The sequence below is a fragment of the Lepus europaeus genome, chromosome 11 (genome assembly GCF_033115175.1).
Source record: "Lepus europaeus isolate LE1 chromosome 11, mLepTim1.pri, whole genome shotgun sequence".
Taxonomy (NCBI): domain Eukaryota; kingdom Metazoa; phylum Chordata; class Mammalia; order Lagomorpha; family Leporidae; genus Lepus; species Lepus europaeus.
Genome location: NC_084837.1, coordinates 82037981 through 82108251, shown reverse-complemented (window position 1 = coordinate 82108251; position 70271 = coordinate 82037981). Strand labels below are relative to the sequence as shown.

Sequence of the window (70271 nt, the reverse complement as noted above, 5' to 3'; positions counted from 1 at the left end):
CAGCTGTGACTTCGAGAGGAAGAGCAGTGTTGGAGGTTGGCTGGTGGACAGGGAAGTGTGAGAGGTTGAGTCGTGGATGTAGCGAGCCCGGAGCTGGCGCTTGTTGGAAGAGGCGGTGGTGAGGAGAGAAGCGGAAGAGCGCAGAGGCAGCGTCTCCACTCCACCATTTGCTGAGGCTGCGTCCCTCCCCTCTTTAGGACTCGGTCTTTCATCTATAAAACCTGGATGTGAATGCTTTCCCAGCGTATGCTCCCATCCAGCCCGTGATGGATATAAAAGTTCTTTTTAAGCAGCGAGTCGCTGAATAAATGTGAAGTATTTGCAGAGCAAATCAATGAGAGCTAAGACTTGAGAGGAGTTTGCCAGGCTGGACGGGGAACGTCAAGCTGAGCGACAAGGTCTGATCAGTGTTGCTGAGGTCGTCCAGCGAGGCTAAGGTCTGGCCAGGGAGCCTGTGGAAAAGGGGACAAAAGTGTGCTGCGGAAGACTTACGAGGACAGATTCCTAATGAAGACTGTGCGTGCCGTCTGGAGATGGAATACGCTGACGGGGTTGGGAGTCGGCTGAGCAGGCTTTGGAACGCAAAGGGGGGAGGGATTCCTCTGTTATTTATTTATATTTTTTTAATTTTAAAGTCAGAGTTTCAGAGAGAGAGAGAGAGATATTTCATCTGCTGGTTCACTCCCCAAATGGCTACACCAGCAGGGGCTGGGCCAGGCCAAAGCCAAGAGCCAGGAACTTCTTCCGGGTCTCCCACATGGATGCAGGGGCCCAAGCACGTGGGCCACCTTCAGGGCTCCTTTCAAAGATTTCTCTTTGGAGAATTAAGCATCACTGGTTTCATTTGGAAGAAGATTTTGAAATTGTGTGAAAGGTTGTAATCTCCCAAGAAAGTTGCTTAGAAAATAGTAAACTCTTTAAGTCCTACTTTTCCCTAGTTGGTCGCTCTCCTAAGTGTTTAAAGCCTGGACTCTGGGGTATAGGAAAGGAAAACACAGTGAGCCCAGCAGCTGAGCTCAGATGCCCAGACTAACACCCACGTGTCCTGCATGGAGGACCGGAAAGCTGAAGTCAGTTGTAGTGGGAGCTTACGCTGGTTTTATGTTAACATTTGAGTATTTAAAATGGATGCTGCAGCCTTGAAGGAGACAATTGGGCTGAACCAATTGGAACTAAATAGTGGTATGGAGGTCTGTATTGCCAGCCCACATGGATCCCAGGACATGCCACCCAGCTCCTTCCCAGTTTGATATTAAAGGTAAGAAGTTGAGGCCGGCATCGTGGTGCAGCGGGTTAAGCAGCCACTTGACACACTGGCATCTGATATTCGAGTGCTGGTTCAAGTCCCAGCTTCTCTGCTTCTAATCCAGCTTCCCTGTGGATGCAGCCAAGAAAGCAGCAGGTGATGGGCCAGTACTTGGGCTTCGGCCACCCACGTGGGTCACCTGGATGGAGTGCCAAGCTCCTGGCTCAGCATGGCCCAACTCCGGCTGTTGCAGTCATTTGGGAAGTGAAGCAGCAGATGGAAGATCTTGCTCTCTCACCCTATATATATATATATCATACGTATTATGCATATTTCAAAAATGTAAATATACTCTAATATATAAATAAAGAAATTTTTCAAATATGTAAGGAAATGTTATTAAAGGGTTGTGAAAACTTCATGTGATTGTTTTAGCAATACAGAGCAGATCATTTTATTATGTACGTACCTTATTGACAGACTGATTTAGTATAAGACTAGCAGAAACACTGCTAACTGCTCCAAGAAGTTGTTTCTGTTTCTAAAGGAAGAGTGTCCGCAGCCCCATGAGAATGGCCCACCTACCTGAGGCCGGGGAGGCCAGGGATGATGGGGTCTCTCTTGTGCACTCTTGCATCCACTAATTGTAACTTCTCCCTACGCTTGTTCTGGCCGTGCTAAATGCCTCCCAGAATGCTACTGACTCTGGAAGACAGGAGGGGTGAACGGTGTTCATTCATTGTCATCAAAACCTACAGGGCACTGAGCTCATTTCCCGGAAACTGCCACACACTTGGCTGCTGCCTCACTCATGGGAGTATTGGCTTTTCATACTCCTTTCTTGTGTGTAAGCGGATTATCCGCGGATATATCATCATCAGAACTTCCATTTCAGTCCGCTGTATTTCTGGGCATTTTCAGTCTCCTCAACAAGGCTTATTATTTTGAAACAGCATCACATGAGTTAATATTTAGTTTCTCGGCAACCCTCAAATCTTGGTTAGACTGATACCTACTTCATATCAGAGTGACCAAATTTCCCTAAGAGTAGAAAACGGCTCCTGCTGGGTTTCTAGAGTGACATTACCATACGAAAGCCTGGTTAGGGTAGTGTGCACCTTTAACTGTAGTCGGCCCCTATCTTCTCTGCTTCTGACCTTTGCCCCATTACTCACCAGCCTGGGCTCCCGATGACCATTAGTGGTGTCGCACACCTGTTCTCCAGTGACCGCGATTAGGCTTTGGCTTTGAGTGGAGTGCCCAAGGTGCTTTCCCAATGTTAATCACCTATCAGTAATCGATCATATAACCATGTACCTTCTCCAGTGAGTGACCAACCCTTTACATCAGTTTTTATACGGGATGGTTTGTTAAAAAATAAACAGCCCACCTCTGTGCACTGCCATTTCCTGCCAATAGAGATTGCACCATTGTACGTTACGTTTCCTCTTTTATGGTTGTGCAATGACTGCAAACGTACAAGAGTAACTATGGAGGCGCTGGCTGAGGTGGACAGGCTTCCTTTCTCTATATAATGTTTAATTACGGGGACAGGATCAGTCACTCTCACTGAGCTCCCTCCCTCGGCACTTTGATATCATTTCTGATACATTTGTCACATTTATAATGACGTATTTACTCCCAACAGACCATGAGGATGAGTTACTGTTTCTTTTTCCCTGTTATGTGACTTGGGTACAGTCCTACCTCCTGAGTGGATATACTTCATGCTTGTTAAAGTGAACCATTTTGTTTGGAGAGCTCCTAGACTGTAATAATCTCGCTAGTTCCCGGCAGCTTTTTCAGGGACATGGATGCTCAAAAGCAACTAGGTTCCCATTTGTGCAAAATACGCACTCTCCCCAATTTCATAGAAAACTATTTGTTGAACATGGGACACTGCCGGCACTGTGGTGCAGTGGATTAAGCTGCTCTTTGCAATGCTGGATCCCACATCGGAGCGCTAGGTCAAGTCCTGGCTGCTCTCATTTTGATCCAGCTCCCTGCTAATGTGCCTGGTAAGGAGCGGAAGATGATCCAACTGCTTGGGACCCTGCCGCCCCCATGGGAGACCTGGAGAGAGAGCCAGGCTCCTGGTTTCAGCCTGGTCCAGCCCTGGCTGATGCAACCATTTGAGGCGTGAACCAGCAGATGGAGTATCTCTCTTTCTCTCTCTCCTTGTCACTCTGATTTTCAAATAAACAAATAAATGAATAAATAAATGTTTAAAAAAAAAACAAGTGATACATGGAAAAGTTCAGGTAATTGATAATTACAAAGGAAAGATGTATAGGAATTCTCCAAGGAAGTAATTCTGAGTTAAAAGTACAGTGACTTGGCTTTTTCCATCCTTGTACAATCCGTTTTTTGTTTTTTTTTTTTCTCGGACTCTCTCCTTTTGTCTACAATATAACCTGAATAGTAGAATTATTTTTTAAATTTTTTGCTACCCCACCCTAGTTGCTGTAACTGATGAATCATAGAAACCAGAGAAGGGAAAGACCAGTGAAGTCATCTGCTTCCTCTCCAAATTAGGGAGTGGAGCACTGGGAGTTGAGGAAGGCCGGCCTCTCGTTTTAGACGACAGAAGAAAAAGCTGCCTCGAGAGCTGACAAGTTTGCCTTGTGCTTCTACCACAGCCCTGGGGCCCACCCTGTTAGAGAGCACCCTGGCGTTCTTACCAAAGGCTCCAGGAAAACCAGATCCTGAAGCTTCGTGGAGCTGAACTAAAACTCCACTGCTTGAGTCATCAACTCGGATCACAGATCTGTCAGTGATTGTTGTAGTTTTTTGCAGAATTTGAGACTCTGTTTTAGCACGGTCTTACCAATGTATTTTTTAGAAGATTCATTGTATTTATTTGAAAGGCAGCCAGTATTATAGAGAGAGGTTGGCCATGCACTGGTTCACTCCCCAAAGGGCCACAACAGCAGGGTGGGGATGGGCCAGATTGAAGCTAGGAAGCTGGAGCTCCAATGGGGTCTCCCACGTGGGTGCAAGAGCCCAAGTGTGGGGGCCACCTTCTGCTGCTTACCCGGGAACATGAGCAGGGAGCTGTATTGGAAGCAGAGGGACCAGGACTTGAACCAGTGCTCAGATATGGGATGCCTGCATTGGAGACAGCAGCTCTACCTACTTCCCCCAAATCTGAGAAATCCATGAGCTAGCAGAGAACTTACATATGATCTGAGCCAAGCTATCCAGTTCCCTGAACACTAGGACTGAGATGGTGAGAAATGACAGGTACGCCCAGGTCAGGAGTATGCCCTCCCATCCATTTCTCTTTCTATGGTAACCACAGCATTTCCCCCTTCCCAGCATGCCCCTCCACTGTCATGTTCGTCTCTTGCCCCTTCCCTTTTTGCACTGTTATTTAAAGAAATGGCAGAGATAATTTAGTATCCATGCTAGCTATCACTCCAACCAAGCCTGAACTCCCAGCCCCTGGGTACCGCAGAGGCAAGTACATACCAGGGCAGGCCCCACCCACCACCCCCTGCCCCCGTCCTGCAGCCTTCCCTCCGCCTTCCTCGCTTCCCTCCAGCGTGTTCCTCTGTCTGCTGGCTCTGGTGCTTTGGCATCCTGTCCTGTCCAGAGTCTGCTCATTGTCTGTTAGATGATTTGACAGGTCACAGTGTCCTTGGCTCCTGCTTTGCAACCCAACCTAGCTCTACCCAGCTCTCATGTTCTCCCACAAACCCTTTGCACAAGCTCTGGCCTTGTGGGTCCCAACTCTGCCTCCATTCTTTGCCAACACTCCCCGACACAGAGGGGAGGAAGATACGGATATTGAGAGCCAAAGTGTGTTCCCAGTACAACTCCCCCCACCCTTTTTTTAATGATTTATTTATCTTTCTGAAAGGCAGAGTTACAGATAGAGAGAGATGCGCGCGCGCACACACACACACACAGATTTTTTTCATCTGCTCGTTTCCCCCCCAAAATGGCTGCAAAACCTGGAGCTGGGCCAGGCTGAAGCCAAGAACCTGGAGCTTCTTCTGGGTCTGCCATGTGGGTCCAGGGGCCCAAGGACTTGGGCCATCTTCTACTGCTTTCCTAGGTGTATTAGCAGGGAGCTGGATTGGAAGAGAAGCAGCTGGGACTCAAACTGGAGTCTATACGGGCTGTCGGCACTGCAGGCAGTGGCTTTACCCGCTATACCACAGTGCTGGCCCCTGTATCTCCCTTTGTGAAGATCTCCTATATATTCCCATATCCAGTTACCTAAGAATTTTTTTGAAGATTTATTTATTTATTTGAAAGAATCATGCAGAGAGAGAGAGAGAGAGAGAGGTCTTCTATCTGCTGGTTTACTCCCCAATTGGCTGTGATGGCCGGAGCTGCGCTGATTTGAAGCCAGGAGCCAGGAGCTTCTTCTGGGTCTCCCACGTGGGTGCAGGGCCCCACGGACTTGGACCATCTTCCACTGCTTTCCCAGGCCATAGCACAGAGCTGGATTGGAAGTGGAGCTGCCAGGACTCGAACCGGCGCCCATATGGGATGCCGACACTGCAGGTTGCGGCTTTTCCCACTCTGCCACAGTGCCAGCCCATTACCTAAGAATTTTATCACAGTACATATCATTAAAAAACCACCCACATGGGAGACCTGGATGAAGTTTCAGGCCCCTGGCACCCTCTCTGGCTGTTGCAGCCATTGGGGAAGTGAACTCTGTTTGTCTCTCTTTAACTCTGCCTTTCAAATACATACATACTTTTTTTTATTATTATTATTTTTTGACAGGCAGAGTGGATAGTGAGAGAGAGACAGAGAGGAAGGTCTTCCTTTTTGCCGTTGGTTCACCCTCCAATGGCCGCTGCGGCCGGCGCATCTCGCCGATCCGAAGCCAGAAGCCAGGTGCTTCTCCTGGTCTCCCTTGCGGGTGCAGGGCCCAAGCACTTGGGCCATCCTCCACTGGCTTCCTGGGCCATAGCAGAGAGCTGGCCTGGAAGAGGGGCAACTGGGATAGAATCCAGCACCCCAACCGGGATTAGAACCCGGTGTGCCGGCGCTGCAAGGCGGAGGATTGGCCTGTTAAGCCACGGCGCCGGCCCATACATACATATTTAAGTGATATTTCTCGATTGCAGTTCTACATTTGTATAATTTAGAGACTAAAACATGCCAAGATCCTGTAGTCCAGAGTCCGAATTAAAGCAGGAACTTGGGGTGGGTGTTTGGTTAAGATGCGGCTTGAGACGCTCGCCACCCGCATCAGAGTTCCTGGGTTCAGGTCTTGGTTCTGTTTCTGACCGCAGCTTTCTGTCTGTCTCTCTCTTCCTTTCAAATTATTTAAATAGGTAGGAAAATAAATAAATGCAACTTTATTAAGATACAACCAATTACACAAGGGAGACCCTTTCTAATTTTCCTAAAAGAAAATGTAGACAAAGAGGCAGCCCAATTGTTTTGGCTTGTAAAGTCAAACTGCTTCCATTTAAAAATCCTACTGGCCTTTCCAATGAAGAGGCAAAGCTTCTTTTTGTTCAGCAACGTTCATGTGCATGTACATGATTAATTATGCCTAAATATATTTCATTTGCATATTAAGAATCAAATTCTAGAGCTAAAAGAGAACTTGACCATTTTACTGGTTAAAACCTCTCAGTAGCCAGAGGAGAGACAGAAGCAGAGAGCTTGGGCGATTTGTCTGAGGAGACCCAAAGTGTACAGGAGCTAGGCCCAGAACCCCTGTCCCTTGAGTTCTACGGTGATTAGCAGAGCGCTCAGCCGCAGAGCCCACTGCCACCAAACACGGAGAGCCCGGGAGGAGCCCCACACGGGGTGAGGCTCAGGAGACAGGAAGATGAACATGGAACTCCTAGAGCGACGATACCGCCTGGCACATAAGCAGTCAGCGTCCTGTGAGATAAAAGAGTCAAGGAGTGCAAAGGTTGTATGAATGAAGACGGCTGCTGCACTCTTCCTGTAAACTCATGCCACCAGTTATCGTCTTTGTTGTATTAATTTGCTCAGCAAACCTTTTCTTCTTTGTGTGTTGGAAACTGAGTAAGCATTGGCCCTACTTACACTGTGTACTCATAGATTATGATTAGAACAGTCAACATCAAATGAGACGGCAAAAGGAAGACCTTTCTCTCTGTCTCTCTCTCACTGTCCACTCTGCCTGTCAAAAAGAAAAAAAAAAAAAAGATTTATTTATTTATTTGAAAGGAAGAGGTATGGAGAGGCAGAGGCAGAGACAGAGAGAGATCTTCCATTCTCTGATTCACTCCCCAAAAGGCTGCAACAGCTAGAGTTGGGCTGATCTGAAGTCAGGAGGCAAGAGCTTCTTCCAGGTCTCCCACACAGGTGGAGGGGCCCGAGGACTTGGGCCATCTTCCACTGCTTTCCCAGGCCACAGCAGAGAGCTGGATCTGAAGTGGGGCATCTGAGACTCAAATCAGCACCCATATGGGATGCTGGCACTGCAGACAGAGGTTTAGTCTACTACACAGCGCTGGCCCCCAAAATGAATTTTTACAATAGTTGTCTGCAGAAGGGACAATGACAGCCAAATTTTCCTGTATTTATAAACTTTTATTACTGTATTTTCTTTTTTAAAAGATTTATTTATTTATTTGAAAGTCAAAGTTACACAGAGAGAGGAGAGGCGGGGGCGGGGGGGAGAGGTCTTCCAACTGATGGTTCACTCCCCAGATGGCCGCAATGGCTGGAGCTGTGCCGATCCGAATCTAGCAGCCAGGAGCTTCTTCCAGGTCTCCCATATGGGTGCAAGGGTCCAAGGACTTGGACCCTCTTCTACTGCCAGGCCATAGCAGAGAGCTGGATCAGAAATGGAGCAGCTGGGACTAGAACTGGCACCCATATGGGATGCCAGCGTTTCAGCCCAGGGCGCTAACCCGCTGTGCCACAGCGCCAGCCCTTATTACTGTGTTTTCTTAAATATACATGAAAAATATGATGAAAAATTTCCCTAAAGCCTGGCACAGGCTTTCATAATCTTAATATTCAAGAAGACAAACCTTTCCACTAGGTCTGTGCTACTCCTTTTTCAACTAATATTATGTGCTTATCATTAATGAAAATCAAATAATAAAAAAGTCCATAGAATAAAACCTGAATATTAATTCTTCTAACTTTTTTTTTAAGATTTTATTTATTTATTTGAGAGGTAGAGTTACAGATAGTGAGAGAGAGAAACAGAGAGAAAGGTCTTCCTTCTGTTGGTTCACCCCCCAAATGGCCGCCACAGCTGAAACTACGCAGATCTGAAGCCAGGAGCCAGGTTCTTCCTCCCGGTCTCCCATGTGGGTGCAGGGCCCAAGCACTTGGGCCATCCTCCACTGCCCTCCCGGGCCACAGCAGAGAGCTGAACTGGAAGAGAAATTATAGAATTTTTAAAAAATTATTGTATTTATTTGAAATTGACACAGTGAAAGGAAGAGGTAGAGAGAGAGAGTGAGGGAGAGAGGTCTTCCTTCTGCTGGTTCACTCCCCAAAGGGCTGTAACAACCAGGTCTGGACCAGGCCAAAGCCAAGAGCCAGGAGCTTCATCCGGGTCTCCCACATGGGTTTCCCACTTGGGCCATCTGCTGCTGCCTTCCTGGGAGCCTTAGCAGGGAGCAGGATTGACGCAGAGCAGTCGGGACTCAAACCGGCACTCTGATATGGAATGCCACAGATGTAAGTGGAGGCTTAATTCTCTGCCACATACCAGATGCTATTATTTGACTGACAGCAGATATTTTGCACCTAAGTATTTGTACATATGTACAAATTAAGTAGAAAATGTGACTTGAAGGAATAATAGGGGCTGACAGAGATTGAAATATTCATCCTCTGACTTGTCTATCTAGAAAATGGCACAACGTGATAAGAACCAAGATGCTTGCAAGATATAAGAATGATCTTAGGGCCAGCATGGTGGCATAGTAGGCTAAGCATCAGCCTGTGGAGCCAGCATCCCCCATGGGCACCGGGTTGTATCCTGGCTGCATGTCTTCTGATCCAGTCTCTGCTTATGGCCTGGGAAGCAGTGCAGTGCTTGGGCTTCTGCACCCACGTGGGAGACCCAGAAGAAGCTCCTGGCTCCTGGCTTCAGATTGGCCCAGCTCCAGCAGTTGTGGCCATTTGGGGAGTGAACCAGAGGATGGAAGATCTCTCTCTCTCTCTCTCTCTGTAACTACTTACCAAATAAATAAAAACCTTGAAAAGATAAATGATCTTGATGGAGAGAACACACAGTTTTTGTAACGTTTCATGTGTCATCCCTGAAACTTAGGGAACCACAGCAACATGCAGGTTGAGACTTACATTCTACTTGGTCTTTGATTTTACGGTATGTTTTGGAACTGTGACCATGCCAGAACATATTGATCTCCTGCATGCTTTTCAGTAGTTTTATTCCACAGTACAGATCTTCCATCAATAATTAAATTTAGCGTCACTGATGGGCACGTAGGGGGTTGCAACCTTAAAATGCTGCGGTAAATGTCTTGATACGCATATTGTTGTGGTTATGAAGAATTCTCTCTTCAGGATGGCTTTCTAGAGCAGCAACACTCCTCAAAGGCCATCAGCATTTTAAATATTGATGATTTACTGTCCTCCTGCCAATGATGTAAGAGAAGGCCCATTCGCTCATCCCCACCACACTGGGTTCTATCCACCTTTTAATTTTTGCCAGACTACTTTCAGTGTGAATAGGAGGTGAGATAATGCATGTAGTCTCAGAGAGAAATCGATAGTAGCAGATACAGGGTTAGACACTGTCAGCACAGAGGAGAAACAATCCAGTGACTGTCCGTGGGGAGTTCCTGCCTGGTTTCCAAGACCAGCAAATAAAAACCACGCAAGGTAACCGGTGCAAAAAGAGAGACAGGCAGGGCCTGCACTACGCCCCTCATAAGAGGGAAGCAGCTATAGAAGGTATGATGATTCTATGCCCTTCAACATCCCTTAGGATTAAGGGAATGGAGTCTCTGAGGGGGGCCTGTTGTACGCAGGCATACGGGATAAAACTGATTCGGTTTGTGAGCTGGAAGGCCATGCCTTCACCATGCCCCTGTGTGACCGCATGCCCCTACCTGGCCTCACCTGTGTGCCCCACCTGGCCTCACCTGCCAATCAGACTAATTAGCCACTCCTCTTTGGAAGTGGATTAAAGGCCTGGAACATGGTGGGCCCAGCTCTTTTTTGGCATTTTGCCATTGTGGGTCCTTTTTGCCCCGTGCCTTCCGGCCACCTGCCCCATGCTTCCTGGCCTGCATGCTCCTCCACGTGGCTGGCTCCTGGTGCTCAGTATGAATCCAGATTTCCCTCTCTCTTTTAGATAGGGCCCTCACTCTCCTATGCATTTCTCTCACTGAATAAAAAATTTAAAACATCATGATGCCTCGGTCATTTGTGCCGGTATTCAGAGTTCTCTGAATATTAGGCAAAAACCCACAAACTTATTAATATTCTGAATCTTAATAAGCATCCAGTAATATAATTGGCACTCTATACTCTGATAATAATTATAAGTACTTTTTTTTTTAAAAAAAAGATTTATTTATTTGAAAGTCAGAGTTACACAGAGAGAGGAGAGGCAGAGAGAGGTCTTCCATCCGGTGGTTCACTCCCCAATTGGCCACAGTGGCTGGAGCTGCACTGATCTGAAGCCAGGAGGCAGGAGCTTCTTCTGGGTCTCCCATGCGGGTTCGGGGGCCAAGGACTTGGGCCATCTTCTACTACTTTCCCAGGCCATAGCAGAGAGCTGGATCGGAAGAAGAGCAACCAGGACTAGAACAGGCGCCCATATGGGATGCCGGCACTTGAGGCTGGGGTGTTAACCTGCTGTATCACAGCGCTGGCTCCATAAGTATTTTTTATTTGTTAAGACTCTAGAAAGTTTTTTAATGTGCTTTTGGAATCGTAAGCACAATATTTCCTGCAGCCCAACTTGTACAACACGGAGAGAGGTCTGTTTTCACATAAAATAATGAATATGAATCTCAGGGTATAGGATTAACCCCCAATAAGATTTACATAACTCTCATAGGGTTTCTGAGAAAAGTGTATTGGCTATGGATTTTGAAGCATGAAGCTAACCTAATAAGACTTACAGAAAATCCACATGGTTTTTAAGACACTTGTATTGATGAAACAACCGTCACCTTGGACAGAGAAACAGTTCAAACTTTAAAGAAGCTTCTAGACAACTTTGGGTTTCTACTGGCATGCCGTAGACTGAGATTGTACTGAGTTACAAATATGAGTTACTGTTTAGGGAAAGGAAAGGCATCTCAGAGGGTGGAGCGCAGAGCCCAGACGACAAAGCCAGAAACTGAGCAGACCAAGGGATTAAAGCAAGGATCAGCAAACTACAGCTCATAGACAAAATCCCCCAGCACCTGTTTTTGCACAGCCCTCGCGCTCCCAGCACTGGCGGTTTCAGCTGTTGCTTCTGGAGAGCCAGTTGCTGTTACTATCTTGGTGCAGAGTGAGGAGGACCAGGAGGAATGAGACTCAGCCTATTCTCCATCATTCTAGCAACTCCAGCCAACACACCAGACAAATAAGTAAAGCCACCAGCCATCTTCCAACTCCAACCGAACTACCCAACCCCACCCAACATCACGTGGAGCTGAGCTCAGCTGTTTCCACTGAGTCGTGCCGAGTTGCAGGATGATAAGCAAATAAATGGTTGTGCATGTTTTGGGAAGTAATTTGTTACATTGAAATATGGAACAGATACAAGGACCTTGGATGTACCATTGAATCCCTGGATCGGGTCAGAGACAACGTGGGTTTTCATTTCTTCGTAAGTCAACGTGAAGGACAGGAGAAGTTCATCTCTAAGGCCCCTCCTTGCTCTATATTATTCTGTGCATAATTCTGCTGTATCCTTTGTGGGAGCCTAGCATTACTAGCTAGGCATTCTCAGGTGTTGAGGAGCAGCAAAGTGTGAACAGAACAATGGCAGGCATTGAGAGGACCATGCCCACAACAGCTGACATAATCTGAGCTCTGTTGTAGCAAACATCTCCCCAAGCCACGGTGGAGAGCAGAAAGGAAGAGGAGAATCTTTGGGTAAGATTCAAAAGTTCTTTTACTGGCAGAACTGGCCTCACATTCCTTCAAAATAAGCAACCGTGACTTAACAGCTTTGTTTTCTAAGATACCATCACGGCGAATTTCTGTCAAGCACGAAGCAAAGCCTAGCTATTGTACTGATCTGTACTGCACCTGGTTCACATTAGATCTTCCCCCTCTGCAGATGCCCACAGCGGCACGGCAGCACAGTGAGGAGCTGGCATGGAGCCTGCCCGAGGGGAGAAGGGAGGGAGGCCACCTCCTGCCCGCCATTATCACTGCCTGCCTGTGTTCCTCCAGTTCTCACCCAGGAAGCCAACCCATGTGGTTTCTGCCTTTACAGCTCGCATTCTGAACTGAAAGGCTGTGAATGTACATCAGAAATTGTATCAGAAGTGTTGCTTTCGGGGCAGGCATTGGGACTCAGCAGGTTAAGCCTCCACTTGGGACACCTGTAGCCCATAGTGGAGCAGGTGGGTTTAACTCCTTCCAATCCAGCTTCTTCATAATGCACCTGGAGGCAGCAGAGAATGGCTCATGTACCTGGGTCCCTGGCACCCATGGGGGAGACCCGGATGGAGTTCCTGACTCCTAGCTTCTGCCCCGCCCAGCCTTCTGACAGTACCTGTCACGCCTAATTAATTCCTAGAGAAAAGAGCCCAGGCTGGGTGCTAGGAAACCTTCCCAGGATGGATATTGCAGCTACCCATTTGTGTGACCCTGAGCACAGCACCCAGTGTCTGGTTGCCTTGGCTGTCGCTCCGACTCCCAGGAGCAGCCAGACTGGGCAAAAACACTGCCTGGGGTGAGTGTGCAAGGAGGGGAGGGAGTTCAAAGTCTGTGGGGTTCTTAGCCAAGCTCTCAGTCTGAGAGCTGCATGTATCGCTGGCTCAGTCACACGTGCTTGGCCACAAGTTGCAAGTGGCACTCGTGGAAGCAGTGCCGGGGAAGAAAAGCGAGAAACAGCAAAACCGAGCGAGGGAGTTGGCTCAATGGCTTCGGGGCAAGTGAAAGCAACCAGCGGTCACAAAAGGAAGAAGGGATCAAAGTTCTCCTTTGCAAAGCCAGGCGCCCCACCCAGCTCGGGCCTGCCTGTCACAAGGCTGCGCAGAGTGGCAGGTCCCAGGGGCCGACGCACCGCGGAGCTCAGCAGTCCCCGGGGAACGGGGCGCCTCCCGGTGCAGAGGTGGGGTGAGGGATTCCGGCTCCGGGTGCGCTCCGAGGCCGGGGTGCATGGCCTGCGCGGTCTCCTTCCGGGAACAGGCGGCCAGAGGTTAAGCTAATATGTTTGCAGATGGTAATGGGTTGCTGGAAGCCAAACGTCCCAGAGCAGGAGAATCCAGATTTATGTTTCTTGGATCAATTCTTTCTTTCTTTTTTTTTTTTTTAGGCGCCTAAAAAAAAAAAAAAGAAAGAAAGTAAGAAAGAAAAGAAAATAAAGTGATTTCACCCAGCCAGAGTCTCCTGAAGTGTGGCCCATTTAGGAACCGAAGCCCAGGCTGGGAACTCGACGTGGCACTCCAGTCCGGAAGGGAGGAAAAGAGACGGCCTAACCCGGACCTCGGGGAAGTCTCGGCGGGGCTTCCACCCTGGGCAGGGCCGTGGGCGTCGGGCCGCTCCCGCGCGGCGAGGCTCGCAGCCGTTCCAGGGCGCGGCTGCCTGCGCGGGCCAGCGGCCCGGGGAGCGTGAGTCACCCCGAGTCGGGGTGGGGGCGGGCAGGGCAGGGGAGGCGGGGCGGGCCTGGCCGAGAGGATGTGGCGGGTATAAAAGCCCCACCCAAGGCAGCCAGCTCCGCTCGGCAACTGGAGACGCTCGCAGCTCTCGGCGCCCGGCCCAGGTAAGCGGGACGCGCCACGCCCGCCGCCCGCCCGCTATGGCCCGGGGCCGCAGCACTAGCGGGGCCTGCGGAGGCCGGCAAGGGGGAAAGGGCTTTGCAGAGAGGGGCTCGAGCGGCCGGGCCGGGAGCCGGGGGAGACCGGGGCGCACTCGGGCTGCTGCGGGCGGGGGGCGCAAGGCCAGGTATCCCGGGCAGGAAGAGTGGGGCCGTTCGCGTCCAGGCCTGGGGGCGCGGAGCAGGACGGGACCGTGCATTCCCCGGAGGCCTCGCGGGTAGTGGGCGAGCCTGCTTAGGGAGGGGAGCACAGGGGGCCCCGCATTCCAGACGTGCCGGGCGCAGGAGGGGACAGGGCGTGGCCGCCGAGCGCTGCGGACGGCTGGGGGCCGTGCGCTCCTCGTGGAGCCGGAGATCCACCGCCCTCCAGAATGCTGCCCATGTGTGCTTGGAGTCCCTTTACGCGATCGGGACGCGCGTTTGTGGAGCTTGAGCCGACCCCTGAGAGGGGAGGCTGGGGTGGGGGTGGGGTGGGGCGGGAGTTTTGAGTAGCCAGCCGAGCACCCAATAAAACAAAACAGAAACCTCGGTTCCTTGCTCTTTCGTAGAGATTATCTTGCGGGATAGCAGTTTCAGATTGTGCTCAATCTGGGGGCTTTTCCGTTTGGTTGAGCACGTTTGCATGGGGAAGGAAGTGTCCCCGGAGTTCTTGTGGGGAGGGCTGGCCCGACTGTTACTTGCGGTGATGCGGCAGTGAGTCAGGGACCTGGGGTGCCCAGAAGGGCGTGGCCCAGCCGCTCCCTGCAGCTCGGAGCTGGCTGCTGGGCGGGGCCTGGGTTCCATGGACTGGCCCTGGAGAAATAGGAGTGGACCCTCAGGTTTCTTACCTATACAAGTGGTTTAAGGACCCCTATTATACACCCTCTACCCGAAGGAGGACTATGTATTGAGGAGTTCAAAAAGTATGTAAATTCAAAATTAAATCTTTAAAGTGCACTGCAAATGCACGGCGCCGGACAAGGGTGAAGTGTCATTTTTGTGGCGAGATTTGTCATTTTAAAGCTGTGGGTGCTTGGAGTCTGGGGGTGAAACAGCAGTGGCCTGATGGGTACACATTGGGCCTTTACCTGGATCTCAGAAGCCTTCTGGCCACACCTTGGTGATTTGGAATGCAGAATGCATTTTCCCAGGGAAACAATGTTACTGAAAATGCTTAGGCTCCCAGGCTAGCCCAGAAGAAACCCCAGTACCATGCTCTGTATGCAAATACTGCCTAATTGGGGGAGGGGGGCCAACAGGTGGGTAGGAAGAATAAATCACTGAGTTTTTTCTGGAACTTGCTTTGAAGTTGGCACTGATTAAATTCTTTTTCATGCTTCTGCCTCCTCTCTGCTTCCTTTTCAATGCCTTTCTTTTGCCTCCTTAGAGACCAACTTCCCTGATGTGAGACAGCAGCCCAGGGGGCTTGTCCAGTTCTGCTGCATTCCCTCTTCCTCCCTCCTCCAGTGTGACGCCAATCCCAGCTAGAAGCCAGCAAATGCAATCAATGATTGTTATGTTAGAGATGGTCGGAGGTCCTAAAACCCCCAGCAATCCAGAGAGCACTGTTAGTGAAGAAACAGCACTGAGAAACCCTCCTTAGCCCACACCGACCTGCACTTTGTAGAATTTGAGGTTATGGAATCCAGGAGAAGTAGTGTTCAGGCCAGGTGAAGGAAGATTTCAGATGAGACCAGGACCAGGGTATCCTGTGACAGCTTTCTATCAACTTCTAAATCTCTTGTCCAGAAGTTTCAGGACTGGATGGCCCAGCATGTCTGCAGTGGAGGGGAGCAGGCCCTGACCCTTGTGTGCAGTATTTCAATTGGAATCTTATGGCTGTGTCGCCTGCCTTCCTCAAATGACCAGGAAATATTGCTGACTCACTGACCTTGATTAAGAGCTCAGTCTTGGACTGGAGTCTCCAGTATTTAACATCCCGGGTCTCAGAGCTATTAAAGGACTGTATCGATTGACATTGGACTTGCAGTCATGGCCGTTAGTTTCCTGGCTAATGTCAGATTTAAGTAGCTTTTCTGGCAAAGTAGATACTCTTCTGTAATTGCTATCGATTTGGAGGGCTGAGGCTCTTCCTGCACCTGTGAGCCTAGGACCTGGCACTAATGCATTGCGGTGAGCCTTGGTTGTCACTCTGTATAGGGCTTGGGCCATTTATCATGGAGAAAGGATGGGCGTGCCATGGGCTGCCTTAGACATTCCTTCATTCCACAGACTATCAAGCACCTACGATGTTCCACCCACAGTTGTAGCCACTGGAGAAACAACAGTGAGCCAAACACACACACACACATCCCTGCTCTGTAGACCTTAAATCTAGCTGTGAATTGTGTGACAGCCATCATATTTTAAGTTTTACGTTTCACCAATGTTAGTTTCCAAACTTGAGCAGGGCTCATTTTCCCTTTGATACAAACTGAACCACAGACCTAAGCATCATCCGTAGCCCACCTTGGCAAGTGTTGTTTAAGGCTGTGCTGACTTCCCGATTTGAATGTAAGAATTAAAGAGAAATTGGGTGTTCCTCTGTGTTTGCGTGTGGGAAACAGCTTCCTCCTTTCCCTGGTGCCACGCCCTATTGTAGTGCTAGAGGGAATTCCATGCCTCAAAAAACAAAAAACAAAAAAAACAAAAAAACACCCTCTTTCTACTCATTCACTGCCTGGTGAATTTTTCCTTCTCCTGTTGCCAGAGTTCTGCTCTACTTTGTTGAGGGGCTAGGTCAGTGGTAGGGGTCAAGAGAGATGCCCACGAGATAACATACAAGTCTAAGCCACCTGAGCTCAACATTGTTGAAGCACAAACCGGTAGCACCCCAGTGGTCTGAGTTCTAATCCCGGGCTTGGTGTGAACCCTCTGCCTGTGTCCTTTGTCTCTTCGCCACGCCCAGGCTACATACTCCCAGCTTAGAGGAAGTCTAAGTCCTGTCTGCTCACTGCTTCCGGGCTCGCTTCATGCCCGAAGGCCGTGTGGACAGGCCTCGGACTCTAGTAGCCCAGACATGGCAGAGGCGGGGGCTGGGAACCGGGCTACAGTAGATCGCGGTGAGAAAGGGGCCGCCCCTGCAGGGACCTGCCAAGCTTTCTGAAGATTTGCAGAGGCTCCTGTGCCAACTGCCTGGACCTGGAACTGCATTTGTGATGTTTGGTCTAGGAGAGAGAAAGAAAATGGAGGAAGGCGGGTGTGTTGGATAAGGCAGGGGAAGAAAGACCAACTACAGTGGAAAGCCCGGATGTGTGTGCAGCCTCCCAGGTTGTGATTGCATGCTTGCTGTGTGCCACGCGGTGAGCTCACACCTGTGAGGAAACAGGAATAAGTCAGAAACCCTGGGGGCAGGTGGTGCAGACCTGGGCGACCTCCACACACACACACAGCTCTGCTGAGAGCCTCAGGCCGAGGGAGGAGGGTAAGATTCAGCTGCTCAGGGCAGAACACCGGTTGCCAAGGGAGCTTGGAGGGGCAGCATGTTTAGGGAAGCGTCGCCGGCCCCATCCGCCCGTGGACCAAGATGGGCGTCTGTGCACAGAGGTAGGGAGCTCCAGAAAGTGCATGGACACGTGGAATGGAAAGATAAGCTCATTTCGTTTGGTGTAAAATGATTTTGCAACCCATAGTATGCATATTCCAGGGACTTTTTTGAAGACCCCCTCCCCCCCCAATACAGAAGAAAAGGCCTGTAGGTATAGAGTGTGCAAGATTTTGAATGCTGAGTTTAGACCTTTTTTTTTTTTTTCCCCTCTGTAGGCGCCTGGGCCCTGTGGAAAGCACATTATGTGGGCCATAAGACACAGAGCTTGAGTTGTAGATGGGAAGCTCTGGATTTCCCAACCCTGACCTTGCTCCAAGCCAAGTGATGTCATTCTTCCTGCCCCGCTCCTTCCACCCACTCCCACCCCATATCAGGAGACTGGCAGAGAGCAGCTGTGAGAGCCAGAAGCTGCAACGTGTCTGCAGCGAGCAGACAAATACCGATTCAGAGCAGGCAGCGAGGGGGCAAGCTGGAGCAAGTGCCCTTGGGTCTCTCCTGCTCGGTGCGGTCCAGGCCGCTGGGCAGAATTCCAGGAATGCTGGGGAATGACTTGGCCCTGTGACTCAGGCGTTAATCAAGACCAGAAACCAAGAAGAAAAGTATGTGCTTTCAAGAGGTTTTGTTAAATAAAGATGATTTAGGAGGGTGGGTGGTGGAGCCCAGTGGGAACTCCCTTCTCCCCCACACCCCTGCGTGCTTTGGCTGCCTGCGGACTGCAGCGTCCCAGATGGTCCCTGTCCAGTCAGGGCTTTGGTGGGGGAAACCCAGCCCTCCACACCCCCACCCCTACCCAGTTTTGCTTTGAAATCCTCATTGGCGCCTCCAGCCCCTTCTAGATTCAGTTGTGGTTGCTAAGGATCTGTTTTGTGGTAACGAATCCACACCCCAAGTGGGTGGGTGTGGCTCTGAAACTGCTGAATTAGACTGAGCTCTGTGTGGCCCTACTTCAGGCTTTTGTTTGCTCATTTCTTATTTGAGCTTTCTGGGGCTGGTTCTCCTCAATTCAGGTCAGTGGAACTTGTGTGTGTTTTTAAAATTTTTTTAAGTGCTGACTTTTTATGTTTACATTTAAAAATATTTATTTTTATTTACTTGAAAGGCAGAGTTAGAGAGGGAGAGAGGTCTTCCATCTGCTGGTTCATTCTCCAAATGGTCACAGTGACCAGGGCTGGGCTAGGCCAGAGCCAGGAGCCCTTTCTGGGTTTCGCACATGAGTCCTGGGTTCCAAGCACTTGGACCATCTTCCACTGCCCTCCCAGGCGCATTCGCAGGGCACTGGACCAGAACTGGAGCAGCTGGGACTTGGACCAGTGCCCACATGGGGTACAGGTGTCGCAGGTGGCAGCTTTACTGGCTACCCCACAGTGCCGGCCCCACGCTTGCATTTTTTATTTCAACCTTACGCAAACTGTGTTTTACTTTTCTCTTTGGAAAACTGAAAGCTGCTTCACTTGTACTTTCTTGCTGCTGTATGTGTTTTATGTTTTGAAGTGAAACAATAAAACACAGTAAACTCTCTGAGGGTGTTTCAAAAAGGATGAGCCCTTAAATGATCTCTAAAATGTGAAGGTGCTTAAACTTTCTAGAAAAAATAGAATTGAAAGAAAAGTTTATTGTGGCACAACAAAACTTGAGATCCATGCATGGTATTTTTCAGAACACATTTTCCACAAACTTTTTGAAGGACCCCCCCCCCCATCTGCCTGGATTTAAAAAACATATTTTTTTTTACACCAACATAAACTTCAATTCCATTTTCTCTGAGCTTTTTGAATTCCCCTCCTGTCCCTCTGTTAAATCTAGGTGCCTTATTTCTCAACAGCTGCGTAAATTTCATTACTCCCTAGCTTGGGATTCCAAGAGCTTTCCTAGCCAGGCACTGCACAGTCTGATTGTTAATTTTTAATCTTTTCGAAGCCAGAGAAAACCATGGGTTCCCCTGGTTAGGGCGGTGCCCAGTGGGGCATTGTTTGAAACCAGTTTGAGGTGGGTGTGGCTCCTTCAGTAAGTTTCTCTGTACCGCTCATTTATAATCTTCGTGGAAAAACCTTTTGAGATAAAGGGCCGTTTTCCTGGCATGTTCTGCAAACTCACCCCTCCCTGGGAATGCTCTGTCTGTCAGCCGCTTCTATCGGCTGATCTTTTTTTTTTTTCTTTTCCTTGTTTGCAAGTTGAAACCAGTTGGCCGACTGGGTGAGGTCGAAGTGTTGGCCAGAGCGATGCAGGCTGCTGTGCCGGCTGTGGGTTCCAGAGCCGTGCCTGTGCTGTGTTGTGCATGCGTGCACGCCTCCTGCGCTGGGATTGAGGGGTCAGTGGAGGCAGAGAGGTCTCATGGGGCACGGCGCCTTCATTCTAAATCTCATCCGGGACAATGGGTATGCTCGAGACAGAGCCACTGGCTTTGGTAAGAAAGTAGGGCTCCCGAGCAAATGTTTTGGTGCACGGTCAGCCCGTGTGTCAGGTCCTCTTCCCTTTTGGCTCGCAGGCCTTCCTGTATCTCCATGGCTGGGTCTAGCTTGGCTCCATTCAGAAACTTCTATCTGAGAACCCTACAGGGCACTACACTACACATGCCTTATCTTTTTTTTCCTTTTTAAAAAAGATTTATTTATTTATTTGAAAGCCAGAGTTACAGAGAGAAAGACAGAGAAAGAGACGCAGAGAAAGAGGTCTTCCATCTGCTGGCTCATGTCCCAAACGGCTGCAATACCCAGGTCTGGACCAGGCTGAAGCCAGGAGCCTGGAGCCTCCTCCAGATCTCCCACATGGATGCAGGGGTCCAAGCACTTAGGCCATTGTCTGCTGCTTTCCCAGGTGCATTAGCAGGGAGCTGGATTAGAAGCAGAGCAGCTGGGACTTGAACCAGCTCGCATATGAGATGCCGGCACTGCAGTGCGGGCCCCATGGCTCATTTTAAAACCTGTGCTTCTGGCCGGCGCTGTAGCTTAACAGGTTAATCCTCCGCCTTGCGGCACTGGCACACCGGGTTCTAATCTCGGTTGGGGTGCCGGATTCTATCCCGGTTGCCCCTCTTCCAGGCCAGCTCTCTGCTATGGCCCGGGAAGCCAGTGGAGGATGGCCCAAGTGCTTGGGCCCTGTACCCGCATGGGAGACCAGGAGAAGCATCTGGCTCCTGGCTTATGGATCAGCACGATGTGCCGGCCGCAGTGGCCATTGGAGGGCAAACCAACGGCAAAAAGGAAGACCTTTCTCTCTGTCTCTCTCACTGTCCACTCTGCCTGTCAAAAAAAAAAAAAAAAAACAACCTGTGCTTCAACACCCTGGGCTTTTGTTCCTGTGCTGTCTGACTCTGACTGGAATAGTCCTGGTGATTCACCCTTCTCAGCCCAGGCCTCACTGTTAAGCCTGGAGCTAATCTCAGCTGGAATTCCTTTGCTCTGCTCTCTGTGGCTCAGCCTCTTAGGCAGAACAACCACAGTGGGGAAGTCTACAGGGCAAAGACCCCGGAGTCAGGAGCCCTGGGTTCTGGCCTTGGCGCTGGGTGACCCAGGGCTCAGGTGTCTCACGGAGGACTGGGGGTCTGCGTTTCACGTGGGGCAGACCCAGTGTGTGCTTGTTACAGGTCACCAGCGTTTGTGCAAGTAACATTGCCAAGGCTGGCGCCGCGGCTCAATAGGCTAATCCTCCGCCTTGCGGCGCCAGCACTCTGGGTTCTAATCCCGGTTGGGGCGCCGGATTCTGTCCCGGTTGCCCCTCTTCCAGTCCAGCTCTCTGCTGTGGCCCAGGAAGGCAGTGGAGGATGGCCCAAGTGCTTGGGCCTTGCACCCACACGGGAGACCAGGAGAAGCACCTGGCTCCTGGCTTCGGATCAGTGCTGTGCGCCTGCCGCAGCGGCCATTGGAGGGTGAACCAACAGTAAAGGAAGACCTTTCTCTCTGTCTCTCTCTCTCACTATCCACTCTGCCTGTCAAAAAAAAAAAAAAAAAAAAAAAAAAAAAAAAAAGAAAGAAAGAAAAAAAAAGAAAGTAACATTGCCAAGTTTTTTTCCTTCCTTTCTTTGAGGGAAGCAGCACATTGGCACATTCTCATTAGTCAAAGATATTAGACTAATGTTTTTACAAACATCATGGGTAGCCAAGCCAGGTATTTCTTCTAACCTCGGATCAGTTGTACTCAAAATGACTTTGCTGGGGCCGACACTGCAGCACAGTAGGTTAAGCCTCTGCCTGTGGTGCCGGCATCCCATATGGGCACTGGTTCTAGTCCCGGGTGCTCCTCTTCTGATCTGGCTCTCTGCTATGGCCTGGGAAAGCAGAAGAAGATAGTCCAAGTGCTTGGGCCCCTGCATCTATGTGGGAGACCCAGAAGAAGTTCTTGGCTCCTGGCTTCAGATTGGCCCAGCTCCAGCCATTGCGGCCATTTGGAGAATGAACCAGTGGATGGAAGATCTCTCTCTGCCTCTGCCTCTCTGTAACCCTGCCTTTCAAATAAGTAAACACATCTTAAAAAAAAAAAAAAAGTCCCTAGTGGTTTGAATTGTACTTGAATTGTACTGTTTGTCACTTGAACATGTAACATGTGGAGGGCATGTAGTACCTTCTGCTGAGTAGATGCATGGCGAGGTGGTATCAACACGTGCTGCTGGCACTGAAGGCCAGAGAGAGCCCTGTGGAATGAGGGCCGTTGTGACCCTTTTGGAGCCGATACCCAGGTGGTGGTGGCTTGAGGAAAGGCGAGGTCTTTACACACCAGAGGTAAGGGTAAGGTGATGTGGGTGGAGATGTGAACCAGGAGCTGCAACTGAAAGGAGGTCTGTGTGTTTGAGGAGAGGCAAGTAACGATTTGGCTGTCTCCCTGTGTTAGCGGGCAATAGAAGGGGAGAGGCTGGGTCCCAGGTGAGAATGAGTCCTTTTTCTTTAAGAGGGAGAGAGAGGGAGGTACAAACAGAATGAGCTCCTATCCACTGGTTGGCTCCCTGAATACCTGCAACAGCCAGAGCTGGGAGCAAGACGTAGCCTAGAAAGTAACCCAGGTGCCCCTTGTGGGTATCAGGAACCCAGTGACTTGAGCCTTCCCCTGCTGCCTCCTGGGGTCTGCATTAGCAGGGTGCTACAGTCAGGGGCCAGAGCCAGACATGGAACCTAGGCACTCTTATGTGGGACGTAGGCTTCTTAACTGTTGGGCTGAAGGCCCACTCCCGAGGCTGGGTTCTGATGCGCAGGCCAGACTCTGCTGGAGTAGGAGGAGGAAGCCATGGAGGACTGACTCTGAGCTATTTTGAAACAAGCAAATGGATTTCATTGCTAGTGACTTGTAGGGCTGATCTGATGAAAGAGCAGGACGGTTATGAACGTGGAAAGCAAAATTTGTGGGGCTCTGAGAAAGCCTGGTTGTTCGTCTCCTCCAGGTCTGGGGCTGTGAGGGAAGAGCTGAAGTGCGCGGAGTCTGTGTGTGATCTGTGCAGTGTGGGGATCCCGTGTGGCACGCAGTTAGGCAGCTGTCTACAAAGCCAGTGCTCAGAGCTGGAGAGACAGCTTGAAAGAACCGCACGGTAACAACTCACTGTGCCTTTGTAGTTGAGGCATCAGGACCAGTGTGTGGCACCTGACTTATTAAGTGGGATTTAATCTACACTTTGCAACTCCACCCTGTACATCCCTGGTTTTATTCTTATTCCTGTTAATGGCATTTTTACTTCTTGGCTGTTTACAGTTGTGGCTATGGTTCTACATGGCAGATGATAACAGTTTAAGATTTTTTTGCATTTATTTTAGTTTTTAATTTATTTGGAAGGCAGAGAGAGAGAGAGATCTTCCATCTGTTCGTTTATTCCACAAATGCCCACAACATCTGGGGCTGAGCTAGGCTGATGCCTGGAGCCCAGAATTCAATCCAGGTTTCCCATGTGAGTGGCAGGGACCCCAAGTCCATGAGCCATCGCTTACTGTCTCAGGGTGTGCATCAGTGGGATGTTGGAATCTGGAACAGAGCTGGGACTCGAACCCTGGCACTCTGATACGGGATGCAGGTGTCCCAAGCAGCCTCTTAACTGCCATACCAAACATCTACCCCAGATCACAACACTTTATCCCCCGCTGGAGTCCTGCACCAGTGCGAAGTCCCAGGGCTGGGTGGTTCGATGTCCTAGGAATTTTGCCTGTGCTTTGGTTAAGACTCAAGAGTGCCCATGTTGATAACTCATCTCAAGCTCAGGCTCCACTGGACCCAAATGTGAGACAAAGGGTTTTGGATTAAGATTGAACCATGCGTCTCTGGACTCCTCCAGAAAGGCACTGCCCAGTAGAGAGAGAATGTGAACTACATATTCGGTTGTAAACTTCCTAGTAGCCACATTAAAAATGGTACAGGAGGCTGGCGCCGTGGCTCACTTGGTTAATCCTCTGCCTGTGGCGCTGGCATCCCATATGTGCACTGGGTTCTAGTCCCAGTTGCTCCTCTTCCAGTCCAGCTGTCTGTTGTGGCCCGGGAGTGCAGTGGAGGATGGCCCAAGTGCTTGGGCGCCTGCTCCCATGTGGGAGACCAGGAAGAAGCTCCTGGTTCCTGGCTTTGGATCAGCGTATCTCCGGCTGTAGCAGCCATTTTGGGGGTGAACCAACAGAAGGAAGACCTTTCTCTCTGTCTCTCTCTCTCTCACTGTCTAACTCTGTGAAAAAAAAAAAAAGTTACAGGAAACAGTTGAAATTAAATGTAAGTAGTATGTTTCCTTTAACTTAGCATGCCCAACATTTCACAATTACAGTAAGTAATCAGTATAAAATGATTAATGAGATTTACATTCTTTTTTCCACCCTAAGTCTTCAGAATGCAGTCTGTGCTGGAGAGAAATCTCAGTTTGGGCTGTTACATATCAAATGCTTGATAGTAGGCAACTCAGCTATAGAGCAAGAGTTCTTCAAATGGACTTTATTTTTTTAGGGCAGTTTTGAGCTCACAGCAAAGTGAGTAGGATGTACGGAGAGCTGGCATACGCTCCCTCATTCCCATATGGGCTCGCCTCCCTTACCAGCAGCACCCTCCACCGGAGTGTGACATAGCCTCGTCCCCCACAGCGCACACTATGTGTAGAAGGCACTTGGAGTCTGTGCCTTCTATGGGCTTTGACAAACATGGATCCACTGCTACAGTATCACACAGGATGACTTCACTGCCTTAAAAATCCTCTGGTGCTCCAACTTTTCTTGTTCCTTTCCTTTTTTTTTTAAAGATTTATTTATCTGAAAGGCAGAGCTACAGACAGAAAGGAAGAGACACAGAGAAAGAGAGAGAAAGGTATCTTCTATCCACTGGTTCAATCCCCAAATGGCCACAACTGTTGGGGCCAAAACCAGGAGCCTGGAACCCCATCTGGGTCTCCCACGTGGGTGCAGGGGCCCAAGCACTTGGGTCATCTTCCGCTGCTTTCTCAGGCATGTTAGCAGGGAGCTGGATGGGAAGTGGAGCAGCCGGGACTTGAACTGGGACTGAAATGGGATGCTGGCACCGCAGGTGGTGGCTCCACCTGTTCATCTCTTCTCCAGCACACTCTTGGCAACCACTGATATTTTCATGGTCTCCACGTTGGGCCTTTCCCAGAAGGTCATACTGTTGGAATCCTACAGTCTGAAGTTTTTCATGTTGGGTTCTTTTACTTAGTAATAGGTATTTAAAGTTCCTGTGTGACTTTTTGTGGCTTGTGAGCTTATTTCGTGCTGAGTAATATTCCATTCTATGGATACGTCACAGTTTATTGATAGAGCAAGACCAAATGAATACCCTAAGAGTGGGAGATGCTGGGGAGGGATGGGGGCAGTAGCAATGGCTCGGACTGACTTTCTGTTTTGTTTTGCTTGTAAGGTTTCTGTGAGTATCGGGAAGAGGGGAGTAGTCTAGGAGAGAGTGTAGGATGAAAATCGGACAGAATACATCCTTGATCCCAAATACAGACCAATCCTCTATCTCTCTCCTACCCCACCTGGGGCCTGGAATCCGCTTGGTCCAAAATTTCCTTATCAACTGGCCAGCGTCCATGACAAATACTCTCTCCAGACCAGTTCTGTGAAAATATTTACACTAAGCAAAGCGTGGGGAGAGGCTAGCAGGCTGAATCCACACAGGCACAGCCCCAGGATCCCAGAGACCAGAGCAGGAGGTGCTGCTGTTTGTTTCCCTGTTGTTCTGCCTATTCCAGGGCACGGCTCCGCTCGTTTTCCTTTGTTTTGGGCTGCTGGTGCCCAGTGACCTGTCTGCACACCAGGGCTCGGGTGTGGCAGTTCCAGGAACTGTACAATGGCAAAGCCGAAAGCCAGGTAGCTCTTCAGGCTGTTGTGTCCCGGCCGCGTGGTTAGCTGAAAGGTGACAGCATTTTAGCCATTTTGAATGTTAAATACAGAAATTCAGTCCTTTTGTTTTTGGAAGAAGTTAATATCGGAAAAATCTGTTCATTGTCTTTCTCATAAACAGTTTAATAGCTTGTAAGCATCATTAGACTAAGGAACTAATTATGGATGGTAATGAGGGTCCAGGAAGAAATGGGCCAGCATAAGCGTGCCGTGCCGTTGATTTCAGTCCCCACCCTTCCTTTTTAGGCCCTTTTCCATGTCTTAAATTACTCTAGAGAAGCAAAGCTGTTGAGGCCGGCTGGACTAGCTTATCAGGGTTCCGAGAAGGGGAAGATTCAGTTCTATCCTGTTTGAACAAGTTGTGTTAGCCTTGAGCAGCATTTCGGTTTACCTTTCACAAGTCAGTCTCTCTCCAAGGCTCTGTTTGAATAGAGCAGAAAAGACTGTTGAATTTGCTAGTCCATCCCAAGCCTAAGGCAAACCACCTCAGAGCTTCTATTTTTCCAGTCTAAGAGGGGCATTGCATCTGTTTGCAAAAAGCACTCTAGTGTCCTCAGTTGAAATGGTCCAAGAAGTTAAAATTAGTATAAGCAATCACTGACCTTCGGGGGATAAAGCTTTTTCCTAAAGACTTTGTGTTGTATTTTTTTTTCCAGCTTCTTTCAAAATGTCTACCGTTCATGAAATTCTGTGCAAGCTCAGCTTGGAGGGTGATGTAAGTATACATTTTTCACTTTGTGGGACTTTTGCAAATAGGACCTTTCTCTCTGGCTGACTGTGCTACTCGCTTTTCTTGCATAACCTAAGAGAAATGGGGGCCAAAGTCAGATGCTCATCATTTGGTTCCACCCTCTTCTTCATGACTTCTCGTAGTTCAATTTGGAAAATTGTCATAGTTTTAAAAGCTTTCTTGGCATCGAGTTAAAATTGGACAGAGTTAGGAACATGGTGGTGGCTGGAGTTTTCTTCTGCCATACTTGTCAGCGTGATAATTGTTATAGTGATGAGTTTAGCACAGTACCCTGGGATTTTATTCATGTTTGGGGTAAGTTACAGCCTTATCAAAAGTGATTGTTGGGGCAGGCATTTGGCTTAGCCATTGAGATGCTGGTTAAGAAGCCATGTCCTGGAGTCGGTGCCATGGCGTAGCAGGTAAAGCTATACCACCTGCAATGCCAGCATCCCATATGGGCAATGGTTCAAGTCCTGGCTGCTCTGCTTCCTATCCAGCTCTCTGCTATAGCCTGGGAAAGCAGTAGATATGCCCCAAGTCCTTGGGCCCCTGCACCCGTGTGTGAGATCTGGAGGAAACTCCTGGCTCCTGGCTTTGGATTGGCACAACTCTGGCTATTGCAGCCATCTAGGGAGTAAACCAGCAGATAGAGGACCTCTCTCTCTCTGCCTCTGCCTCTCTGTAACTCTGCCTTTCAAATCAATAAGTAAATCTTTAAAAAAAAAAAAAAAAGAAGCCATGTCCCATGTCAGAGTACCTGGGTTTGATACCTGGGTCCAGCTCCTGACTCCAGCTTCTTGCTAATGCAAGTCTGTTTATGCAGACCCTGGAGGAGATCATGATGGCTCAAGTAATTGCATTTCTTCCATGTAGGAGACCTAGATTGAGTTTCTGGCTTTGGCCCTGCCTAGCCCTGACTGTTGTGGGCCTTTGGTGACTGAACCAGTAGATGGGAGCTATCTGTTTCTGTTTATCTGTCTCCTCTCGAATTTTTAAAAAAATAAAGCTGGTTCTATGTCTTTTGGATTTTATACAATCAACTTTTTTTTTTTTAAAGATTTATTTATTTATTTGAAGGCAGAGTTACAGAGAGGCAGAGACAGAGAGAGAGAGAAAGAGAGAGAGACAGAGAGAGAGAGAGAGAGACAGAGACAGAGAGAGAGAGAGAGAGACAGAGACAGAGAGAGAGAGGCCTTCCATCTGCTGGTTTACTCCCCAGATGGCTGCAACGGCCAGAGCTGCACTAATCTGAAGCCAGAAGCCAAGAGCCTCCTCCAGGTCTCCCACATGGGGGCAGGGGTACAAGGACTTGGGCCATCTTCTACTGCTTTCCCAGGCCATAGCAGAGAGCTGGATTGGAAGTGGAGCAGCTGGGACTAGAACCGGCATCCACTGGGATGCCGGCACTGCAGGCGGCAGCTTTACCCGCTACACCATAGTGCCAGCCCCAGGACATAACTTTTTTTAAAGTTAGCACCTGGTAAGTTTGTTTCTCCAAAAGAGCTAGAGTGGTTTTGTTGTTGTTGTTGTTATTTAAAGAGAAATAATGAAATGACTGTAATTCGTCATGTTTCCTTTTTTGCTTTGTCTATCAGGGAGCTCAGAATTAAATTTATCTTTCACAGGAAATATATGAACCTGAAAATGCTAATGCATTTTCTTCTTCCTTTTATAGTTAAGAACTTTAAAACTCTATATGAGTCATTGCAAATATTTTCAGATTTAAGCAAAATATACATCTTGAGTATGTACAAATTTTTTAAAAGATTTATTTATTTGAAAGGCAGAGCAACAAAGAGGAATTTGCAGAAACAGAAATAGACAGATGTTCCCTCCATTGATTCATTCCCTAATGGCTGCAATAGCCAGGGCTGGACAAGGCCAAACCCAGGAGCCAGGAACTCCTTCCCAGTCTCCTATGTGGGCGGCAGAAGACCCGAGTACTCGGGCCATCTTCTGCTGCCTTCTCAGACGTATTAGCAGGAAGTTGGATTGAAAGTGGAACAGCCAGGACCCCACCTGGCACTCGATATGGGATGCCAATGTTGCAGGTGGTTGCTTAATCCTCTGTGCCAGAATGCCACCCTGAGTACATAAAACATCTTGTAGCACCATACATCTTCCAGGCCATCTTGGTACTGATACTCAGAACTGACACTGACCGGTAGCCATATCCCTCAGATATCTCAAAATATGAAGTCTACAGGAAGTTCATGGAAGGTACACATTATCTCTTCACACAGTTGTCATTTGAGAGACAGAGACAGAAAGAGGGATAGACAGACAGGCAGGCAGACAGAGCTGCCATCCAGGTACCCACAGTGGCTGGTGTTGGACCAGTGGCAGAGCCAGGAACTCAATCCAGCATGTGCGGCAGGAACCCAATCCCTTGAGCCAACCACTGCCTCCCAGGGTCTGCAGTAGTAGGAAGCTGGAGTCAGGAGCTGAAAGTGGGACATGTGACACGGGCATCACCACCAGTGTCCCTACTGCAGGCTGAGTGCCTGCCTCCACATGATTTTAATACATTTCCCGTGAACTTTTTGGAGTACCCTAGTATGTGCTCTTAGAATTGAGATGCACTCAAAAGAGGGTTGACAGCAGTTTGGTACTAAACCCTGCCTATTGTGCATGGCTCTTGTCTTCAGAATGCTCAATGAATGGAGTGAGTACAAGCCCCGGCCCGACTGCAAAGCCTGGGCAGTTTTCTGAAATCTTTCCTCCCAGGCCTCGTGTCTACTGTTGTTGGCAGCAATGCAAGCCGCGTGTTGAGGTCCAGACAAGCCCAGGTGCTAAGTAATTTGTTTCTCTAATGCGTTTGACTATTAGTATCAGGTTTCTCAAGAGGGCTTTTCACATAACCTTTGAAATGAGTCTAAACTGTAGTGTGCTCTTCTGTGTGGAGATTGGGACTGAAACAGAACATGTCACATATTCCCCTGTATCTTAAGGTCCCTTTTGCCTTAAAAATTTGATTTTCAGACAAGTGGATTTGTTGGGTAATAGGTTCAGTTACCCCTTTAATTTTGTTGCCAGCGATACTTTGAAATGACACAAAACTTCTCCCTGTTTGCTGTTGCTTTTGGAATGAGGTGACGTTTGTCCTCCTACATGAAGCCACATGGACCATTGCCCCGTGGCCAGATTGCTTGCCATCGCAAATGAATAACTGATGGCTCTTTTTAAAAAAATGGGCAAATAATTTTCCTTAGGTCCCCGCCCATGTTTCATAGCTACAATAGCAAATACAGCTAAGTATTTCCGAAAAGGGCTTGGCCTTCACATTTTCTCGCTTGGGTGCTCCTCTTTCATTGCCTTGCCTAGCTGGAAAGTTTCACGTGTAAAAGTACATGGAACATAGATTGATGCCCCATCCGTGCTTCAGAGCTGTGTTAACCGCATTGGTTATTTGGCCTAGGGGGTCCTCTGAAATACACAAGTCCGGTTCTGGACTTGGGTTGCTCATGGGTCCCAGAGACGTTTGAGAGGAGGGCTTTTGTATCTCTCTGTGCAACCCCACCGCTAATAAAACTGCCTAGTGTGGGGGTGCGGGGATGCCTGGGGGCGGAGAGGGGCGTTAGGGCACCGCAGTGTCTGCGCTCTCCTGAGCAGCTGTGCCAAGGCCAAGTCATCATATTCTACGGGCGTTAGGTCCTGGGGGCAGGAAGTACCGCTGAAGGGCAGCCTTGACATTGAGCGTGGGGCAAGGCCATTAACTCACCTCGCTCCTTCCTCATTGCTTGTCCTTTGTTGTGGGTCTGGTTAGCAGGGGGTGGGTGGGGTGGGGGGGCGGGAGGTGGTGGACACTTTGAGGGTCTTTCCAAGAAGGAGGAAGCCATGGCGAGGGGAGCTGGTGGCAGAGCACACAATTTTTGTCTTCCATCTGGGAGGCTCCTGTCCATCGGATCTGGGAGAGGGGCGGGCCGAGTGGTCTTGGGTAAGGAAGAGGGGATGCTTGAAAGGTGATAAGAAAAGCAAAAGCTGGGGAGAGTGGTAATGCAGAGGAGCTGGTGTTCAAGAGGTTCAAGAAGGCAGATAAAGAAGAGAGGAGGCCGGCGCCACGGCTTAATAGGCTAATCCTTTGCCTTGCGGCGCCGGCACCCCGGGTTCTAGTCCCAGTCGGGGCGCCGGACTCTGTCCCGGATGCCCCCTCTTCCAGGCCAGCTCTCTGCTGTGGCCCGGGAGTGCAGTGGAGAATGGCCCAAGTGTTTGGGCCCTGCACCCCAAGGGAGACCAAGAGAAGCACCTGGCTCCTGCCTTCGTTCGGATCAGCGCAGCGTGCCGGCCGTGGCAGCCATTGTAGGGTGAACCAACGGCAAAGGAAGACCTTTCTCTCTGTCTCTCTCTCTCACTGTCCACTCTGCCTGTCAAAAAAAAAAAAAAAAAAAAAAAAAAAAAAAAAGAGAGAGAGAGAGAGAGGAGAGGGAGGAGCAGGACTTGGCAAACTCCAGATGTGGGCCATCTGGCCAGACTAGCACAGGGCCACCGTGGGTGCCAGAGTAGAGGGGGAGAGAAAGCTGCGACCTTTGGTTACGCGGCAGCAGCGTGGGCAGCCAGCATTCCCCTTCTGCTGTCTCAAGAGCTGGGAGCTCAGTGATAAAGGCCCAGTGTAGCCCAAACTTGGCTCCGCACCCTCGCCATTCAGGCATTTCCACATTTTCAGCTTCTTGCTGCCAGCCCAGTTTCGTGGTGTTCAGCGCCTTCTTGAATAAATATTGGTTTCAGCCCCGCCCCCACCCCGGGCTTGGCCTTGACTGCATTTGAGCTCTCACTAAGAGATGAAAAGTGGAACTATCCCCAGCGTGTTCTCAGCTAGCTGAGCCTGTCGAGAATTCTCATTGGAACAAAAGAACTCTCTTCTTGGTTATGTGATGGCAAGTTAGTACTTTACCGGGTCAACCTAGTGTCAGAATGATGTGAGAAACAATAGGAAAACATGTATTTCTGGACTTGTTGTTTTAGCAAGAGGGTTTTCAAAGTGTGTTACTGAACACGTTTGTCTTCTAACCTCAGCACTCCACGCCCCCAAGTGCGTACGGCTCAGTGAAAGCCTACGGCAACTTTGATGCTGAGCGGGACGCCCTGAATATTGAGACGGCCATCAAGACCAAAGGTGGGTGATGTGTTGGCCTCTGCCTGTCTGTGTCTTCCCAAGGTCATTGTAGTTTTGTTTTCAGTCTCCTTCAAGGCTCTGCAGACAGTTGCCATGGAGCGTGTCCAGGCTTGAGCCACCGCACCGCCACTCTTCTTCCCTCCCTCCCTCCCTCCTTCCTTCCCTCCCTCCCTCCTTCCCTCCCTCTCACCGCTCTTAGAAGCGAGCAACTGAAACACGATTATAGAAGGCAGCAGGCTAAGAGCGTGGTCTGAGCTGAGGGCGTGTGCTTCGGGCTCAGCTCTTCCCTCTGTAGCCTCCACCCCTCTTCTGTAAGGAAGAACTTGGTCATGATGGATCCCTGGGGCCCCTTCTTGCTTAGAGTCTCCTTGGCTTTCACTACATTTGTTGGAAAAATTATAGGAAAACTTTGGTGCTTTCTTCTTAGATTGATCTAATGAGTGAAACATTCAGATTTTTTTTTTAACCCTGTAAGTTATGTTCCTCTGAAGGTTGGGAGCTCAAACTAGAAGAGCTGTGTGTTGCCTTGAGTTCCAGGGAGGAACAGGAGACACAAAAGCCTCTCTTTCGGAATCAAGCATTTAATTGGTTAGAGTTGGGTCCAGACTCATTGGGGTCATCATGTTTTCTAATCTACTGAAGTGGATGTTCGGTTGGCTTAGGTCAATGAAGCAATCGTTGGGGTTACCCCACCCCTCAATCAGTCCCTGGTGAGCATTCACATGCCCCGGGTCGCATAACTGTAGGGCCTCTTGCGGTTCTTCACATTTCCTCTTTTTTAAGTGCTGTTGTGATTATCATCATCATCATTATCATTAGAGAGATGGAGTTCCCATTCACTGGTTCACTCCCCAGATGCCCACAATGGCTGGGGCTGGGCCAGGCCAAACCCAGGAGCTGGAAACCCAGTCCAGGTCTCCTGCATGGGTGACAGGAACCCAACGATGTGGGCCATCACCGGCTGCCTCCAGGGTGTACATTAGCAGGAAGCAGGAGTTGGGAGTCGAAGCCCACAGTCCATCCAGGCGCTCTAATATGGGATGCAGGCACCTTAATCTGGTGTCTGCATTGCTATGCCAAATGCCTACCCCATGCCTCTCTTTGGCCAAAGCTCTTCCTTCTCCCACGAGGCTCGCTAGGGATGCAGATGGGACCTAGCAGTTAGAACAGCTGCTGGTGAAGAGCCTGTCACACGTTGCCTCTCCTGAGTGGAACCTTTCAGTTGGTGACACCCATGTCACAGGCGCTTCACGCAAGGCTGGAATATGGGAACCTAACGCTCAGGTGGCGTTGATCCGGGTCTGTGTCTGCATATTTACAAACAGTGCCCTTTTCGTGTTCCGTGTGGTCTGATTTTGGAGGCTAAAGTACACGGCCACCTTTGCTCAGTCCCTTGGAGAAGCTGGTGACTTTGAGTGCAGAGACCGGAAGGAGAGCGGCAAGTTTCCCTGATGTCCTGTGGTTCTAACGGGATGCAAGGGTTGCTTCTCCTACCTCAGAGCAGCCTCTTGTTCCATGGGGACACAGTGACCACCACAGAGTGGCTGCCAGGGCAGTGGAAGGGAGACAAAGGTAAGCATCACAATTTGACTTGTTAGAAGCTTGGTGGCGGTGGTGCTTGTAAGATGACCGTTCCCGTCAAAAGCCACCAATCAGAAAATTAAGCTAAAATCTGCAGGTTCATCTCCTTATAGTCGGTTCTAGTCAGGGAGAAAAGTGGGTGAGAGCTTCCATGATCTGGGTTCAGATCCTGGCTCCATGACTCACTCACCAGGGATCTGACTCTGGGAAAACACTGGATTCTGCTAATTCTCTATTTCCTTACCTATGAAGTGGGTAAGTTCCCTCCCCCCTGGGTTGTTGTGAAGCAGGAAGCACTTAGCATAGTGTCTAGCACATAGACACTGCCCAAGATACATGACCTCAACACACACACACACACACACGTCTGCTTTCCTATAAGGCATTCTCTTCCACTATTAGGGTGCACCTGGATTCTTGTGGTTTCCCAATGTACTCTTGCAGAAACAGCCTCAAGGTTTACCAGTTAACTCATCCAACAAAGATGGCTGCCATTCTCAAGCTTGGGACAAAGGCTGTTTGTATCTTTGCATGAGAAAGCTTTCAGCACTGGCACATGAAGAAAGATTGTGCAAATGAACTCTGGTCACAGCTGAAACTCTCCTGGTAATAAAATCCCTTCAGGCCCTTTCGGGAAAAAAATATTCCCGTTTCCAAGGAGAAATGGCTGGAGGGCTAAGCTTTGGAGTCCCGCCTTGCAGCTGAGTCAGAAGCAGCTGACACCACCATTCCCCTGGGGATGCCTTGCTGAGTGCTCTTTGTGTGCTGATGTGGCACCAAGCACTTGGGGAACAGTCACAGGTGGTGAACTTCATGATCTCCGATGCCTGTTCTGTCATTCCTGCCTTGTGGGTGACACAGGTGAGCATTCACATGCCCCAGGTCGCTTGGCTTTGGTTTCAAGTGGGATGGATTTGAACATGGCTCTGTGCAGACTGAGGCCTGCGATTTATTTAGGGACTGGCGCTGTGGTGTAGTAGGTAAAACCCACAGCCTGCAGTACCTACATCCCCTGTGGGCACCGGTTCAAGTTCTGGCTGCTCCACTTCTGACCCAGCTTCTTCCTGTGGCCTGGGAAAGCAGTTCTTGGGCCCCTGCACCCTTGTGGGAGGCCCAGAAAAAAAATCTTTTTTAAAAAAGATGCATTTATTTGAAAGGCACAGTTACGGAGAGAGACAGAAAGGGAGAGACAGAGAGAGACACAGAAAGTGGTATTTTTCATCTGCTGGTTCGCTCCGCAAATGGCTGAAGCCAAGAGCCTGGAACTCCATCCTGTCTCCCACATGGGCGCAGGGGCTCAAGCACTTGGGCCACCCTCCACTGCTTTCCCAGGCCATCAGCAGGGAGCTGAATCAGAAGTGGAGCAGCCGGACTCGAACCAGTGTCCATCTAGGATTCCAGCATTGCGGGTGGCAGCTTAACCCACTGAGTCACAACACCAGCCCCCCAAAGTTTTTATGATGTCATGCATTACCTTCATAATAGAAGACAGAAAACTTAATTAAAAACAAAAACAAAGTCATTAGTTGAGGAAGATAACAGTCCTTCTGTTCCTTTCTCCTTCCGCTTGATATTTTTAGGCAGCTCACGCCCCTGAGACCAAGGGCTCATTAAATCCTTACTGCCCTTCTTAAAGCCCCGTCTATCTTCAGTGTAATTAAGGTGCTTGTGCCACACCTTGCCCTCACTCCTACCTCAAAGCCTTTATCGGGAAAATACAGGGCCACGTTGATGGTGCTTCCTGGACATCAAAGGAAACTAAATTGTAACCCTCAAGTGTTGCCACAAACAATAGCCAAAAGACCAGAGCAGAAGGCCTCTGTTAAGGCCTTGTGTCCCAGGGAAGGATGGCCCACGTGTGTGCACCTGTCTGTGGGAGTGTGCCACGAGCAGATCCGGCTCCCTGGGCTGCTCTGACACCCTCCCCGTGGTCCGTGTGTTCTCAGGGAGGAGAGCCAGAGGGCAGGCAGGTTTACCAGTTGCTGTCAAACACTAGGCCTGGGAACAGGAGCAGCCCTGGAGTGGAGAGGAGCTGGGCAGATGCACGGGCTGCTACTGGCCATGTCGGGTGGCAGGTCCTGGGCAGCTCTTGCCCATCCCTGAGCCCGCCCTTGTCATGCCTCACTTGCATCTGTCTTTTCATGGAACATCTTGCCTCCGTGGTTCCAGATTCTCTTCTGAGCGTCGTGTTTGGCTCTTGGGCAGAGTGAGCCTCTGCGTTTCTCTTCCAGGAGAGCCCACCTCCAGCACCCTGCAGTTCCCACTGGTCTCAGCGTGTGCCGCCACACAGCCTCGCCTGCAAGCTTCCTCTGACACGGACAGAGGCTCCGTGCCTCCTTGGTCTCTGTGCTCATTCTTTACAGACTCCTAGCTCTTGTTTCCTCGTGTCCTAATTATTTCTCGGTGGGTCGGTCTTCCCCTGCATGTGATGTGCTCAAGGGCAAGGCCTTTATTTCCTTCACCTTTTTTTAATGCTTCGGTCCATGGGATCACATGAGAAAGGACGAAGGTAACCCAGAGGTAGGCCTCCGCTCCAGTGGTTAAGACTCCGTTAGGATGCCTGCAGCCCAGGTTCCAGGTTCCAGTAACTTCTGGTACCCGATTCCAGCCTCCTGGCAGACCCTGGCAGGCAGTGATGATGGCTCAGGTTGTTGGGTTCCTGCCAACCACGTGGGATATCTGGATCAAGCTCCCTGGTCCCCACCCAGCATAACCCAGCCATTGCTGGCATTTGGGGAGTGAACCAGTGGATGGAAGCTCTCTGTCTTGTTCTCTCTCCCTCTCGAGTAAATACATTTACAACATTTTGTACACAGTTCCAGAGCACACAGGTGAGTGCAGGTGGATGGGGACACCAAGGCCGCCAAGGGGCGTGGCAGAATGTGGGCAGCTGGCATCCGATGGGCCCTGGTCTGTTTCACTCAGTGGCTGCAGCTCACTCACCTGAGTCTGCCTGGCTTCTAGCTCGAAGGGATCTCCGTATGTCTTGAGTGTGTGACCTAAACTAAAAACGTGCTTGGTTTGTGTCGCTCTGGCTCAAGGTAGATGCTGCAGTGAGTTACCTTAATTTATGTCTGGTTCGAAATTGAGTAAAGCCGAGCAGAAGTAGTCATACTGCTTAATTAACAAGAGGTTTCTGAGGCTTAATCTGTAGGAGTCTCTTGGTCTCGATTGGCCTTGGGTTAAATATATACTGTGGAGTGTACAACACAGCTGTGCATGGTTTACCATATGCGTCCAAATAACTAGAAAGGAAAGTCAGCTAAATTAGAAAAGGATGAATGTAGTCTACATAAAATAGATTGTAATTAGCGGCAGCACAACCCGAGTTAGCGTCGGTGCCAGTGAACTGGTCCCTCTCTGGAAGGGGTGGGTAATGAGTTGCCGTATTATTATTGCCAGCGTTGATTTTAGCAGTATTTGTGTTCTCCGGAAGAAAGGCAAAAGCAGATGATTCTCCCCTCCCTTCCCATAAGCACAAGTATAGAAGCGTAGCTGCAGCAAGTTTTTGTGCTTATTTTTCTTATACTTTTAAAATAGAACCACTTACGATTTCCTGCATGGCCTCAAGCCTTAACATCCCCGCCTCTGGAAAGCGAGCCGCCTGCACACCTGGGGGTTACGTTCATTCTGCAGCCCTGCGTTCTCTTGAGCGTACCATGAGGCACAGTGGCCTGGAAAAGTGGCCTCTGTCCCAGAAGATAGTTGGCAGGCCAGGAGTGAAGCTGGGAACTAGCAGCTGAGGGAAAGGCCGGGACTGGGCTCACGGCTCACTCACGGTTCACCCTCGTGAAAGCAAGCAAGAGGGAGCAGACCCTTCCCGGTGGCCCAGACCTTTCCCTTTGTGTTCAGGTTGATGTGAGACTGCGGCGGTGCTGGACAGAAAGAAACTGGGGCTGAGTCACAGCCACTTGACTCGGAGCACAGATAGTCTTTGTGTGTGGAGCTGTGTCAATGCCAAGGCCACGCCAGGTAGCTATAAGACACAAGAAGCCATTCCCAGTGCCTTCCCAATGGGAGGCATCAGCTTTCATGGCCTGAATCTGCTCAGTTCTTTTTTATTTTTTCTAAAAACTGTTACCACTTTTCCTCAAGGAAATCCAAATACCAGTTTCACGCAGGGGTCATGGAAGGAACCAGATTCTTATCTGGTGTCAGCAGTGCTAAGTAACTTCCCCTCTCTGAATTGAGAAGGGCAGCTATGTTGGTTTTGCTTGCATGTGCTCTGTTTTTTTTTTAGTTTTTTTATTTATTTATTTATTTTTTTTTATTTTTTTATTTTTGACAGGCAGAGTGGACAGTGAGAGAGAGAGAGAGAGACAGAGAGAAAGGTCTTCCTTTGCCGTTGGTTCACCCTCTAATGGCTGCCGCGGTAGCGCACTGCGGCCGGCGCACCGCGCTGATCCGATGGCAGGAGCCAGGTGCTTCTCCTGGTCTCCCATGGGGTGCAGGGCCCAAGCACTTGGGCCATCCTCCACTGCACTCCCTGGCCACAGCAGAGAGCTGGCCTGGAAGAGGGGCAGCCGGGACAGGATCGGTGCCCCGACCGGGACTAGAACCCGGTGTGCCGGCGCCGCAAGGCGGAGGATTAGCCTGTTGAGCCACGGCGCCGGCTCATGTGCTCTGGTTTATTCATCTTCTGTTTCCTGAGGTGGATAGAGTTGTGGGGTACAAACCAGTGCGTGCATTTTATGCAAAGGCCTTCACTGGCAATTTTGTTTGAATCGTGCGTGGTAGACTGCTTTGTGCTTTTTTGCTGCCCTTGTGGAGTAGTTCAGAAATGCAATCATTGGAGGCTGGTGTTGTGGCGGAGCTGGTTAGAACATCACCTGTGATGCCGTATCCCGTATGGGTGCTGGTTTGTGTCCCAGCTGTTTCACTTCTGATCCAACTCCCTGCTGATACGCCTGGGAAGGCATTGAAAGGTGGCCCGAGTGCTTAGGCCCTTGTCACCCTGATGGAAGTCCCAGAAGCAGTTCCTGGTTTCCGGCTTTGGCCTGGCGCAACCCTAGCTGTTGCTGCCATTTAGGGGAGTGAACCAGTGGATGGGAGATTCTTTGTCTTTCTCTCTCTCTGTAGCCCTGCCTTTCAAATAAATAAAAATTTCAAACAATATATAATCATGCATGGGAAGCAGACAGGATTATAGATTATTAAAGTATGAAATTATCCAATAGATGGTACCTTAAATCCTTTCTGAGTAACTCAGCTGAGATGAGATGGGAAGAGAAGAGATTTGATTCCTGGACAACACCTCTTAGGCTGTCCGTGGAAGGAGGCTTTCCTGAGTTAAGACCCTGTTCCCAGGCTGTGCCAGACGTGGGCCAGGTCCTGAGACCCCAGCCTCCTCCCACCTGGTGCTGTGCCTGTTTGCTCTCTGGCCTCTCAGGCAGCCGCCAGGGTATGTTGTGTCACCCGACAACTACGTTAATGTATGCTCAGGACAAAACTGTGCCCCCTGTCTCCCTGTTAACTCAGCTGGTCTTTTCTGCATCCTGGTCAAAAAGACTCATCATCATCGCTGTTTTTCAGTGTGAGAAATCCAGGCCAGGGAGGGAACGGATGTGAGCCCCCAGTTCACGTGTAGCAACTCAAGTTCAAGAGCATGCCCCTGGAAAGTGAGTTCACAGTGGCCTGTTAGACATGTGTCGAGAGGATAGGCTGTCTTCCTCTTATTTATAAGTTTTGAGTATTCTCACTCTCTTTTTGAAAGGTAGAATGACCAGGGGCAGAGCGTAGAGGAGATATGTACAGGGAGTCTTCCATGTTTTGGTTCACTCCCCAGCTGCCAGCAAGAGCCAGGGCAAGACTAGACTGAAACCAGGGGCCAGGGACTCCATCAGGGTCTCCCACACAGGTGGCCAGGATCCAAGTGCTTGGGCCGTCCTCTGCTGTCTTCCCAGGTGCATTAGCGGGAAGCTGGATCAGAAGCAGAGCAGCTGGGACTCCGACTAGTGCTCCGATCTGGGATGTGGGCATTCCAAGAGGCAGCTTAACTCACTGGGTCCTGGGTAGGGTTTGGAACAGAAAGTGAGGTTCTCGAATGCAGTGAGTTGGGGCCCTTCATCCTGGTCTGCATCTCGTCCCTCCAAGTAACTTCCTGGGTGACTCTCTGCCTCCACGAGCACTGGCTTCCTCAGTGGTACAGCAGGGACGACAGCACTCACGTGGCTGTGGTGCAAGTGGCACGAGAGAGTGGGTGTGGAGCGCCCGGTAGAACACCTGGCATGCACTAGGTGCTCGGTTCGAAGGCTGCTGTTATTAAGATAAATAGGATATGTCCACATGTGCACACCCATGGATCCGTGGCCCTGGGCTCTCTCCGCGGTGTGCCTCGGAGCTTGCTGTAAAAGATGATTTCTTCTAAGCTTTGACGCTGAGATGCCAGGAGTCCAAGCCGAGTCATTAGGATAAGGAGAGGATCCAGGCCATTTGTCTTTGCTTTCTACCAAGTCATCCCTCCCCCACCTCCCCCTGAGTACCTCCTGAGGTCTTCATCAAACACAGATGCAATCCATTTTCTCTGGGCAGTCAGTGTGTCTCGGCAGATGTGAGTCAGCATCCTGTTCCAGGCGGCTGCTGGGCCCTTGCCATGGTCAATAAAGATACACATTTTCCATGGAGCACCAGACGGTGGAGCCGGCTCGGGGCTTCCACCCACAGAGGGGAGGAGGAGACTCCAGGAGGCTGATTTTGTGGTTTTAGACTCAGCCATTGATTTAGACTCGAGCGTTCTTTGTGTTTGCAGAGTACAGTGGATGGCTTAAGGGACCCAGGACCCCGAAGTTTCTGCTCGAGCCCTGTTGTCAGTGTTTCCTCTTGTGGCATCCCCTTATCAGAGCAGTTGCTTGAAATTGATTCTGTACTTGGGACAGTGATGGACCTTTTGGATGCTCATTAGAATGTTGACAATATTGGCTGATGGTTAGCTGAGTATTTTCATTCAAGGAGTAAGTGCTAGGGGCAAGCACTGTGGCCTAGCGGGTTAACCCCCTGCTTGTGATGAGTCCTGGCTGCTCAGCATTTTATCCAGCTTCCTGCTAAGACGCCTGGCAAAGCAGTGGAGGATGGCCCAAGTGCTTGGCCCCTGCCACCCACATGGGAGTCCTGGATGAAGCTCCTGGCTCCTGGCTTTGGTCTGGCCCAGCCCTGGCAGTTGCAGCATTTTGGGGAGTGAACCCGCAGATGGAAATTCGATCTCTCTCTCTCTCATTCTCTCTCTCTCATCTCTTTGTCATTCTGCCTTTCAAATAAATAAAATAATACCCCTAAAAAAAAAAAAAGGAGCAAATGTTTAAAAACTTGGTAGTATGGTACCTCATCAGGAGGTACGATATATGAGTATGAATGAATATACGAATACATATATTTGTATCTTGGTCCCTTGCTAATCTTGTAAAATCTTAATTTCTGTTAATTTTGAAAATAAATTGTTAGATTTTTAGGATTAGTTGAGAGGCACAGAGAGAGAGAGAAAGCATGTTCCCAACTCCCGGCTGCTGGTTCATTCCCCAGCTTCCTGTACTGGCTGTGACTGGGCTGGGCCAAAGCCAGGAGCTGGAATCTCAATCCGGGTCTCCCAGCGACTTCAGCCACCCATGCCCTGCTGCATCCCAGGGTGGGCATTGGGAGGCAGCTGGAATCAGAAGCAGAGCAAGTTCTCTGACATGAGAAGCCAGTGTTCTAGCTGGCATCGTCACCACAGGCCAAACGCCCATCTCTGGGAAAAAAGGAAATTTACAGATCTGCCCGGATCACAGAACTAAGCATGTTCACACCACCCATTCTGTAGGACCCCTTACCACGTCACTGTTCCCCAGGGTGAGTCTTTGCTTACATTCCTTTGGGCCCGCTCCTGTCAAACACAGGGGGAATGGGACCCCAGGGAAGCATTTTGCAGGTGTGCTATCTCTTCTTTGTGTTTCAGCCTTATCCCATGCTTTCTCTTAGATCCTGGGCCAGTCCATCCAGCAAACCATCCCCTGGGCACTGGCACTTGAGGGTCAGAAAAATCTAAGGAGGCAGAGCCACCCCTCCCGGGCGCCTGGAGCCGGATTCCTTGTGGCGCTTTCCTGGCGTCCTGGCTGTTTATTGTCGGGAGATTGTGCTGACTTACGTAGCTGAGTGTCCCGTCCTCAGCCTTCAGCTGCATCCTAGGCTGCGGTGGACAGTAACCGGATGACCCTTGCCGGTCAGCCCGTACTGAGCCACTTCCACAGGAACTGCCTGCCTCACCAATCATGGCAGCAGGTGGAGAGGAAGCGGTGCTGTTCTAAAGATAAGCAGCGGCTCAGTCCCACAGGCGGGCAGAGATGTGGATGCTGGCGTCATGACAGAGGGCTTGCCTTGAGTGGCTTTCATTAGGCGGTTGGTCCCAGGCTCATGGCATGGGAGAAACAGCTGATGCAGGTGAGGTTTGGGGGTGGACTGGAGGCATCTCCCACCTGCAGAAACAGCCTCCCTTTAGTGTGTAGTTCCTGGCATTGGCATGCACGTGATGCATTAGATGGTTCACGTGCAAAGAGCCCCAGCCCGTGAGATGTTGCCTCTCAGCAGGCTGTTTGCTTGGTAAATAATTTAGGGGAAATACATTAGATTCCTTCAGACTACAGTTGTTGCTGCCTTCTAGGTGAGAGGCAGGTTAACCACTCAGGCTCTTCACGGGGATTTCCAATAATTGGATTGCATTCCAACTCTGCTGGCTGGACACTTATCTGCTATAGGAAGGCAGGCAAAAAGCCGTTTTATTGACTAAGAGCAGGGGACTGCATCACAGTTTGTGGAGTGAACTCTTTTTAGGTATTATTTCTTGCCTGGGCTGTTTGATCAAAGGTAAGCATTTCTGGGGGCAGGTATTTGTCCCAGGGGCTGAGATGCCCGTGTCCCACATTCAAATGCATGGGTTCAATACCTGGCTCTAGCCGCCGGCTCCGGCTTCTTGCATTAGCAGACCTTGGGAGATAGCAGGTGATGGCTCAAGTAATTGGGTTCCTGCTGCCCGCGTGAAAGACCTGAATTGTCTTTGGCTCCTGGTTTTAGCTACCTCCCCTTCCTACAGGATGTTGGGGACATTTGGGGAATGAACCAGTGCAGAAGACAGGCTCTCACTCTCTGCCTTTCAAATAAATAAATAAATAAATAAATAATTTTTAAAAATGTAAGCATTAATTTTCCTAAAATTGGGTCAGTGACATAAAAGTCTTGGGGGTAGGCAAATTTACTTTTTTTTTTTTTTTAAGATTTATCTTATTTATTTGAAAGACAGAGTTACAGAGAGAGGTAGAGACAGAGAGAGAGGTCTTCCATCCACTGGTTCACTCCCTAGATGGCCGCAATGGCCGGAGCTGTGCTGATCCGAAGCCAGGAGCTGGGAGATTCTTCTGGGTCTCCCACATGGGTGCAGGGGCCCAAGGACTTGGGCCATCTTCTACTGCTTTCCCAGGCCCTGGCAGAGAGCTGAATCAGAAGAGGAGCAGCCAGGACTAGAACCAGTGCCCATATGGGATGCCAGCACTTCAAGCCAGGGCTTTAACACACTGTGCCACAACGCCGGTTCCTAGTTCTAAAGACTTTTCCATTCCCCACCCATGATTTTCCATCTCTGTTGGTGATTCTCGGATCAGGAATTCCCAAGGAGCTTGTTAATGCTGCGTCTGGGGTCCCACATCCTCGAGAGTTGCAATCAGCAGATGTCAGATAGGGCCCGGAGAATTGTATTTTTATTTATTTGTGAGGTAGGGTTAAAGACAGAGAGAGGGAGAGACAGAGGGAAAGGTCTTTCATCCTTTGGTTCACTCCCCAAATGGCTGCAGTTGGAGCTCGGCCGATCTGGAGCCAGGAGCTTCTTCTGGGTCTCCTATATGAGTGCAGGGGCCCAAGCACCTAGGCCATCCTCTACTGCTTCCTAGGCCATCAGAAGAGAGCTGAATCAGAAAACTAGCAGCTGGGATTTGAACTGGTGCCCATATGGGTTGCTAGTACAGCAGGCTTAGCCTATTATGCCACAGCATTGCCCCCCTGTGTTATTATTTTTAATTTTGATTTTAGTTTTAATTTTACGAATGCTCAACTACTTTTTTTTTTTAAGATTTATTTATTTATTTGAAAGGTAGAGTTACAGACAGAGAGAGGGAGAGATAGAGAGGTCTTCCATCTACTAGTTTACTACCCAAGTGGCCACAAGAGCCGGAGCTGGGTCAGTATAAAGCCAGGAGCCAGAATCTTTTCCCAGGTTTTCCACGTGTGTGCAGGTGCCCAAGCACTTGGGCCATTCTCCACTGTTTTCCTAGACCATTGGCAGGGAGTTGGATCAGAAGTGTAGAGCAGCTGGGACTCGAACTGGTGCCCATATGTGATGCTGGTGCCACAGGTGGAGGCTTAATTTTTTTTTCTTCTTTTTTTTTTTTAAGATTTATTTATTTATTTGAAAGTCAAAGTTACACAGAGAGAAGGAGAGGCAGAGAGAGGTCTCCCATCCGCTGGTTCACCCCCTAATTGGCCGCAACGACAGGAGCTGCGCCAATCCGGAGCCAGGAGCTTCCTCCAGGTCTTCCATGTGGATGCAGGGGCCCAAGACTTGGGCCATCTTCCACTGCTTTCCCAGGCCATAGCAGAGAGCTGGATCAGAAGTGAAGCAGCCGGGACTCGAACTGGCAGTCATATGGGATGCCAGCACCGCAAGCGGCAGCTTTACCCATTACACCATAGCTGGCCCTGGAGGCTTAATCTACTATGCCACAGCTCCAGACTCAGGAATTGTTTTAATAAATGCTCCTGTGATCTCAGTGCCGGTGGGTTAGGGGCCCCGTTCTGCTGCAAAACATAAACTTCACATTTGTTTCCAAGAGAAATAACTTTTTTTTTTAGTGGACCAGTTCTTGGTATGTGTTTAGGTCAGTGGTCTTTAAGTTGATTTCAGGAAATACTAGAATTGAAGTTAGAGGATAGAATTGCATTTTGTTTATGGTGTTTTTCTTTTTTTAGAATTTTCAGATGTAGGTAATAAAGTTTAAGGAAAAAGTACATGAATGGTGATTGAATGGTGATTTTCATAATAGAGCCATAGAATTTTTGAGAGATGGAGTAAGAATGAGAGAGAGAGAGAGAGAGAGAGGAAGGAAGGAACAGAAGAAGACCTGTGTGTGGGCACGTGTGCTTTCATGTGAGCGCAGGCACACACCACTAAAGTAGCCTCGTAGCCTTAACAGGTTCTCACTGAAGCTGTCCTAGATGTTACAGCTCAGTTGGTGTTTTAATGAAGCCAAAATGGAGGCCACTGTGCAAGCCCCTTGTGTGTGCACGTGTAGAAAGGGATACGGGGGCCGGCACTGGCACAGCAGGTTAAAGCCCTGGCCTGAAGTGCTGGCATCCCATATGAGCGCCAGTTCTAGTTCCGGCTGCTCCTCTTCCGATCCAGCTCTCTGCTATGGCCTGGGAAAGCAGCAGAAGATGGCCCAAGTCCTTGGGCCCCTGCACCCACATGGGAGACCCGGAAGAAGCTCCTGGCTTCAGGTCGGCTCAGCTCTGGCCGTTGCGGCCACTTGGGGGGTGAACCAGCGGATGGAAGACCTCTCTCTCTTTCTCTACCTCTTTCTGTAACTCTGTCTTTCAAAGAAATAAAATAAATCTTAAAAAAAAAAAAAAAAAGAAGGGGAGAGCCTAGGAGGACAGGTAGCAGGTGTAGAACTGGAGCCCAGTCTCTGAGCTTTGGATTCCAGTTCTAGAAAATGCAGAAGTGGTTGTCCCCACTAGGAGGTGGTGAGGACTAAACAAGATAGCTTATTAAACAAGATGTTTGGAACGGAAGAGAACTGTATGGATGTATGAACTAATTCTTGTCCATACTGTGTTTGATTCTATTTGGAACCAGACTGGGAGCCTCTTGAAGCAAGGCGACTAGTTGATTCCAGACTTTAAAGTATAGATAATCAAAAGAAGGAAAATAAAAACATTCTCCATAATGTCACCACTCAGCTGATCCCTATTAAAATCTTGGTATAAAGGCTTCTGGATATTTTCTTAGGCATACATATACATTTTATAGAAAATTGGGTTATGTTGAGGATACTAGCTTATAACATATTTTTTTAACTTAATAGTATATTGTGAATATTTTCCCATGTCAGTTGATCTGTGGCATCATTTTAAGTGACTGCGTGGTATCCCATTATAGGGACAAGGGGATATTGAATCAGTCTCTTACTGGACACAGTTTCCCCCTTGGTCTTATGATACTCTATCCAGTGCTGAAATAAACGTCTTTGAAGCTTGTCTACAGCAGTCGGATTTCCGTGTTTACACTGGCCACTCTAAAATGAGAGCTAAAATCATAGATGATGCAGATAAGATAATTACTGCATTGGCAAGAACTCACTTGGAAATGCGTATATAAATTTAAAAAAATCTTATTTATTTTTATACCCAGAAATTCTAACTTGGTGTTTTTCTGATCTTACCCACTTAAGAGTTCAGGATTCCTCCACTGTCAGCCTGCTGGCTGCTCTCGCCTTGAAGCGTGACGTTTTGCCTTTCTGCTTCTTTGGGACTTCGCGGATTTGCTTTGGTCCAGGCTGCTTGTGGTTTGCAAGTGACCTTGTGTGCTTAGAGTCTGCGCTCTGACCTCCAAGTCACCTATCCCATTAGGGCAAAGCCTTCCTTTTATTAAACAAAGTTCATAATCAGTGAGGAGAGAGACCCTTTACACTTCTGAGTTCTTAAAATCACGCTTTCTTAAGTTAAATGGCATGTCTGGAGTGTTTCTGATATAAAATTGGAAGCTTCCAGATACCAAAATGCATTGCTTATCTTTGTAAATACACATGTTCCAATTAAAATAGGTACTAAAATATTTTGGTGGCACTTCAAAACTCCCAATTTAGATTTAATTTAGATTAAAACACTTACTCTTTTTAATAAAGTTATAAAATTGATTATTAAAATTGCCTATTGAAGATTAAAGGCAGTGGAACATTTATTTTCCTTACAAAACAATTTAGTCTTCAATAAGTATGATTATATTAATCAATTATGCTATTAAAATACAACTGCCATATTAAATCTGACTCATTTGTCATGACAGTTTCTATAATTATAGAAATTATACCTAGCTGCTTATATAGCCATAATCCTGCAATAAATATAAATAATTGTCTCTATTAATTCAGTCCGCGGTTACTGTCTATTAAATCTCCAGTTAAATGGCAATTTGGGGACCTTCATTTAAAATCCTCCTAAATCTTGTTGTTTCATCTGACTACCAAAGCCTCACAAATGCACCTCCTACTGTTGATGCCAGAAACCAATTTATGAATAAAATAGCTTTTTTAATACAAATATTTAAAAGATCCACTTAGGTTTGAGGCTTGCAGGAAAAAAACAGGCTCTAGAGGGCACACACGCTGGGCAGTGTACCGACAACAGAGAACAAACCCTGGTGTCCTGATACTTCAGTTTGGAAAACAGTATACATAGATCTCAGTTTGCACAACACTGTTCCAGGGCGGGTGCCGTGGAGCAGTGGGTAAAGCCGCCACCTGCAGTGCCAGCATCCCATATGCGCGCCAATTCGAGTCCCTGCTGCTCCACTTCCCACCCAGCTCCCTGCTGATGCACCTGGGAAAGCAGCGGAGGATGGCCCAACTCCTTGGGCCTCTGCCACCCACGTGGGAGACCCGGAGGAAAATCCTGGCTCCTGGCTTTGGCCATTTGGGGAGTGAGCCAGCAGTTGGAAGACCTCTTTCTTTGCCTCTCCTTCAGAGTCTCTCTGTAACTTCACTTTTCAAATAAAAAATAAATTAACCTTAAAAAAATACTGCTTTAATTCTTGTGCATCAACCCACAGTTGGCTGAGGGGCTCTCCCAACTTGTGTTTCCGTAGGTGTGGATGAGGTCACCATCGTCAACATTCTGACCAATCGCAGCAATGCGCAGAGACAGGACATCGCTTTCGCCTACCAGAGGAGGACCAAGAAGGTACGGGCCCTCCAGGGGCCCAGGGCGGCCCTGGGTGCTTTCGCTTTCTCCAGACATGGCTTTTCCTTTTTGTGAATTGCAAGTGGCTCTCACCAGCGGGAGCCTTGCTGGAACTCTGGGTACCCAAGGCCTTTTACTTCCACCCTGGCGAGAGTTCCCCACTCTGATGGACCCAAAGACAGCACCCTCCTTCCAGCCAGTGGAAGTGGAGGGAGCTGGTTTGGGGGCAGAAGTGAGAAGGACCAGGGAATAAGAACAGCATGAGTCACCAGTAGCATTTATTGAGTGCTTACTTTGCCCCAGACCCTGCGTTCAGTTCTCTCTTGATGAGTTGTTTCTAATTTGATCCTAGGACAGTGGCCACCACTGTGTATCACTCCCAACATGCTCCTTCCCTTCTACTAACACACACACACACACACACACGCACACGCACACACACGGATTCTTCAGAGTTTTGTAGCGCATGAGCTTGGTTAGCAATGGTCTGGTCCACCAGGCTATCTTGAGGGCCATGCTCTCGCTATTTAAAGGGGCTTTGTGCGCTTTTTCCTTTGCTTGTCCACTAGCGGTTAAGGAACAGCCAGTGCCTGTTCATCCTATATTTTGTCGCGGTGTTGGGAAATTTTATTTTTAAGGATGTACTGCTTTATTTTTAACTTTTTGCTATTAAAAGCTTTTGATTTATTCTTGGATGGTGCAGCAAGTGTGGCTGGCTTCCTGCAGCTCCTGTCTGACTTACGGCTTTCCCTCGGAGCCACAGTGGAGGTGAAGCGGGCAGGCTTCTGAGGAGATATTTCTGCTCTTGGATTGACGTGACTGTGAGGGGCTTGGGGGCTTCAGGTCAAGCCTGGCTGTGGCTCCCATTTCCACTCCCTCTCCCCACCCTGAAGCAGTTGGAAAGGACATAAATAGGAGAGCAGCTGGCGTCTTTCATCTCATGTGCATTAAAATTCTCCTTCCACTAACGTGTATTAATCTTCTACCGGGAGGCATAAGGGGAGTGTCTAGTTCTTCATCTTCCGAAAAGGGTCTGTGCACTGGGAGAGCCCAGTTCCTGTTGGAGCAAGGAGGTCCACCTCTCTGGACAGTAGGCAAATCATTGTGCATTCAGCTGTCACTTACGGAGTGTGGCCTCGGAACACACCTGGGCGTGTCCACACACCCAGAACAGCTTGGATCTCCATTTCAGATCAGGTAGACGGAGAACAGAGCTTTCCCGTGCCTTGCTGGAGAGAACATAGCTGAATCACGGTGGGGTTTGGCACCCACACGGCTTTGCTCTATGCTGGGCGACCGTTCAGTGCCCTGCTGATTCTTGATGACAGTCCGTCCACCTTGGGCAGGCGAGAGTTGCCCGAAACTACTTGAGATAGTTCCGGAAGGAAATTGGAGAAGCCGCCGCCCCTTATCATTGCAAATGAGCTCTTTGTGGAGCACTTGAGGGCTATGGGCCCAGGTGCCCAGGCTGCCCTGGCGATGAACTTGAAGAGCTAGCAGATCGGAAAGGAGTTGGGAGAAAGGCCCAGTGTTTTGTTTGTTTCCTTCATGGTGAAGCAAATGCCAAGTTCCCCCCTACATAGTGGTTTTTCTTTATCAACCATTTCGGGGGTTTTTAAGTGCAAAGCTCTGTGCTGGATGTTGTTTGAAACAGGAAATTGGTCGCCCCTAAGGAGTTGAGAATAGAAGTGGCAGAAGCCAGCAGGTGCCCAAATGCTATTTGAGGTTTGAACAGAGAATGGGTAGAGGGGAGTCTGGATTAGGCTAAGTTTGGAATTACCCAACCTCAAGGTTCCAAATTGGACAACTGGTGGTGTAATTGGGAGGTTGCTCAAAAGTCTCCCTGTGAGTGCTGTGTGTCCTGGGGACATCAGGAAGCAGGAGACAGTAGGTAGTAAGAGAACTGGGCCAGTGATTCCTAAGAGCCGTGTCACTTTTACCATTCTACTCTGAGTGATTCGAGAAGATTCTCTCTGAAGCCAGCTGCAAATCACCCCTTCCAGCCCTGCTGCTATCTTGAGGGGCTAAATACAGCAGGTGCCAGGGATGCTGTTGGAAAGCAGGGGAGAAAAAGAGAAGGGAGAGAGGCAGAGGGGATAGGTGAGAAGAAAGAAGAGAGTAATTGTAATGGGGGAGTTTAGCCATTGCTCAATGCCCGTAATTTGCAACATGCTTCCCTGGAGGAAGCACGTTGATTTGGGGTAATGGGTTCTGGCTCAGACCTCTAAAGTCAAGTCTTCTGTTCATGGGACGGTGGAACCCTAAGAAATGACATGCAGCAGGGGTGTCAAGGGGGCTGTTTGTGGAGGAAGGGGCTGTAGTTCCCTTTCTCCCCATCAATACCATTCTAACGCAGTGTGGACAAATAGATACTAATAATAGTATTATTAGGTGAAGTCTTTTGCTTAGGAAAGCTTCCTAGCCCTTCTTCCAGTCATGTCAGGGCCTCTGGTTCCTTCTGGACACTTGGTGGAGTCACCCCCAGAACAGCTGCAGGACATCAGCAGGCCACAGGGACTCTCTGCATTCCAGCCACCTTAGCCTTGCCAGGGGCCTTGACCCGGGAAAGAGCCCTGCCTTCATGGGCGGCTACTGTTCTCAAGTGTGTTACAAAGTGCCCTGGTGGTGTTTGCTAGCCCAGTGTCCTTTTCATGATTGCGGGAGAAGGTACTGTGAGCTTAGATGGTAAGGGACTTTGTTAGGACAAAGCCGGACCTCTGGCTCCGAGGGAGGAAGTGCCTTGGAGGGACTTCAACCCAAGGCCCGGGAGTGATATAAGGCTCATGGGCTGCTTGGAGAAACAGATCCTCTCTTGGTTGCGGGTGAGTTTTAAGGGGAGTGTGACTTACCACTTTCCCTGCGATTGCCTGTCTCCCGAAGGAGCTGCCAGCCGCCCTGAAGTCAGCCTTGTCGGGCCATCTGGAAACGGTGATCTTAGGCCTGTTGAAGACACCTGCTCAGTATGACGCTTCGGAGCTGAAGGCCTCCATGAAGGTAAACACGTGTGCGCCGTCGTCTCTGGCAGATCTGTCGTTAATACTGGTGAATTGCAGCTCTGAGTGTAATTAGGTGATTGTCAGTTTTGTTGAGTTCTCATTTGGAGCCATTTTTTTTTGAATGAACTGAAGCTCTAAGTTTCAGGATTTGTACCAAAAATATTTCAATTACTTTTTTTGAAACTAAAGAAATTTCATGATGCTGAGAAGTCAGTTACCAGCTGCTACTACTCGGCACCTGGGCAATTGGAATACCATTTGGGAAAACGATTTCCTTGATTACACTTCCTCCGTGAAAGACGTGTTGTGATATTAAGGAAAAGAAAAACTCAGCTTTTGTTAAGCGAAGCTTGCGAATTCTGCCCATGGCGCTTCTTCCTCTGACCTTCCCCCTGTCGTCCCACTGTTCGCTCCAGAGGTAGGCAGAGTCAGAACACGGTAAGTGCACACCAGGGGCGACTTCAGAGTGTGAGCGACACCTGTATTTAGTTCAAGGTCTTGTTACTTGTATTACGTTACTTTTTTTTCCCCCACAGTTATTTTGAATGTGAGATTTTAGGTGAAACGGCATAGTAAAGATTCTAGGTTGCAAACTGAATTAGGTGTATACGGAAGACATCACGTATGATATTTTGCTAAATCGATGTACAAACATTAAATGTAGATTCCGGTGAGAGCAGACCGGCTCGGCTCAGCGTGGCTGCAGTTTCAGTGATCCGAGGCTGCCCTCTGCTGATGTAACTGGGGAAAAGCCTCCATGGCAGGGGGGCGGCCATATTTGTGATTTTTTTTTTCTTAATTTGAAGCCCGAGTGTGCTGTCCCCAGATTATGAACAGACCCTGCTGTAAGCCTGGCCGCAGAGCTAATGTCACATCCCGGCGGCCAGCCTTTGCCCAGGGAGCACCCGGAGAGTGTGGCCGCTTCACAGTCACTGAGCCAAGGGGCTGGAGCTTGGTAGTTCAGGGCTGCTGGAAGATGCGTTGTTCAAGCTCCCTGCTGCTCAGCTCCTCGGCTCAGCCCAGGCCGGGCTCAGTGTATCTGAGCAGACTTGCTCTAAGCTTCCCTGGGAGGCCCTAGCGAGAAGGAAGGCGTGATTCAGAATAAAATGTCAACAGCATTTAATGATGCCGCTTGATAAGGAGAGCATTCCTCGGGAAAATGAGCAGCGGAACCGGCCCGTCTCAGCATCCGTCAACGCTTCCGATTTTGTCAGGGATCCACTGAGTTGTGATTCCTGTGCGCTGCCTGGTGTCTGTTACTCGGTGTTGGTGACTTGAAACCCTCACAGATTGGAGCTGTTCCTCACTGTTGTCATCCATGTACCAGGGCCCACTGCAAGGTGTTTTAACTGCTAAATCTTTGGCCTGGTGCCAGCCCTTCCATTAGCCATCACGGCTGAGTACCCTTCTGAAACCCATAAAGCTTGAAGTGACATTAATTGAACTAAAAAACCAAATCAAACAAAAAAAAAAACAAAAACAAAAACAAAAACAAAAAAACACACCACACAACAATCTGTTTTGACTTCTGGCGATACCAGTGGCAATGTCTACCGTATGTCACAGTAGAAGTTACCCTTGTGGTAGGAATTGTGGGCAGCCTGTGTGCAAAGCTTGGGCCAAGGTTTGGAGATTGCCAAGGTCACCTTCCACTGCAGAGATAAAAGACAGTGTTCGAAACCTCAGGTATTAGCAGTGGTTGGAAGGAAGCAACTCTTAAAGATCTTACCAGTCCTGTCCCGGATGTGTCTAGGGTCAGGGGCCTGCATTCTTCCTAAGCACGGGTTGTCTGCAGGCTTCTTGAGACTGGAAAACTGCCCCTTCCTAAAAATACTCAAATGGCCCTGTTGCTATTTTGCGACATCTGTTTAGAATGATGTGTGGACCTCTTACTATCAAGGGAAGCAAGTTCGGCCTCGTGGGGATCTCTACAAATTATGATTAAAAACTCTGGAAGAAGGGCCAGAGGCTCCAAGATGAGATTAAGAGTAAAACTCAAAATTAGCCATTAACCTGAGGCTTAGCTCAAATTACACAAGCCATTTTTGAGGGGCATATAAACCCTAATAAGTTTAATTAATACCTGACACACTTTTCATGTGGAGAAGTAAGTTTCTTATTGTATTAACACCTTATAATTGATTTACATTTTAAACAGTTGTAATTCTACTCAGTTCAAAGTGTTATTTCCATATTCGAAAGACGAGTCTTAGAGAATCCTGATTATTAAATCTTGACTTTGATCATGAAACTAGCTTTGAAATACATGTTTCATTGAGTTCTTTCAAGCTATCTGGCACGCTCTAAAGTGTGTGTATTAAATTTGAATACATCGCCCATCAACTTCTTACTCCCTAATAAAGTGTTGGTGTCTAGATTTATTTGGCATTTCATTATTTCCTTTTGCTTCCCTAAAATGCCCAAAGAGTGCATAATCATCAAGCAAAAATAGGAGCACAAGAATGAAATTTTTAACAGTCACCCAATTTTACATTTCAAAGAAGTGAAGCTAAAATTTTTATCTCCACTGTACCTCTCCCTGCTACGCAGACTTACTCTTGATCTAATGATACTGGGTGCAACCGACAACATCAATTTTCAATATCCCTTTATTTTAAATTAGTGGGATGAATTGTTTTACGAAAAAAAAAATGTTTCCATCTCTTTAAAAAGTGGGTGGCTGTTACAGAAATTGAGAAATCGAGAGTAAGAGGGGGTTACTCTGAACCACTGTGGACACTGTGGCGTGTTCTGTCTCTGGCATCCACTGTTTGCTTTTTGAAAACATAGTTGAGCTTAGACATGCCACTTACACCATCTTGCAGTCAGGCGAGACATTTTTTGTCAAGGAGTAGAAGACACAGGAGATATATCGACAGCAGTGCAGAGAGGAGAAAGCTGTCCAATCCAAACCAGGCTTGCGGTTGACCTGATGGAGAGCAGAGCCGTAGGTTAATGGTGCAGAAGACCTTTCCTCCTGATGTTTGTGCTTCCGGCTTCACAGGGGCTAGGAACTGATGAGGATTCCCTCATTGAGATCATCTGCTCGAGGACCAACCAGGAGCTGCAGGAAATTAACAGAGTTTACAAGGAAAGTGAGTAGCTCCACTGTGGCCGCCTTGCTTAGTGCCTGGATGATGGATGTGCACGCCAAGGTTGGCCATGCCTCTCCTCCACCTCCTTATTGTCTGTGTTTAAAAAATATACATTTATTCATTTGCTTCAGAGGCAGACAGACCTCCCATCTGCTGGTTCACTCCCCAAATGCCCACAGTAGCCAAGGTTGGGCCAGGCCAAACCTGAGCACCAGGAACTCAATTCAGTTCTTCTCTGTGGGTGGCAGGGACCCAACTACTTGAGCTATACCTCGTGATTCCCAGGGTGCACATTAGTAGGACACTGGAATTGGAAGTAGAGCTGAGACTCAAACCCATGCACTCCAACGTGGGATTCAGGAGTTCTAACCTGACGCTTACCCACTAGGTTGAGCGTGTTCCACTAGCACTTCTGCAAATGGGTAGAAAGGTGGCAAAGAAAAAAAAAAACAACCCTATTTCTAAAACAATATTTGATGGGAAGGAGAAAGTCTTCTAGATAGATTCCATGTGCTGGGGGCTCTTTAGTTTCTGCTTCTGAGGTTCCCAACTGTGGACTGTGGATAACTGAAGAATTATTGCAAGACACCTGTGGACTCTGCACCCAGCAGTGTGGAAGGCTGGGGGTAAAATAAGTCACGCAGCTGACATTGCTACTGCATCTCGATGTAGATGCTGTGTGAAGTAGTGACCTGTTGGGGCTGGCGCTGTGGCGTGATAATCTAAGCTTGTGGTGCCGGCATCCCATATTGGCACCAGTTTGCGTCCCAGCTGCTCCTCTTCCCATCCAGCTCTCTGTTTATGGCCTGGGGAAGCAGTGGAAGATGGCCCAACTGCTTGGGTCCATGCACCCACGTGGGAGACCTGGAAATAGCTCCTGGCTTCAGATTGGCTCAGCTCTGGCTGTTGGCAGCCATTTGGGGAGTGAACCAGTATATGGAAGATCTCTCTGTCTCTCCCTCTGTCTATCTGTGAATCTGCCTCTGAAGTAAATAAATAAAATTTTAAAAAAAGATGAACTATAAATTCATCCAGATGTATTACTAAGTCTTACTTGTTTTTGTCATTGTGCTTTTTTTTTCAATTAGCGCACAATGACAAAAAAGCACAAGGGTGTGTGTGTGTGTAGAGATTTCTAGATTTTGTGATATTCAGAATGAGTGTTCACAGACAAGCAGGTTGGGAACCAGTATTTTCCCTCTGAAAGAGCCACTGACCACAGACAGGCCGGCGGGTACCTGGGTTGACCGAGCCCCATCTGTCCCTGGTCCCTGATGAACATGGGCTCCGATCTCACCTGGAGGAGGCACTCTCCATCGGGGGTGCTTCTGTGCTGATGTGGCTGTCTGCTTTTCAGTGTCGTAGTGGGCAGGGGGGGAGCTGAGTGGGTGGGTAGTTGGGTGTGCAGACAGGAAACATAAAACCGGCTGTGTTGTTTCCCTAGTGTACAAGACCGACCTGGAGAAGGACATTGTCTCTGACACATCGGGCGACTTCCGCAAGCTGATGGTGGCCCTTGCAAAGGTGGGCTTCTCCGGTTCTTTCTTTGCCCTTGCTTCCTCCCAAGGCAAGTCACATACCTCATTTTATCCTTGGGAGCGAATTAACTAAATCCCTGGTGCCTGAATCCAAAATTCAGCCGCATTTCTGACGCTGGGCTTGCACTGTCACTGCAGAGTTGTCAGTTTTGGATAATAGGATTTCTTATCCTGCAAAACCACAAGGACAAGTGGACTTGGGGAGCCAGAGGAGGAATGGGCGGCTCCCAAGCTCTGGCCTGGATTTATGGAGCAGCCATCCCCATGTGATTAAGGGAAGGTCACCTTGCCCCTGTGGCCACACAGCAGGAAGTGAGCCTCTTTTCTTTTTCAAGATTTATTTATTTTATTTGAAAAGCAGTGAGAGAGAGAGAGAGAGAGAGAGAGATCTTTCATCTCTTTCATCTGCTGGTTCAATCCTCAAATGGCCACAACAGCTGGGACTGGGTCAGACTGAAGCCAAGAGCCAGGAACTTCCTACTGGTCTCTGACATAGGTGCAGGGACTCAAGCACTTGGGTTATCTTCTACTGCTTTCCCAAGCACGTCAGCAGAGAGTTGGATCAGAAGTAGAACAGCCAGGACCTGAACTATATGGGATGCTAGCGCTGTAGGTGGTGGCTTTACCCACTATACTACAGTGCCAGCGCCCTCTTTATTTTATTTTTTTAAAGATTTATTTATTTATTTGAAAGAGTTACAGAGAGGTGGAGAGAGAGAAAGAAAGAGAGAGATACCTTTCATCTACTGGTTCACTCCCTAAGTGAACCAGGCTGAAGCCAGGAACCAGGAGCTTCATCTGGATCTCCCACATGGGTGCAGGGCCCGAGCTGCTTTTTCCAGGCCATTAGCAAGGAGCTGGATCGGAAGTGGAGCACCCAGGATACAAACCGGCGCCCATATGGGATGCTGGTATTCCATGCAGTGGCTTTACCTGCTGTGTCACAATGCCGGCCCCATGGAAGTGACCCTCTTGTTTTCCACCTGCCCTTAAGAGAGATTTTGCCTGCGCAGCCCTTTGGCTGGAGCGGGGGTCTTTGTGGAGCTGATGGCATGAACACAGGGTGGCGAGGCCTTTCCCCGTGGGTCTCGAGTTCTGGCCTGTGTGAAATGTAATTCCTACGTGGCTGAGAGGGAAGAGAGATTGGTTCTGTGCAGGAACCCTGAGGACAAATGAGTGACCCGTGTACGGGGTGCTGGCCCACTCATGTCTCCATTTATTGCAGCCATGCCCATGCCATTCCCCTTGTCCCCTGTCTGCCACCCACCCTGTGTCCCACCCGCCATGCACAGGCCTTGTTGAAACCACTTTCTTGCTTCTATGTCCCTGATCAAAGCCCATTTCTCCAGCACCAAGTCCCAGCTCCCAGCTGCCTTTACCCAGCACCTCCCTCCCTTCTTCCTCTCTCCCAGAATTCTCTCAGGCTCTGCCCTGACCCATCCTGCCCTGAGAGCTGTCCTTGTGTGAAGGCTTCGGCCCCTCCTCTCCACCGGCCTCCTCCAACTCTGAGCTCTGGCTCAGTAGTCCCAGGCTTTGCCAGTCGGCCTCTGAGAGGGTGCTCCCTCCTGTGGCTTGTGTGTGTTCTCACTGCCCAGGCTCTGGCATTCTTTGGCCATTGTTTCCATGTTAATTTCTCCCTCTGGTGTGAGCCCTGTGGGGAGTCAGGACTGGGGGTTCTCTCCATTGCCTCACCCAGGACTGTGTACCAAGGAGAGGAGTCTGACGCTGGTGAGGCCCGGCCCTGTCACTGCCTCTGGGTTTTGAGCTCTCAGCCCTGTGTGGACCTTAGAGTGAAGAAGAACTTTAGGCCGGCGCCGTGGCTTAACAGTCTAATCCTCCGCCTTGCGGTGCCGGCACACCGGGTTCTAGTCCCGGTCAGGGCTCCGGATTCTATCCCGGTTGCCCCTCTTCCAGGCCAGCTCTCTGCTATGGCCCGGGAAGGCAGTGGAGGATGGCCCAAGTCCTTGGGCCCTGCACCCGCATGGGAGACCAGGAGAAACACCTGGCTCCTGGCTTTGGATCAGCACGATGTGCTGGCTGCAGCGGCCATTGGAGGGTGAACCAACGGCAAAAAGGAAGACCTTTCTCTCTGTCTCTCCCTCTCTCACTAACCACTCTGCCTGTCAAAAAAAAAAAAAAAAAAAAAAAAAAAAAAAAAAAAAAGAAGAAGAACTTTAAGCAGCTGTTTGCTCAGGAAGGGAGCCGTCGCTCCTGGGGGTTGGGAAGTAAACATTTTCAGTTTTAAGATGAAGAAATGGAGTTGATGTTTGAATTGTGTTCTCCCTGTAGGGGAGGAGAGCAGAGGATGGCTCTGTCATTGATTATGAACTGATTGACCAAGATGCCCGGGTAAGTGCCCTGCTGCTCGGTTTGAGCTGCTGGTTTTTAGTGATTCTCTGGGTGGGGGGGATCTGTACAGGAATCCACTGCTGGGAAACAAAACCGCAGCCCGAGTGGCCTCAGACGTCGCTCCTTCATTTCCTCTCAGTCTGCGTGGGTCAGGGACCGGGGACTAGCTCAGCCGGGTGGTTCTGGATCAGGGTTCCTGCTGGGGTTGCATGCAGAACACTGGCCAGCACTGCACCACCTGAGGGCTTGCCTGGCTCAGCGAGATCTGCTTCCAAGGTGCGTCCGTGCACCTGTGGGCGGAAGTCTCTAGAATCCCCCTCCGTGGGCCTCTCTGGGGTTGCTTGAGTGTCTTTGCTCTATGACAAGTAGCTTTCCTTAGAGTGAGTGACCCGAGAGGTAAAGCCAGGAGGAAGCCGCGGGGTCTTCTGTGTCCTAATCCCAGGAGTCACACACCGTCACTTCTGTCCCATCCTATGTGTTAGAGTCACAGAGTCTGTCCCACAGACCCTGGGAGGGGGCATCGTCTCCACCTTAACAGGAAAGAATGCCTGGCAGTGTGTGAGCCTATGAAACCCACTCCGGTCTGAGGATGGGATTTCACTTCCGCTCTCTGGGAGCCGTATTTATCGGAAGCTATTCCCTTACGGGGCCACCGGCTCCCTTCTGATTCCTTCTGGGATCCCTAACCTGACTCCCATGACTGTCCAGCCTTTGCTGTGTCTGGAGGCATGAGTTCTGCGGGGCCTGCTTTGCTGGGCCCCTGGCTGGGCTTGCACAGGAGCAGAGCGAGCACGTGGGGAGGCACAGAAGGGCGGCACAGGGGCGGCAGAGCCGGGACAGCCTCCTTTCTGCCCTGCTGTGTGGTGGTGGGGCAGGCCGCCGAGGCCTGTCCTTGTGTTTGGGGCAGTTTAGAACTGCTGCCGCCTCCACTGCCACCTTCGCCGTGAGCGATTTGTTGGGACAATCCAGGCTGCCGGGAGCCAACTTAACCAGAGGGCCAACAGGTGGCTCCATGCAGATCCTAAGTGCTGTAGAAAAAAAAAAAAAAACCCAAGTTCGTTTTGGTTTTAAAATTGAATGTGTTTCACACAGCACTCTTAGCAGGAGGTAGCAACCGGTTTAAATAGAGTCCTGGAGACTGGGGTTTGCAACTCCCAGGTGGTGGGAGATTGCTGGATGAGTGTGTGCCCTGTGCAAGCCTTTCTCCCTCTCTCCCTCCTGCCGTTCTGAGCATTCCTTGTGGTCCCTACATTTTCCAGAAACTGAAAGTGAGGCTGGCCTGGCTCCTTTTCCAGGGCCATCCTCTCCTGAGTCACTACAAAGTGTGGGGTGTGGGTGGCTGACGCGTGGCTGCCTTCAGTAGATGACCTGTAGCTTGCCTGCCACGGAACACGCTGGAAGGGAGGCGACCTGTTGTGCTCATGGGCCCTTGCCTGGCCCTCATCTTCCAGCCCTTTTTTTCACGTTCAAGGAAGGAAATCTGTACAGCCGTGACCTTGTGAACAGTCTGCAGTGCCGTGTTTTACAGTTTGTGCCCAAGGGACACTGCTGGCGACTAAGACTCTGCCTAAGCGGTCCGTTTCTGCCCACGTGGTCCGTACACCCAGCCTCTCCCATTCAGTCCTTTGAGCGTGCCATTCCATGTGCCATCTCTGTGACCTTGCTCCACCTCCCGTCATCAACCTCCCGGTGGGCTTTACTTGTAGGACCTCTATGATGCTGGAGTGAAGAGGAAAGGAACCGACGTCCCCAAGTGGATCAGCATCATGACCGAGCGCAGCGTGTGCCACCTCCAGAAAGGTGGGTGCCGTGCTGAGGAGGGCTCGTGCCCAGGGCTCTCGGGAGGCCGGGGGGTGGGGTGTCTGTGTGGGGGCTCACGTCTGCCAGAGCACGCTTTGCTTCCCACCAGGCACTCCTATGGGTTCACCCGTCTCCCTTCACCAAGTCCACTCGTCCTCTCCTCCCATCCTGGGTTCTTCTCTCCCCTGGGATTTTCCACGTTTGATGCTTTAGCTTGCTGTCACTTCTTATTGGAGGGCCATTTCGTGTTGCCATAGTTGTTGAAACAGTGGACTTGGCTGGCTGCTCTGGGCTGGTTTTTGTGGTTTCCAGGAGGAATTGGTTCTACCTAGGGGAGATGGAAATGGTCCAATTCTGTGGCCCCAGGCAATGCTCGTCATAAGGACATGTGCATGGTATGGCCGCTGTGATGTCAGCCGTGGTCTACTGCAGCAACCTCTAAGCTCCTAGGCTGCAATCATGCCCCTTTTTAATTTATTTCATCTAGTTATTTATATTACCCTGGGGCATAACCGTGGGGATGATCGTGGGCGACTCTGGCTTGTGACCGTGACATAACTGTTGGTTACGGTTCCTCAGTGTTTGACAGGTACAAGAGCTACAGCCCTTATGACATGCTGGAGAGCATCAAGAAGGAAGTCAAAGGAGACCTGGAGAACGCTTTCCTGAACCTGGGTAAGTAGGGAGCCTCCCCGCCGGCCCCCGCCAACACCATCCCTAGTACACAGGGCTGGTTCTCAAATCTTTCCTCATCTTCAGTGTATAAATTCAAGGATGTGAGACGCAGGAAGGGCACAGTGGATGGAACACATGGCTGCCAGGGAGGAAAAAGAGAGCAAGAGAAGGCAGGGTGGTGGTGGTGGTGGGGTCACCCATGCCCTTGGGTTTCTGCAGTTCTCAGAGCCCCCATGGTTTGAGCAGGTAGGTCCTGACATGTGCACCCTCGGCGGGCTCAGCAGTACCCGGGATGCCTGGGACTCCCTGAGCTCTCCTATGTAGCAGCCCCTTTCCTTTGCACCTGGTGGTGCCCGCTTGGTGCTGTGGGCTGGACTAGTGGCTGCAGCCCAGAGGCCCCTGACCCGCCCCTCTTCTCTCCACAGTGCAGTGTATTCAGAACAAGCCCCTGTATTTTGCTGATCGGCTGTACGACTCCATGAAGGTAAGGGCCGTGGGCTGACGGGTCTGTGTGTCTACACTGGGCTTCACTGCTTCTGTGCCCCAAACTGCGTCCCCTGGACTGGTGGCTGCTGGGAGACAGGAACACATTGCCCAGCTCTGGCTGCCTTGGACAGGCAGGGAAGCCATGAGTCCACCTGGTCCCTCTCTGCTGCCTGCATGTGTGTTCGGGTGCAGCTAGCAAACAAAGTGCTGTGGGAGGGACCTGGTGCTCTGAGGCAGCCCTGTCCGGTTCCCGTGCAGGTTTCCCAGCACTCTCCTCCTGCCCCGCAAACAGCCGAGGAAGGGGGCGACTGGCATGCCGGCACCCGCCGTGCCACGCGGCACACACTGTGAGACTTTGTCTCCAGCGGTGAGGGGAGGGAACCTTTTCTCTCCCAAGGGCCATGTGGGAGAATTTTCCATCCCCTGGATCACTCCCTGAGCAGCTGCAACAGCCAGGGCTGGACCAAGCCAAAGCCAGGAGCCAGGAACTCCATCTGGGTTTCCCCCATGGGTAGCAGGGGCCCAAGGACTTGGGTCATCTCTTGCTGCCTTGCCAGGTCCTTCAGCGGGGAACTGGACGAGAAGCAGAGCAGCCAGGACTCGAACCAGTGCCCCCATACATGGGACACTGGCATGGCAAGCCGTGACTTAACCTGCTGCGCCACCTGTGGGCCCCTCAGAAATATGTACCGGGTGCACAGCGAGGGGTTTGTGCTTGTTAAATCCTGCTGTGCCTGGAACTCCGAGGTGCTCCTGGTCTCCAGAAAGGAGTACTTTCACCGTTGTATTTGCGGTCTCTCAGAGCGCGACATCAAGAATCGTGCAGTCCCTGGCGCCAGAGAAACCTCCCGGGCTGTGTTTGTGGTGGTGTTGTCAGTGAGTTCACCCCGTGTCATCCTCTGCACTTTCAGGGCAAGGGGACTCGCGACAAGGTCCTGATCAGAATCATGGTCTCCCGCAGTGAAGTGGACATGCTGAAGATCAGGTCGGAGTTCAAGAGGAAGTACGGCAAGTCCCTGTACTCCTACATCCAGGTGAGGCACCAGGTGCCGGGGCGTCCCGGCGGGCGGCCCGGGCGGAGGCTGGCAGAATCAGGATTTTCTGGCTTCTCCTTCCCCGAGGGGTGGAGTTGCTGGTCAGGAGAAGTCAGGGGTTTATCTTGGAAGCACTGTTGATAACCTGCCCCAGGACCTTGTAGAATCAGGCAAAAAAAAAATCTATCTCCTGCCTTTGTCACCCTGTCACGGTCATCCTTGTTCATGATGATGATCGCCAACATCCTTAGACTTCGAAGATCGGTGGCGACTTCGGCTCTGTGGTGCGTGTGCTTGGTGCACAGCCCTCCGTGGCAGGCCTGACTGCTCGTGCTCTCGTGTCCCCATCAGTTCAGGGTCTGTCCCTGCTGGTGGGATGGGACGTTCCCATAGAAGGAGTGACTGTTCGCAGAGTGGGATTGGGTGGTGGGGGAAGGTTCAGACTGGCTCTACAATCTGGGGTCTGTTCTAAAAGCCTCGGAAGTTTCCAAAGGCATGTCCGTGGGCGCCATGGATGAGTCTGGAGGCAGAATGGGTATATCCCCAAGCTGTCAGGGGCAGGGATAAACTGGAGGGACCAGCTGGGGTCTCAGGAGATGTTTCCTTACCTCCCCAGCTTATATCCACTTGACCTTGAGAATCCATGAAGCGAAGAGTGAGGCAGGAAAGGTACCCTTGTCCTGTGTAAAAGAGAGAGGGCAAGGAGGAAAGAGGGGAGGGTCTCAGGACCCCTGTGCAGGAAGAGCACGCCGCCCCTCCACCTTTGCAGTGTGGTGGGACTCAGATGCCTCCCTGGGGGATGGCTGGCCAGGCACCAGGCATCGGGCATGGTCTCCAGGGCCCTTGTGCTGGGCCAGGACCTACAGACCCTCCCCTTTGCTGGCTATGGGCCGTGCTTCTCTGTATGTGGGGGATACCTGGATATTTCTTTTTATTGCAGAGTTGGGTCTTTCCCCTGATTTATTTTTTTTTCTCCTTGGCCATTTGCAGCAAGACACCAAGGGCGACTACCAGAAAGCGTTGCTGTATCTGTGTGGTGGAGACGACTGAAGCCCCCTGCAGGAGCGCTCACCAGCCGTGCTCCCCCTAATGCCTGCTAACAGTGCTAGAAAACCAGCTTGCAGCTAACAGACCCCGTGCCCGCCCCATGCAGGTAGGGCTGGTGCTGCCCCCAGCCCCAACCTTACTTTAGTTGCCTGAGCATTGCCCGGCTCTGCCCTCTAGTCTCTCCTTTAAGCCAAAGAAAAGAACATTCCAAGGAGTTGGAAGTGAAGTCTGTGATGTGAAACACTTTGCCTCTTGGGCACTGTGTCAACAATAAACTGAATTTTTACTTTAGAAACCGGTATTGTGTTGGCCTTGCTTTCCATTGAGTTCTTTGAAAATTACTCTCCCAGGATTGTGTTGTTCAATGGGTAGGGCCGTTGCCAGGGGAAGAAAGTTCTGGAACGCAGAGAGCTGGTGCAGTGGGCACTGTCTAGGGGAGGTTATTTAAATGCATTGAAATGAAGTTGAATTCAGAGTTCAGTCCTACAGTCCCGCTGTACCCACATCTCAAATGCTGGCTAAGCCCCTGTGTGTGGGCTGTGTGGGTGCCGAATGCTTCCAAGGCCATAGGCTATAGGAAGTTCTGTTGGGGGCACTGCACCCCCAGGAGATGGAGGGACTGCAGGGAAAGGAAGTCCCACGGCCGTCTCGACTGCTTCTACAGGTAAAGTAGGTGAAGCAGCATCAGTGGCGGTTGCTTCTGTTGAGCAAATATTATAAATATCGGGGTACGTCACTAGGCACATCCTGCCCCACCCTCAGGAGCTCACCTTCAGCGCCAGCACTGTGGTACGGGGAGCTAAGCGGCCGCCTGCAACACCAGCATCCCATGTGAGCACTGGTTCCAGTCCAAGCTGCTCTGCTTATTATTTTTTTTTTAAGATTTATTTTATTTATTTGAAAGAGTTACAGAGAGAAGTAGAGACAGAGAGAGAGGTCTTCCATTCCGCTGGTTCACTCCCCAGATGGCCACAATGGCTGGAGCTGCGCCAATCCAAAGCCAGGAGCCAGGAGCCTCTTTTGGGTCTCCCATGTGGGTGCAGGAGCCCAAGGACTTGGGCCATCTTCTACTGCTTTCCCAGGCCATAGCAGAGAACTGGATTGGAAGAATAGCAGCTGGGACTAGAACCAGCACCCATATGGGATGCCGGTGCTTCAGGCCAGGGCGTTAACCTGCTGCGCCACAGCGCCGGCCCCTGCTTTGCTTCTAATCCAGCTCTCTGCTTTTCATGAACTAGGCTACTGTTGTTGTTGTTGGTTTTTTTTTTTTAATGATTTATTTATTTTATTTGAGAGGCAGAGTTACAGAGAGGCAGAGAAGAAAGAAAGGTCTACCATCCACTGGTTCACTCTCCAGATGAGCGCAATGGCTGGAGCTGGGATGATCCAAAACCAGGAGCCAGGAGCTTCCTCTGGGTCTCCCATGCAGGTGCAGGGGCCCAAGAACTTGGGCCATCTTCTACTGCTTTCCCAGGCCATAGCAGAGAGCTGGATCAGAAATGGAGCAGCTGGGTTTCAAACTGGTGCCCATATGGGATGCCGGCACTGCAGACGGTAGCTTTACCCACTATACCACAGCACCAACCCTACCATGTTCTTTATAAAAAAATTTATTTACTGAAGAAATAGAGAAGGAGGGAAGGGGGTGCAGAGAGAGAGAGAGAGAGAGAGAGAGAGAGAGAGAGAAGCAGACTAGAGAGCTCCCACCTGCTGGTTTACTCCCCAAATGTCTGCAGCAACCAGTATGAGGTTGGCACTCTAATGTAGGACACAGAGATCTTTCTGTCTCTCTCTCCCTTTGCCTTTCAAATGAATAAAACAAATCTTTAAGGAAAACAGATGATGCCAAAAAGAAAGCATTTTATGTGTCCCTCTATGCCATTAAAATTGATGCACCAAGCCCCAGCACGCGCTTTTGCTGTGAGCTCTGGCCAGAGTTCAAGGGACCGCACAGAAAGCCGGAGCTGTCTCTTGAACCCCAGCTTGCCCTGTGGGATTCAGAACGGAGGGGCCTGGGCTGCGCCTATCAGAAGCGCTGTTTGAGATCGGTAAGCCTTCCAGGCTTTGCTGCCTCTCTGGAGGCGGGGGTGGGGGTGTGGGGTGTGGGTGTGTGTGTGTGTACCCAAGAAGGTGTATTGCTGGCTGCAGACGCCACAGAGGTGGGAGGAGCCTGGAGGCCTTCCCCCTCCCTTCCTGCGGCGCCCAGCACAGCCTGGGCCCTGCTCTGGCTCGTTTGCGCCCTCCAGTGGGCGTGAGGGAAAATCCAAAAAGCAGATGCGCAGAGAAGGCCGCCACAGAGCTGTGCCAAACTCTGCCCCGGCCTCCGCTCTGTTCAAAGCTCTGGCAGGCGAGTGTTTTCCAAAACGGACAGCAAGGACACTTGGAATTTGGTCCCATTTTCTTCTGGATTCCAGCCTATCCTTCTCAGGCAAGCTGTCCAAAGCATTTCTTAAAGTAAAGAGAACCATCTGGAGATTTGAAGAGTCTCCCAAACAATTTTCCTTTGCAAAGAGAAGGAAAAGGGAAGCAGGCGGGACAGAACATTTGGGGAGTTTCGACCTGAAGAGTAAAAGGCTACGGCTGTACCCTGCGCCGGGGGGCTGAAGCACAGTGACACGGGGAACAAGAACAGGACTTGCTTCCCTCTGACCGGGGTGGTGGGCCTCGGGGCTATCACACTGTACACTGCAACCTACATGAATGTTACCTTCCCTGAAGTTGTGCAGTGTACAACCTGAGCAGCTGTCCTCTGGTGTGACCCCTTGACATGTGATGCATAGCAAAGAATAGATTAGACAGAAGACAAATCTTACCTGGAAACGAATGGACGAATCCCTCACAGTCTCACCTTCTCCCCAGCCTTTCCATCTTGGGGCCTATTTTACCAGGCCATATGCAAATGACCGTGTACGTGAACCTTCCCCAAGACGTGACGCTCCCCTGGCATAAATTATTAGTAAAGACAGCTAAAGCAGGGATAACCAGGCTCCTAAAGTGGCTGCATTTAGCAAGAGAAATGATTTGAAGACGGACATCTTTTAAATCAAGTTTTAGTCTTCAAATGACTCCAGTCCCCGGGCCTCTTCCTGCGTTGTGACAAATGGCTTTGGCCTCTTATCCACATCCGTTTGTTTGACCTGCGTTTTCCATCAGCCTCCAAAATGAAAACTGCTGCAAGAGAGCGAGCGAGCGAGAGAGAGAGGGAGCAATTTTAAACATCCCTTAGCAATGAGGCAGAACATGCTGCAGCCATCAAGTTCCAGTTGTTCATTCTATTTATTGAAAAGAGCCCGTAGCCTGATTTCTTTTATGCGAGTACATTTGAGCAAGCAAAGTTTATAGAGATGACTTATCTCATTACATTAGAGGAGTGATTTGCTATCTCAGCATCTACAAGCAATTTTAACAGACATTCCGGGATGAAGGAAAGCTTTTGTAAATATATACGAAAGACACGATTTCATCAAGCATTAAATTGGAGGTGCCCAGAAAAAATATTACATTTGTGCATTCAATTAGCTTGATTGTGGCTGAATGTTGCCCACCGAAGGCAGCATTTCTGCAGCAAAACAGCAGCGTTCCCTAAATCAGCAAGTTTCCTGGAACAGAAAAGCAGCTTCTGCCTCGGCCAGGCCTCGCTGGCATTTGCACCGTTCCTGGACACCTGTCCAGCGTACTTCCGCACCGTGGAAGGCCACGGATGCTGACCCAGAAATCGCTTCATTCAGGGGGCGGGGGTGGGAGGTGAGGGAGAGCCGGGGGAGGGGCAAACCCAGCAGTTCCTGCTGCTGATAGGTGGCCCCCAGTCCAAAGGCTGGCGAGTTCTGGGCCAGAAGGGGAGGCTGTCAAGGGCAAAGGCGAATCCTGCACACATCTCCTCCCCCAGTCTCTTTCCAGGTCTAGGGAAAGGTGTTTGTCCCTTGGCAGGGCTATTAGCTCGGTCCCCTTCCTGGAGTGCACAGAATCCAACTTACCTTCTAGAACGAAAGCTTTGTGCTCTCTATTCCAGAATGGTGAGCAGTTAGTGAGAAGAGGGAGAATGGCTGGGGTACAACAGGGCTTTCTTAGACCCCTAAAATCATGGGAAAAAAAGATCCAAGTAGGGGCCAGAGCTGTGGTGCAGTAGGTTAGGCCGTTGCCTGCAGCACCAGCATCCCAAACGGGAACCGGTTCAAGTCCCGGCTGCTCCACTTCCCATCCAGATCCCTGCTAAGGCGCCTGGGGAAGCAGCAGAGGATGATCCAAGTGCTTGGGCCCTTGCAGCCATGTGGGAGACCCAGAAGAAGCTCCTGGCTCCTGGCTTTGGACTGGTCCAGCTCCAACGTTGTGGCCATTTAGGGAGTGAACCAGCAGATGAAAGATCTTGCTCTCTCTCTTTCAAATAAAAACTAAATCTTAAAAAAAAAAAAAAAAAAAGATCCGAGTAGTGTGAGTGTACTTCTAAAAGACCAAAGAAAACAGAATTTAAATGTTTGTTTTGGTGTCAGAAGCATTTGAAAGCCTTGCATAATTTTTCCATCAAGCTTTTGAAGACCCCTTATATTTAGGATGATTGCCAGCCTTTCCCCAACCCCCCCCCCCCCCCCCCGCCAAGTGATCTGAACTTGAACCATCAGCTTCCTACTCATAAAAAACAAAGCAGAGAAGGAGAAGGCGAATTATGTCAATGGAGCCTGACTGTTGGGGTAGATTTTTTTTTTAAATATTTATTTATTTGAAAGAGAGGGAGAGAGAGAAGGAGAGTGAGGGAAAGAAAGAGAGAAGGAGAGAGAGAAAGAGAGATCTTCCATCCACTGGTTCATTCCCCAAATGGCCACAGTGCCCAGAGCTGGGCCCATCTGAAGCAAGGAGCCAGGAGCTTTTTCCAGGTCTCTCATGTGGGTGGCAGGGGTCCAAGCACTTGGCCATACTCTGTTGCTTTCCCAGGCACATTAGCAGGGAGCTGGAATGGAAGTGGAGCAGCCGACACCCATATGGGATGCCAGCACTGCAGGCTGCGGCTTTACCTGCTATGCCACGGTGCCAAGCCCAAAGCTGTGCTTTCTGACTGGGAGCTGAGGACTGGTGTAACCCGCTGTAGCCCGAGGCCGCTGTCAGTCTCTAAAGATGAACAGATGGGGCTGAAGTTGTGGTGCAGCGGGTTGAGCTGTCTCTTGCGACACCAGCATCCAATATCAGAGTGCCTATTCGAGTCCCAGCTGCTCCACTTCTGACCCAGCTCCCTTCTACTGTGCCTGGGAAAGCAGTGGAAGATGGCCCAAGTGCTTGGGCCCTTGCACACATGTGGGAGACCTGGATGGAGTTTCAAGCTCCTAGCTTTGATCTGGCCCAGCCTGAGCTGTAGCAGCCATTTGGGGAGTGAAGCAGTGGATGGATGATCTCTCTCTCTCTCTCCCTCTCTCTCTCTCTCTGCCTTTCAAATAAATTAGAAAATCATTTAAAAAATAAAGCTGGCTTAATAAACTCAAGAAATAACAAAGAGTTTGGGTCAGGAATAGAGAGATGCTAGAAACAAGTGTTAGGTTGCTGTATCTGCGACACTGCCAGATGTCAAGTTTTACCAGAGCTTGAATTTTGGAGAGGCGTCTTAGTCTTTCCATTAGTATTATTATTCATAAAGGAACTGGGTGGGGGGTGAAGAGAGAAGAGAGAGAGAGAGAGAGAGAGAGAGAGAGAGAGTGTTTTCCTATCTGCAGGTTCACTTTGCAAACGGCTGCTACAGCTGTGCTGGGCCAGGCTGGAAGCAGGAGCCAGGGACTCCATCCAGGTCTGCATGTGGCTGGCAGGGACCCCGGTACTTGAGCCGTCCCCTGCTGCTTCTCAGAGCCTGTGTGCACAGGAAGCTGGACCAGAAGCGAAGCCAGGACTCAAACCCAGGCGATGCAGGAACCCCGAGTGGTGTCTCCATCCCTGTGCTGAATGCCTGGCTCCTCATCTTGGGTTTCCTGGAGAGATTGCCTTTGTCCTAACAAACACGCGTTCACATATGGCTGGGATGTTTTTTAAAGTCTGGAGTTAATGAAGGTAATATTTGGCCTGAGTCTCTCATTTATGCATTCACCGACTTGTTCAATTATTCACTCGACATCCCTACTGTGTGCAAGTCGCTGAACTAAGCACTGGGTACGCGGCGATAAGGCACAGTAAGAACCAGGCGGCGCTGACCAGGTGGTCTGAGCAAGGCTGTGCTGGAGGCAGCCACAGGTGCTTGCAGGCCGGGAGCAGCCGGCCCTCGTCCAGTGCCAGCACCTGGGGGGTTCTGGGGCACGCCTCCTTAAAGGAGGATTCTTTTCCTTCTAAGAGGAAGACAGAATCAGTGCAGAAAGTTGGAAAAGACAGCAGAGCATGAAGCGGAAAACTGAAGCCACCTGGGTCCCCCGCTGGAATGACTCCTGGAGAACACTGGGCGCTCGCTTCCCTGACACAGGAAGGAGAGGCGGTTTTCCCTCCCCTGTCTGGGCAGGGTTGCGGGGTGGGTGTCAGGCAGTGCAAGTCCGCCTTCCTTTGGCCCCTGGAACAGGTAAGGTGGCTTTTGGTTTTTTGCGTCTGATTCAAGGGATCCTCTCACAGGCCGAGGGCACCAGGAGGGAGGGGAGGGGCACGAGGAGAGCAGGGGGCAGCCTGCTGGTGCGATGGCGCCCGGCCCTGTCCTCTGGGGAGTAGGGAGAAGCAGGCCCTGCCTGCCGTGCCCACCTCTTAGCCCACCTCTGTCTGCTTTACACCACCCCTTCCCCTATACGTCGGAACAGCCCCCAGCCCCCAGTGGGAAGGGAATTTTTTTCTTTTTTAAAAAATACTTATTGATTTCTTTGACTGACAGAGAGAGTGTGTGTGCGCTTCCATCTGCTGGTTTGCTTCCTAAATGACTGCAATAGCTGGGGTTGGGCCAGGCTGAAACCAGGAGCCAAGAACTCCATCCAGGTCTCCCGCATGGGTGGCAGGGCCCCCAGCACTTGGTCCATCTTCTGCTGCTTTCCCAGGCGCATTAGCAGGGAGCTGGATGGAAAGTGGAGCAACCGGGGCTCGAACCGCAATCCCACTCGTAACCTGCTGTGCCACAGCACGGTCCAGGAAAGGAATCTCCATGTGTGCCTCTTGAGTTTGGTTTCTCTCTGTCATTTTATGACTCACAATATCCATCCCTGGTAAACACAGTGAGCATTCCAGACGCTGCAGGGCTGCCGTTAGGGACATACAGGGGAAAGGTGTGCAGGCTGCGTTTAGGATCAAACTTCAGCTGTTCAGGGTGTTCTCTGCCAGTACTGCTTTACCGTGAGGTTTCCGAGTGTTCACGTCCCACGTGGGATAGTAACCGATCCAGAGTACCGCGAGGTCTGTCGGTCTTGTTCCCAGCATTTCATCTTCCCATTGGCCGTGTGCCCTGGATCTGCTTCTGGTCTGTCCCCTGAGGGCTCCTGTTTTGGAAGCTTGGTGAGCAAGGAGGGAACCCGAAGAGGTAGGGCCTCGTGGGAGGTTGCAGAGCGGATCCTGGCCTCCTGCCTTGCCGTCTGCCCTCTCCTCTCTCCATCACATCTCCTGCCTCTGGGGTGCCACCCTGCCCCAGGTGCTGCATCCCAGGGGTCTCCTGCCAGAGCTGGTGGACATCACGCCCTGTGGGCACTCAGCCCCCCAAAACAGTGAGCTCAGTAACTGTTCTCTGTAAGTACTCGGCCACAGGTGTTTTGTTAGGGTGCCAACAGGTGGACAGGCACAGGCCCTCGCATTCCCCCGAAGAGGTCCAGCCTGGCCTGCCCCGCCCCCAGTTCACACCTTGCTGGCCTGAGCATGGGGCATTGAAGCACCTGCACCTCTGGTTGCTCCTGGCCTCTGTCGACTTCCTTACCCCTCTG

The 70271-nt window shown here is 50.0% G+C and overlaps 1 protein-coding gene across 1 annotated transcript; it reads left to right on the top strand.

Annotated features, from left to right (window-relative positions):
- The first annotated feature begins 14037 nt into the window (after window positions 1–14037).
- Window positions 14038–62716, top strand: ANXA2 (annexin A2). Its single transcript, XM_062206043.1, has 13 exons — window positions 14038–14123; window positions 26660–26718; window positions 31750–31849; window positions 47307–47401; window positions 50282–50395; window positions 53402–53492; window positions 54937–55016; window positions 57320–57379; window positions 59086–59179; window positions 59759–59854; window positions 60280–60338; window positions 61252–61374; window positions 62365–62716. Exons 2-13 carry the CDS (start codon window positions 26671–26673, stop codon window positions 62422–62424), a joined length of 1020 nt encoding a protein of 339 aa, XP_062062027.1. The 5' UTR covers window positions 14038–14123; window positions 26660–26670; the 3' UTR covers window positions 62425–62716.
- The last annotated feature ends 7555 nt before the right edge of the window (window positions 62717–70271 follow it).

Bases quoted from the DNA above. Each gene is read 5' to 3' on its own strand.
- ANXA2 (XM_062206043.1), top strand. From the start codon at position 26,671: ATGTCTACCGTTCATGAAATTCTGTGCAAGCTCAGCTTGGAGGGTGAT. The intron at 55,017-57,319 runs GTGGGCTTCTCC...TTCTCCCTGTAG, and splicing joins TGATGGTGGCCCTTGCAAAG to GGGAGGAGAGCAGAGGATGG. The intron at 57,380-59,085 runs GTAAGTGCCCTG...CTTTACTTGTAG, and splicing joins TGATTGACCAAGATGCCCGG to GACCTCTATGATGCTGGAGT.